The sequence below is a fragment of the Triticum aestivum genome, chromosome 6D (genome assembly GCF_018294505.1).
Source record: "Triticum aestivum cultivar Chinese Spring chromosome 6D, IWGSC CS RefSeq v2.1, whole genome shotgun sequence".
In the NCBI taxonomy this organism is placed as follows: Eukaryota; Viridiplantae; Streptophyta; class Magnoliopsida; order Poales; family Poaceae; genus Triticum; species Triticum aestivum.
The window spans coordinates 15,057,072-15,117,830 of NC_057811.1; the positions used below are offsets into that span (position 1 = coordinate 15,057,072).

Below are 60,759 nucleotides of genomic sequence, written 5' to 3' on the forward strand. Positions count from 1 at the left end.
GTTCTTCAAGGAAGCAAGGACCCAGGCTTGCAATGCGTGATGCTGATGAGGAGCCACCAAGGGACGCTCCAGTGCGGCCTTGTGAATGGCCTTCAGAAAATTTTATGGATCGGGCGGGAATCAAAGAAGAATTTAACACATACTTGCGTAACGCTAATCTTGTGAGCTTTTAGGCAGACAAATGCCGCCAGTATCACTATCTCACTAGTTCCTTTGTGAGGAGGTTTGAATTTTCATCTTCACGCAAAAGGAAGATATGTTATTACTAGAGAGGAGGCAGATGAGTACGAGAGGAGGGCGGAGGCAGCTCGCCGCCATGCTGCAGCTCAGGAGGCAATAACTGCCGCAGCTCAGTACGACCCCAGCTACAACTACGGATATCTGCCAGGCCATCCTTGGCAATAAACCAACTTAGGCCAAAAGCCTAAGCTTGGGGGAGTACGTGTTTCTCACCGACATTACATTTATGTTCACACACTCATTACTAGATGTCGGTGCTCATATTCTTTCACTGTAATATCCATGCTAGTTTATTTTCTTTTTACTGCTTTCTTCTTATGTGTTTAATAAACTTTAAGAAAAACAAAACAAAAATTAGTGTAACTTTTAGTTAGTTTACTTTTCTTGCTGTAGTAGTCATAATTAAAGAGAAAACCCAAAAATATTTCCCGTTCTTCTTTTGTTTGTTGGGAGCTTTCCCGTGTAAATAGTTTTATTTATTTTCTTTTCTTTTGGGGTCGTAGGAGAAGACCATGATTAAATTGTTGAAGTGGCTCTTATATGCATTATTGTTGATTTAACCAAGAGCCCATATTGCTTTGTCTTCTCCTGTTTATTGAATGCTCGCAGATTTCAGCTTAGTCCAATGCACGTGCACTCTTATTATTATTCACATCGTTCGGTCGTGCAAGTGAATGGCAATTATGACGATATATGATGGACTGACTGAGATGAGAAAAGCTGGTATGAACTCGACCTCTTTGTTTTTGTAAATATGATGAGTTCATCGTTCCTAATTCAGCCTATTATGAATAAACATGTTTGCAATGACAATTAGAGATCATAGTTGCTTGTGACATGCTTGATTAGCTATGAGTTATAATGGTTTACCTTGCATTCCAACATGCTATTAAAATGGTTGTGATGTGGTATAGTGGGGTGGTATCCTCCTTTGAATGATTTAAGTGACTCGACTTGGCACATGTTCACACATGTAGTTGAAACAAATCAACATAGCCTTCACGATGTTTATGTTCATGGTGGATTATATCCTACTCGTGCTCGTACTCAATGTTTATTAATTTTAATGCATGTTCATGACTGTTGTCGCTCTCTAGTTGGTCGCTTCCCAGTCTTTTGCTAGCCTTCACTTGTACTAAGCGGGAATACTGCTTGTGCATCCAATCCCTTAAACCCCAAAGTTATTCCATATGAGTCTACTATACCTTCCTATATGCGGTATTTACCTACCGTTCCAAGTAAATTTGTATGTGCCAAACTCTAAACCTTCAAATAAACATTCTGTTTTGTATGCTCGAATAGCTCATGTATCAACTAGGGTTGTCCGTATCTTCCATGCTAGGCGGGTTATTCTCAAGAGGAGTGGACTCCGCTCCTCACTCACGAGAAAATGGCTGGTCACCGGTATGCCCAGTCCCATGCTTTATGCAAACTAAATAAAAATAATTGCAAACAAAACTCCCCCTGGGACTGTTGCTAGTTGGAGACACTCGTTGTTTCGAGCAAGTCATGGGTTGATGCTTGTTGGTGGAGGGGGAGTATAAACTTTACCATTCTGTTTGGGAACCGCCTATAATGTGTGTAGCATGGAAGATATCGCCATCTCTTGGTTGCTATGTTGACAATGAAAGTATGCCGCTCAAAATATTATTTATCTCTATTTCAAAATCGAGCTCTGGCACCTCTACAAATCCTTGCTTCCCTCTGCGAAGGGCCTATCTATTTACTTTTATGTTGAGTCATCACCCTCTTATTAAAAAGCACTAGCTGGAGAGCGCAGCTGTCATTTGCATTCATTACTATTAATTTATATTGGGTATGACTATGATTGGATCTCTTTTACCATGAATTACAATGTCTAGTCAGTCCTTGATCTTTAAAGGTGCTCTGCATTTATGTTTTGCGGTCTCAGAAAGGGCTAGCGAGATACCATCCTGTTATATCATATTATGATTGTTTTGAGAAAGTGTTGTCATCCGAGATTTATTATTATCGCTCGCTAGTTGAGTATGCCATTGATATGAGTAAAAATGAGACCTAAGAGTTATTGTGAATGTGGTTAGTCATAATCTTTGTTGAAAACTTGAATGCTGGCTTTGCATATTTACAACAACAAGAGCAAACAGAGTTTGTAAAAGTTTTTCTTTATCACTTTCAGTTTATCAACTGAATTTCTTGAGGACAAGCAAAGGTTTAAGCTTGGGGGAGTTGATACGTCTCCATCGTATCTACTTTTCCAAACACTTTTGCCCTTGTTTTGGACTCTAACTTGCATGATTTGAATGGAACTAACCCGGACTGACGCTGTTTTCAGCAAACTTTCCATGGTGTTATCTATGTGCAGAAACAAAAGTTCTTGGAATGACCTGAAACTCCACGGAACGCCTATTTGGAAATAATAAAAAATCCTTGCAAAAGATGAAGACCAGGGGGCCCACACCCTGTCCACGAGGGTGGAGGGCGCGCCCCCCTACCTCGTGGGCCCCCTGGAGCTCCTCCAACCTCAACTCCAACTCTATATATTTGCTTTCGGGGAGGAAAAAAATCAGAGAGAAGAATTCATCGCGTTTTACGATACGGAGCTGCCGCCAAGCCCTAAAACCTCTCGGGAGGGCTGATCTGGAGTCCGTTCGGGGCTCCGGAGAGGGGGATTCGTCGCCATCGTCATCATCAACCATCCTCCATCACCAATTTCATGATGCTCACCGCCGCGCGTGAGTAATTCCATCGTAGGCTTGCTGGACGGTGATGGGTTGGATGAGATCTATCATGTAATCGAGTTAGTTTTGTTAGGGTTTGATTCCTAGTATCCACTATGTTCTGAGATTGATGTTGCTATGACTTTGCTATGCTTAATGCTTGTCACTAGGGCCCGAGTGCCATGATTTCAGATCTGAACCTATATGTTTTCATGAATATATGTGAGTTCTTGATCCTATCTTGCAAGTCTATAGTCACCTACTATGTGCTATGATCCGGCAACCCCGAAGTGACAATAATCGGGACCACTCCCGGTGATGACCATAGTTTGAGGAGTTCATGTATTCACTATGTGCTAATGCTTTGTTCTGGTACTCTATTAAAAGGAGGCCTTAATATCCCTTAGTTTCCATTAGGACCCCGCTGCCACGGGAGGGTTGGACAAAAGATGTCATGCAAGTTCTTTTCCATAAGCACGTATGACTATATTCGGAATACATGCCTACATTACATTGATGAATTGGAGCTAGTTCTGTGTCACCCTATGTTATGATTGTTACATGATGAACCGCATCCGGCATAATTCTCCATCACCGATCCAATGCCTACGAGCTTTTCACATATTGTTCTTCGCTTATTTACTTTTCCGTTGCTATTGTTACAATCACTACAAAACACCAAAAATATTACTTTTGCTACCGTTACCACTACTATCATACTACTTTGCTACTAAATACTTTGCTGCAGATACTAAGTTATCCAGGTGTGGTTGAATTGACAACTCAACTGCTAATACTTGAGAATATTCTTTGGCTCCCCTTGTGTCGAATCAATAAATTTGGGTTGAATACTCTACCCTCAAAAACTGTTGCGATCCCCTATACTTGTGGGTTATCAAACCATCACCAACTCAAGACCCACATGCTTCCGAAGAACAAAGTGAAGGCCCTCAACCAAATGAACAAGATCAAGGGCAAGATCAACCTCACGATGGTGGTGAATCACCAAGTGATGCCCAAGATCAAGTTCTCTCCTCCGATCTAGTTCAAGATCAAGAACAAGCTCAAGACGACGCTCAAGATGATCAAGTTTCCTCTCCTCAACTCACTGCTAAGGAGGAATTGGAGTGTCGTGCCGCTAAGATTGCATCCAAGCTATCCACCAAAGATCATCTCATGACAAATGTGCTTGGAAGCTTAAGAAAGGGGGTAAGCACTCGTAGACAATTAGCAAACTATTGTGAACATCACGCGTTTGTCTCTTGTGTTGAACCCCAAAAGTTCTATGAGGCGCTCGAGGATCCGGATTGGCTTAATGCCATGCATGAAGAACTCAACAACTTCGAGCACAACAAGGTGTGGAGATTGGTGCCAAGGCCAACGAGGAACCATAATGTCATTGGAACAAAGTGGATATTCAAGAACAAGCAAGATGCTCATGGAATTATCATTCGCAACAAGGCTCGCTTGGTAGCACAAGGCTACTCCCAAGTCGAGGGTATCGACTACGGTGAAACCTTTGCTCCCGTTGCTCGCCTTGAATCCACTCGGTTGTTGATTGCTTATGCTTCTCATCATAACTTTAAGTTGCAACAAATGGATGTGAAGAGTGCTTTTCTTAATGGTCCTATTGATGAGTTGGTGTATGTCAAGCAACCCCGTGGGTTCGAGGATCCCTATTTTCCCGATCATGTGTATCAACTCAATAAGGCACTCTATGGCCTTAAGCAAGCCCCACGTGCGTGGTATGACCACCTTACCGAGTTGTTGCAAGATCGCGGTTTTGAAATTGGGAAAATCGACCCCACTCTTTTTACTAAGAAGGTCAAAGGGGAGTTGTTTGTATGCCAACTATATGTTGATGATATTATCTTTGGTTCCCCTAACAAAGCTTTCAATGAGGAATTTGCCGCACTCATGACCTCCAAGTTCAAGATGTCCATGATGGGAGGGTTGAAGTTCTTTCTCGGGTTCGAAGTCAAGCAACGAAGAGAAGGAACCATCATCAACCAAGCCAAATACACTCAAGAGATTCAAGCTAAGTGATGTCAAGCCGGCTTCCACTCCAATGCCCGTCAAATGCCAACTTGACATAGATCCCAATGGTAAAGCGGTCGATCAAAAGGTATATCGCTCCATGATTGGCTCCTTGCTTTACCTTTGTGCATCTAGACCGGATATCATGTTAAGTGTGGGAATTTGTGCACGGTTTCAAGCCGCACCTAAGGAAAGTCACTTTGTGGCGGTCAAGCGAATCTTTCGATATTTGGCTCATACCCCAAACTTTGGCTTATGGTACCCAAGAGGAGCAAACTTCAAGCTTGTAGGCTATTCGGACTCGGATTGGGCAGGAGACAAAGTGGATAGGAAGTCCACTTTCGGAGGGTGCCAATTCATTGGTTGCTCTTTGGTGAGTTGGTCTTCTAAGAAGCAAAGTTGTGTGTCTCTCTCGTCCACCGAAGCAGAGTATGTGGCGGCCGGCAGTTGTTGTGCACAACTTCTTTGGATGAGGCAAACTTTAAAGGATTACGGTGTCATTTGTGACAAAGTGCCTCTTTGATGTGACAATGAAAATGCCATCAAGATTTCTCTCAACCCGGTGCAACATTTCAAGACGAAGCATATTTAGATTCGGTATCACTTTATCCGGGATCATATTAGGCGAGGGGATATCGAGCTCAACTATGTCAACACTCATGATAACCTTGCAGATATTTTCACAAAGCCCTTGGATGAAGCAAGATTTCGCGAGTTAAGGCATGAGCTAAATATCATTGATTCGAGCAATGTGGCTTGAACCTTTGCACACCCCACCATACTCAACATGATGTCTTGCTCTAGGTGTAGGCATGGACATAGGGGGGGTATTGTTCTCTCAATGAACTCTTCCTCCCCCCATTATGCATAAATTGATCATTTCTTTCACATTAGCCATTGTTGATGGTACTTGTGCTTCAAAGACGAGTTTTGGTCATGGGCCCAAGGATAATTCTTCGCGACGCCATACCATTTTAACTCAAACATAGGTGGCTCCGGCCACCGCCCTTGTGCTTAGGTGTTTTTCCTTGCTGTGTGTTTCCTTTTGCCTGGCTCTTTTGGTTCTCCTAGATGTTTGAATTCTCTAAAGAGTGGTTTTTTCTTGTTTGCTTCTTGCACTCTTGAGAGTCTTCTTCATCATAGTATAGTGACTTGCTTCCGTCCTAAGCCTTCTCATCCCAAGCCATCTTTTCCAAATGTACACAAGTTTGATCTCCTTTTTATACTTGGGCTGTTGCAACTTGGCGGTACAACCGGTGGTCAGAGCGGTTCTACCGGTCTTCCACTATGTTGTGCAGTCCCAGCGGTACTTCCGGTCCTGCACGAGCAATTCTACCGCTCCTTCCTGTACTAGTACCTCTGGCCGGTACTACCGGTTTTTGGAAGCGGTACTACCGCTGCGTCTGGAGTGGAAGTACCGCTCTCAAACACCGGACAGTTACAGGACTGGTACTACCGCTCCTCGGAGCGGTACTACCGGCTGACATCTGGGGCTTATATAAGGGGCGCAGGCTGAAGGGGTTTTCTTTTTCCCCTTCGCGCTCGTACCTCCTCTAATCCCTAGCCGCCGGTTGCTCCGTCCATCGCCCCGGAGCGCCCTCAGGCCCTCCGGATCGGTCGACCCTTCCTCGGATCCGCTTCGTTGAGGTCGCCTCGTCTTCGATCTACTCCCATGGATACCGGTGGCTCTAGTTCTCGTGCTGCTCGGAAGCCTCAGAACACCAAGGAGAGGGCCCGTAGGGGCAAACCTTCGGATGACAATGAGGATTCCCATGAGGTGGTGATCCCTACCAAGGCCAATCGTCGGGAGAAGTCTGCTGCTGCCAAGCAATGTGTTGCGGTGCCAATGCCCAAATGGAAGATGCCGGACTGGCAAAGGTTTCGCTTCCAGGATCCCTACACTACAGCATTGAATCCTCATTGGAACAACCCTCGGTTCCGGAATGAGTTACAGATGAGGATTGTGTCAGAAATCTTCGAGCATCACAAGAACAAGTTCACCCAGATGTGGTCCATTGACATCGATCATTGGAGGAACAACCTTGATTACTTTGGAGAAGCTCTGGCGATCTGTGAGGAGTTTGATTTGATCAAGCTCATGACCGTGAATTGTGACTTCGATGTGCAGCTCATCATCAGTTCTATGCTACAGTCCACTTCAGCTCTGATGAGGAGCGCCACCTCTCCTTTATGTGCCGTGATGAGTTCTTTCATGTCCCGTGGAGAGCTTTCTGCAATGCTCTTGGCTATGAGGATACCGAGGTGGAGGGTCAAGGTGGCATCCGTCCTCACGACCGAGCTCACCCCATGGACAAGGTAAAGCTTGCCCCTCTGTACATCCCAGGACATGGTATTGTGGGCAAGTCCAATGATCCTCTGCCCGTCTATGACATTATGCATCGTGTGTTCCGCTGTGTGCTGCTTCCCAAGATTGGGAACCGAGATGATATCTATGGTTATCTGGTGGATTTGCTTGTGGCCATGAAGACCAAGAGGGGATTCAGTGCCACGTTTGATGTCTCCAAGTGGTTGTGGGAGGAGATGTACAATATGGTGTTGTACCGCAAGGTACCGATCTATGCTCCTTTTGTGATGCAGTTTCTGAACACTGTTTGGGTTGTCCGTAGGCCAGGAGAGCCTCTCACCACCCCTGCTAACCTCACGGAGCATGAGGTTAAGGAGCTAAGGAAGAAGAAGCATAAGACTCCTCGCTTTGCTTCGGGCAATCAGGAGGATGTGTTTGCTACCTCGGATGACAAGGACTTTGAGATAGAGCCTGGGGCCCAGCCCTCGTGGGTTGAGAAGCTGACTTCCAAGATCAAGAAGACTTTTTGCATGCAGACTCATATTCAGAAGAAGCTCTACAAGGCCCATGTTGCTGAGAAGATGGCGCGTCGTAGGCAGATTCAGTTGATGAGGCACCTCAATGTGCCAGATGTGAAGAGTGGCTCCGAGAAGACCATCACTCATGAGGATACATGGTGCTTGGAGAACTGTCAGTGGTCTGATGAAGCGCCTGCTTCCTCCTCTATCCGTGTTCCTGAGGCGTCTACTGCAAGGTCTGAGGAGTCTGAGGAGTCTGAGGAGGCTGAGGAGCCTGACGATGATGTTGATGATAATGCCTCTGACAGCTCTGCGGCAAGTGGCGAGGAGATCTACTGAGCCCCGGGGCGCTAGCTTCGCTCTTTTCCTTTTTGGTGTATTGATGCCAAAGGGGGAGAGAGCTCCATTAGGTCACGGGAGTTGCATGGGTGGTTTATTTGCAGTTGGTCTTGAGAGTTTATTTGCAGTTGCTCTTTCTAGTGTCTTGTGGACCTATCCTGTGTTGTGATCTCGTGCATGGTGTAAGACATGCGTCCCTTATCTATTTATCTATGCACTCATCTATCAATAGAGCTTATGTATTGTTGGTGCCCTTATCCTTGTCTCTACTGCGTTATGTTTTGTTGTAATTGTTTTGTTGTCTCCGGTTGGTCTATAAAATCTAGGGGAGCATTGATCCTAGTGTGCACACTTTGCATTCCAAAAGCAAACTCTAAATAGTGCTCACACTCAGGCGAGCCCCTTCTTTATTTTCTAGAACTCCCGGACTTCTTGTGTGGTTGTCATCATCCACCAAAAAGGGGGAGATTGTAAGGGCATCTTCTGCCTTAGGGTTTTGGTGATGATGACAACACGCGTGTGGACTAATCGTGCGCCATAGTTTTCTCAGGTACACATTGTGTGGCGCAAGACGGTTAGGATTTCCCTCTATGCGGAAAAGATCAAAGACGGAGTTTCCGACGTTTTTATTCCTTTGGTCATAGGATATCCGTACTATTAAGAGGGAATCCACATCGGAAGGTATTGGGTGAATCACTTCACGTACACGTTCTTTGCACCCACCATATACCCTCCGTTTGAAGACAGAGAGGTTCCCCGTCCTCTGTCCTGTGCAGTTCTATCCATGGTGGTAGTACCGCTCCCTTGAGCGGTTGTACCGCTGGCCGGTAGTTCCGGTCTCACCACCGCTCCAAGTACCGCTCAGGGGTGACTCCCTTCTGTACCGGGTACGGTGGTAGACCGGTGGTGGAACGGTAGTTCCGGTTTGTCTTGACAAACCGGTACTACCGGTGTTCAGGGCGGTAGTACCGCCTCGGACCCCACCACCCAGGGACTGCTGGCCCAGCGGTAGTTCCGGCCCAACCTCCGCTCCAACTACCGGCCTGAGGGGTTTACTTTCTGTATGTGGCCCGGTAGTTGAGCGGTGGTTGTGCGGTAGTTTTGGTTTATTCCGATAAACCGGTACTACCGGGTGCGCCACCGGAAGTACCGCCTTGGTGCCCTAGCAGGGGTTTCCCACATTCACCGGTTGTACCGGTGTCTATTGCGGAAGTACCGCTCCTATGCATTTCTGCACATAACGGTTGGATCTGTGGGGGGCCTATTTAAGGAGGTGCTTCTCCTTCCTCCCACCTACCTCTTGCCTCTCTCTCTCCTCCATTACTGCCATTAAAGCTCCCTTTCCCGATGTCTCTCTCTAGCCACTCAAACTCGTTGATTTGCTAGGGATTAAAGGAGGAGACCTAGATCTACACTTCCACCAAAGGATATTTGATTCCCCCATACTTTCTTGTGTGGATTTTGTTACTCTTGGGTGCTTGGGCGCCCTAGACGGAAGAGGTCACTTCGGAGCCACATTCCATTGTGGTGAAGCTCCGGGGTTTCGTTGGGAGCCTCCAATTAAGTTGTGGAGAGAGCCCCAACCTTGTTTGTAAAGGTCCGGTTGCCGCCTTCAAGGGCACCAATAGTGGAATCACGGCATCTCGCATTGTGTGAGGGCGTGAGGAGAATACGGTGGCCCTAGTGGCTTCTTCGGGAGCATTGTGCCTCCACACCGCTCCAACGGAGACGTACTTCCCCTCAAAAGGAAGGAACTTCGGTAACACATCATCGTCTTCACCGGCTCCACTCTTGGTTATCTCGTGCCTTTACTTGTGCAAGATTATTTATGTTGTCTCCCTTGCTTGCTTGTGTGCTTGTTGTTGTTGCATCATATAGGTTGCTCACCTAGTTGCATTTCTAGACAACCTACTTTGATGCAAAGTTTAAATTGGTAAAGTAAAGCTAAAAATTGTTAGTTGCCTATTCACTCCCCCCCCCCCTCTAGTCAACTATATCAATCCTTTCAGCAGTGACAAGGGTAGTGGAACTAGATTTAAATGAATTGTTGCCTAGAAAATGTTTAATAACGAGACTGGGCAATATTATTACCATCAAAATCAAAATCAGAAATCTGAACAACAATATTAGAATTGTTCCGCCTTCCGTTCATTGCTCCTGTAGGAATAAACCAGTTAAGAAATCTGTCAAACTCTAAACTTGCCTTCGAAAGATCAACTGACGTAGCATTCATTTTGATGAAGCTGTAAAATCATCAATCATCATATAGCAGGATCACACAACTGAATAACAAAAAAGCATACCATAAAAGTCTTAGATTAAAAAACTTCCCTGTCAGACATAAATACCTTTATTATTTTCGGGTTTGGCACCTGAGGCAGTGCGAGGGTTGTTGCACTGGTTTGGCATGGATGAGGATATTACTGGGCGAGGCATGGGATATCGAATATCCTGCATGTTCTGAAGGTAGTGATCGTGCGAGGCAGCACTATGGCTGGTGCTCAGGTTCAGGTTTGTGTTTAGGTTCAGTGTGTGGATGGAGTTGCCTGAGCTGGCCATGGGAGATTGGCGATCCTGCAGGCGGCTCAAGGCGGCTATGAGGTTAACACTCAGATTCAGGTTTCGCATGTAGAAGTTGACTGGGCAGGGTATGAGGTATCAAAGATCCTGCGGGTAGTGAAGGTAGCCGCTGCCCAAGGCGGCGCTAGGGTTTGCATTTAGGTTTGGAACGGGGAAGAAGATGGCAGGGCGGGTTACATGATAACATTTTGCAAAAACTCAATATGTTGGAAGCTTATAAAGGGTTGGTATTTTATAGCCGTTTGGTCCCATGAGGGAGTCCTTACGTGTTTGGTTTGTGTTGTTCACACATTTTTGAAAACTTTCAAAAGTTCAACAATTTGAAAAAAGTCATGATTTTTTAAAAAAATGGGAATGGAAAAAGTTCACAAATTTGAAAAAATATCACAAAATTCAAAAATAAGTTCATGTATTTTAAAAGTTCATGAAATTTGGGAAAAGGTCATGAATTTGTGAAAAGTTTTCAAAGTTCAAATAGTTTTCATATTTGAATTGTTTTCATGCATTGATAAAATAAAATAAAGAAAAAGAAAAAAGGCAAACAACAAGAAAAACGTGAAGATGAAAAAGAAAAAGAAAAAAACCTGAGAAAACCAAACAAAATCATGTTGGAAGACCGATAGGAATACCTCCGAGAAAAACCTGTGAATCCTTCGTGGGAAGGTTCGCAAATACTGATGAAAAGGATCTCTCGCCTGATGCGTCACCGTAATGGGCCGATTCAATTTGCTTCTTTGTTCGTTTTCACACAACTTCTTTTCCATTCGTCTATTTTTTCTGATGGTCGTTCTTTCTTTTCCTATTTGAAAATATTTCGAATACAAATGTATTAGAAACTAATTTACTTGTGTTTCAAGCGAATTTTTAGTGTGCATTTAGGAAAATATTCATGCTGCGTAAAAAATGTGTTCACACAATTTTAAAAATGTCTATATAACATTCAAAAACATGTTTATGACATTTAGAGAATAATCACATTTTGCAAACATATTTTAGAAATTAATTTACTTGCCTTTTAAGGAAATGTTTAGGGCGCATTTGGAAAAGATTCATGCAGTTTGAAAAATGTGTTCACACCATTTTCAAATTGTCTATAACATGCAACAACATGTTGATGATATTTAGAAAATGAGTAGGCATTCCAAAATTATGTTCATAACATTTTTTTTTCAATTGTTTCTACAATGTAAAGAAATATTTATGTAACATAAAAGACATTTTGTACCATTAAAAAAATGTTCATGACATTTTTAGAAAATTCTAAAAAACAAATGTTTTTCGCTTTAAAAAGTACCTATGGCATTTATGTTTAACATGTATTCAAAACATGTTCAATGTGTACTCCAAAGAAGTTCAAGGTGTATCTGAAAATCTCTTGCATAAATTTAGAAAATATTTGTCATGTATTTGGGAAATATTCAGCATGTATATAAAAAGTGGTCCCATGGTATAAAAAATGTACAACGTGTATTAAAAAAGTCAACATTATTTGAGAAAGGGATTGAAAAGAATAAAAAAGACAAAAAATGAAAATCAATGCAAGAAACAAACGAAAATGAATGAAGAAAAAAAACGTGTGGAAGCTTCTAAAACCGGTCCAAAGTTGTCACTTTCGAAAACCGGTCGAGAAAAGCTACATTGGTCCGTCCCGTTAGGGGTAACGCTAGAGATAAGACGGTAGCTCGTCTCGCAATAGACGAGACATAGCCCTTGCGTGTACCCCCACCAAGCTTCTTCAATAGGAGTATTTAACGCAACTTAGAACGACCATAAAAGAATTAATGGTTCATGGGTAAAAATTAGAAAAATTCTTCCTGGGCTGTCAAATCGAACATGAACGCCCCAGATTCTAGCGGAGTGATGTGTGCGCTCTTCTTTGTAGAAAAGTACCTCCGGACCTACCAGTTTTCGTACGATCTACTCTGAACGCGAGTGGCAGCTCAGGCTCAAAAAATCCCCAATGCGAGCGGCGTAGCAGTCCATCGCCCGTATTCCTGCCGACGGCGGCGGCGGTCTAAATCTCGAGCCTAGCTAGGCGACCATGACTATTGGAGGTCGCATTCCATCTACGTCCCCATGGTTCCTAGTCGTCTCCTCTCCGGCAATCAGACTGCCACGACGGATCTCCCCAATAGCTGCGCCACAATACTGCCTGAACAAGCTCTCCGGGGTACTGTTCTCCGATGTCTTATCCTACTCCGCCATTCTCCACATGTGGCTCCACCACCCCGTGACTAGTTCTACCATCCGCCGACGCAGGAGAATCTTCGGGTATGCTCGTTTGTGAGGCACCTCCCAATTACTGAGTTTCTCTAGCATATTATCTAGAAATTATTTTTCTGCAACTAGACATATCATTGATCCCTGGAAACATGATTTTTACATGAGCTATGCCTCCTCCACTAATCAAGTACTCTTGGTTTAATATACTGTTAGGAGCCTTTGAGGTGTAGCCATTGGGCCTTCCATATCGCTTGCTTCTACTGGGTGTCGGGTTGGTGAGGGTGCCTGACACGAAGAGGATGGAGTTTCACATTGCTAACCCCCATCTAAACTTGGAGCCTTTTCCAAAGTGGATACAACCATTTCGGAGGCAGGGGAAGACAAACTCAGGGTGTTTGTCTATGGAAAAGGTGCAACAGACCTTGAATTTCGTACCATTGGCACAAATAATGGTGAAAGTTTTGGTCAATGGCACTTGGAGAAGATCAACTGATTGGGTTTTCAGTATATTTTTGTGGGTTCAACGGAGAGGCACTTGTTCCTATATCATGGAGGAAGCGCATCGCTTGATGCTGGTTGTTTCTCACCGGATGTCAATACATTTTAGCTTGACACGGTGTGCACTTGAAAGGCGGACATGTGTGGCCTATACATGTTTGTTGTATTTGCATCTTCAACACCATCTCGTTCCCAGTTACTCCCTCCGCACCACAATATAAGATCACTTTGTAAGCTATTTTAGCTTGCAAAATGATCTTATATTACGAGACGGAGGGAGTAGTTTGCAATCTTTTGTCTCTGGGCCTATACTTGTTGCTGTAGGTTCCTGGTATGTGGCAATCAGGCAGATTAATTAGAGCGGTTCACGGCAAACCCAACGCCTGAACATCGCGAGACATCTCTCTGGTTGGAACTCTGGCGCAGTGTGTCCTCCACCCTATATGTATATTAGGAAATATGTGTTAGAAAATATGCATTCTGGCTCTCAGGTCCCGAAATTTTATAAAAAAGAAGAAATAATCTCAAATGTACTTCATTTTTTAATGGCTCCAAGTGGCACAGGCGCATTTAGCAATATTCAGTGTTAGGAGTACTATACCATATTAGCATATTACAGAGAGGGCATTTTGGGGACCGAGCTCCATGGAGACCTTTATTTTGAAACATTCAAAATTCAAACTTTTCAGATTGAAAAATTCTAAAAACAAATAAACATGTATGCAAGGATGTAATGTATATGTGTGAAAATTTTCAGGATGAAATACCTTGAATTGCGAGCTGCACAAAAAAAATCAAACCATAGACTTTAAGGATGAAAAGTACATATGCTAAAAAGCCTCAAATTTGACTTTTTTGTGTAGATCTCATTTTAATGTATTCCGACCTTCAAATTTCCACACATGTTCACTATGTATCTAGGTATATGCATAATTTTTTTCAGAATGTTTTATAACAGAAAAGTTTCAATTTTGAACTTTTCAAATTAAGGCCTCCATGGAGCTCGGTCTCTGTTTGGAATTTTCGCATATTATATGCTTATATAGTGCATTATATATATACTTATTATGTTTTAAATTGTTCAACAAGAAATGTCTAATTGTAATCTCAAAGAAAGAAGTCAAGTTGAATGGTCCAATGACAATTCTGAATCTCATCTGGAGACAATTCTGTTGAGTATATGTCAAATTCCGGCCGTCTCAGAAATGAAAGGCAGAGACTATTTTTTTAGTACGAAGGCAGGGATACATATCATGTTACCTTCACCGTAGCAAACGTCAGGTTATTTGTGTATGTTATGGTGAATCTGCAGAGACATTATATTTCAAATATAAATGGAATTATACAAAGCAATATATAATAATAATAATAATAATAATAATAATAATAATAATAATAATAATAATAATAATAATAATAATACAACACCAACTGTGGAACTAATTACAGAACGTCACATATATGAATTCTCACCCTGCGGACTGTCCATCTAGATGCCAAGCCCTCCACTCGTCCACAATGGGGAAATTGAGTGATCGCACCCAAGACTGTGTACCCAGAAACGGCACAGCAGAATCATGGTCTCCACTATACAAGGAAGATAGATGAGGTTATAAAACGTGACAACTTGAAAATCAGAGATGGAAATGAGAGCATCTCCTATTATTTTGATGCATTTATGCTAATACAGTTCTGCACAATTGTGCCTAGCATGTGGTATAAAGCAAATATTTGTTATAAGATGTAAATTTTTGACCTTAATAGCGTTTACCTATATACTAAGGCAGGATAACCTTTTAACGTCATATTACGATGGTACTTTATTGTGCTCTTGATGTCAAAAGAATAGGGTAGATCTCCTTCATGGCACCTCACCCATTCATCCTTGCTTCCCTAAGTAAATGACGTATGGAGTTAAGATAGCAGAGTTAATATTTTGATGTAAATACCAAGATAAAATTTCTTCCCAAGGAGAAAAATTAGTAGCTTACCTTCTTGATCCCAAGGGCATCCCTGGTGATGTTGTTGTTAGCCCAAAAATATGATAGGTAAGTACCATAGTTCTGTAGATGGAAAAATTAACCTGATTTAAAAACAACTTTTGATGTTGTAACAACAATTTAACAAGCTTTGGGCAAAAAAATCCTATTTGTATTTGCGAGTTCTCAAAGTGCAATCCATGATATACTTTCAATATCAATTGTATATTAAAATCAATATGGAAAAACAAAAGAGAAATGGTAGAAATTATATCATTGAAAGGAAAAACATCCGGCGGTTAATCTGGTGGGCCATCTTTTCGTCATTGAACAACAGCCGATATATCTGCATAACTATAACTATATATATTGTGACCGATAGATTTCCGCAATTATACCTACACAAATCACAATTGGTGGTTGATAATAACTATACCTAAACATATCACTGTCGGAAGATCTTCATAAGTGCACATGAAGAGATTACAACCGATACATCTTAATAATTGTACCTAAGCAGATAAAAACTAATAGATTTGCACAAGTGTAGTGTAGTGAGTACATAAACATATCATAACCGATACATCTTCATAAATATACCTAAACATTATCCTGCGGTTCTTACTATTAATGAAGAACAATCGAACAATGTTCATAATCGTACATAAACATCACTAGGTCATGGATATTATGGACTATGAATACTAATCTACTACAAATATATTCATAATTTTACGCCTGATATACAGATAATATAAACAGCTGACAATATGAACCTTCACTCCACATACAAATCTAACATCACATACTTACAACATATTGTTCAGACCTACTCTATTAACGAACAACCGACTTGGCTGAACTTCAGTTCCTTATACTGCTCTAATATAACGCGCAAACTATTAGTCAGCTCAGAATTAAATTTTAGTTCCTTATAATAATCTGATATCATATACAACCAAACTGGTGGCCCGGTACAGTTGACCGAGAGTACCTTATTTGTGGACATAATGGACTCAACTCATTTTGCTATATATTTTGATATAACATCTCCTAGAAACAACCAACAATCCAAAGTTTAATTCTCTGCAATATACCACGTACTTATCATCGATCAACACCGAAAATGCCAAACGGAGACCGAGCTCCATGGAGGCCTTTATTTGAAAACTTTAAAACTCAAACTTTTCAGTTTAAAAAAATTCTGAAAATTAATACACATATACCTAGATACATAATGTACATGTGTGCAAATTTTCAGGTCAAAATACATTGAAGTGTGAGCTACACAAAAAAAGACAAATATGGGGCCTTTTAGCATATGTACTGTTCATCTATAAAGTCCATGGTTTTGGTTTTTTTGTACAGATCGCAATTCAAGGCATTTCGTCCTGAAATTTTTCACACATACACTTTACATCTTTACATACATGTGTAAATTTTTTCAGAATTTTTTGAAACTGAAATTTATGAATTTTAAATTATTCAAAATAAAGGGCTCCATGGAGCTCGGTCTCCAAAATGCCCTACTCGATCAACACCACCTACAAACTACTGACTGGATGGGTCACTTATAAACTTTAATGCAACATTTGATCTAAGGATTCCTACAAATGAAATATCTGGATGTAATTTGGGCTTCATTTTTTTTCAAAAGGAGGATGACCCCCGGCCTCTGCATCTAGGCGATGCATGCAACCATTTTAATAATTATTCACAAAGACCTTACAAAGTAATACATCAATAAGTTTGAAGCCACCATCTTGGCAACATCTGTCGCTACTCCTATCCACTTGATGAAGGGGTGCCGATTGTCTGAGCCGAATACCAAATAGACATCGCACAATGCCTTAAATTTAAAGCAGGATGCACCAACCAAGCCGCATGTTGCCGGGTCTCGGGAACACACCGGTCCGGCACACTCTCATAGGCCGCCGCCGCCGTCTTCCACTTATCCATCTCTAGAGCAGGTACTGATGCACCGACCTTGCCAGGCCCGCAGTCGACGCCACCATGATGCCAGACAACTCCACCATCCTGCACGTATCCATCCACACACGACCATCGTCGAAACTCCGTAGCGCCATGCCGCCGAGATCCGCCGTCAGCCTTGCGGTAGATGACACTTCTTCTCCTCTTGTCCCTCCAGCCAGCACTTGCTCCAAAACGATGCCCCTAAGAGGGAGGACGATACCGAAGGCACCGTCATCGTTCGATCCGGTAGACCTAGATCTAAGATTCCCCCCGGAACATCCCAATCAAGTTGACATGACCAGCAACGACGATTCCTCGAGAAGGAAATGACGTCAGAGACGTCGCCATCGTCCACAAAGACCGTAGTCAGACAAAATTTTCACCGGAAGCTGTGTCATCTCGATCTCGCGGCTAGCTGGAACTGTGTGGAGACGTATGCCGCTGTCGGTACTCCGACAGAGATCCTCCATCCCCTCACCGGAGCCCTCATCACGCCGCCGGCCATCCACGTGAAGAATAGACGACGGATCTGGGTGGGATCCAGATCCACAGCCACCGCCATGCCCACCATCGGCAGAGAACCGGTCGGTTCCCAGTGGCCATGGGGGCTAGCACCGCCGCCGCAAGACCAGGGGCTCCGCCTTGGCCGCTGTGCACGTGTTCCTCGCTGGACTCGCCCCAGCCGATCCATGAAGGACGCCGTCGCATCCAGCACCCGGCCCCTTCGGCGTCGGGCCCGCCACCACCATGGCCTAAGCCGGTGGCTGCGGTGGAGGAGAGGCCGTGTCATTTTTGGCTTCTGGTGGCGCTGAGATCGCCCCCTAGCGGCGCCCTGGGGAGGCGTCGCGAGGGGAGAGATTGAGAGGATAATACTTGCAATCCATCGGAAGACGAGGGGATTCGTGAGGAGAGAGATTGAGAGTAATCTGGTCTTCATACAATTACTACCTCCATCCTGGTTTATAAGTCCCCTTTATATTTTGTGTCAACTTTTGACTAGAGATTTAACTAACAAAATATTAATGCATGTCACTAAAAATTATATCGTTGGATTCATATTTGAACATAGTTTCAATTATATTGCTTTTCTGACATGCATTAGCATTTTGTTAGTTAAATTTAAAGTCAAAGTTTGACACAGAATACAGAGGGGACTAATAAACCACCAGGACGGAGGTAGTAACTCGGAAGGACTTACATGGCAATCCATTGGAAGACGAGGAGGTGGATGTTTCAATACTCCTGTTTCCTCCTTTAGGATCTTTCTTTCTATGCTCCCGTCGTTTGTTCCGGAAGACGCATAGACACACTTTTTAAACAAAATGTGTGGTCGATAGATTTCATCATACAGCTACAGGGAAACATCAATTAGTTGCTTCAAAAGCAAGATGGCATAACGATGTGTCAACCATACGAGTCAAACAGTGGAGAGTGACATGCTTGAGACAGGAAATTAGTATCCTTACTTTTCACTTAATAATTTATGTAGAAATGAAGAGGCGGGAAAGTTCAAGTAGTTTAATCCTTACTCGATCGAACCTGTCAGAAGCTTGAGCGCAAAGCGCAGTCTTGGGGTTGGTATAAACTTCCCCATGGCAGTGCTCCATTATCGTCTAGGTCACATGCAAACACATGGACACAGAATTAACTAGCCACCTACGGGCGAAACTTGTAGGCTGCGGGTCCATAGGTGAGCAGTGTTGGAGCCATGTATAATTAATCACCTCGTACAACTGGTCTGAAATTATTCCCATTCCATGAAGAAATGGCACTCTCGATTCAAAATCGATGCTTTCACCGGTGCCCGGGTTGCCGACCAGATAGCCCTGACCATTTTTAAAATCAAATACAAACTGTGGTCACAATCAGATTATTGCAGCTAAAGTTGTTCGTGACTTGAGAGCTATAATGGAATAGATATTGTGTGCATATAGTGCACCTTAAGATTAATTAACGGCCTCACCCTAGCTTCAATATCTGAAACAACATATTGTTGAACTATGAATAAACTATCCACCTTTCCAAAACACCTTAAACTGAGTCACGGTAACAATGTACCTTCTGAGATCTTCTGCGCGAGAAATGGAACGATCTTTCCACCGGCCGAGTCTCCTCCGATGTAGAAATGATTTGCGATGTAATATGGATGCTCAGTGGACCACTGATCCCGAAGATAAATACAAAATTGTAACAAACAATCAGTCAAATCGTGTGTGTGTTCTTTGTTGGAACCTCAAAAGTGATTCAACATTTTTGCAATTGTCAAAAAATTTGAGGAAAATGCAAACTGAGGGTAGCTCAGAAGGTTATGATTCTTGTGGTGGAACCAACCCACTAGAGTTCAAGTCTTACACTTGGTGCTGGTTCACGCATTTTTCTGGATTCATTTCTGCTTTTTAGGCGATGTTCGTTCAGTGGGAGGAGACGTCCCCGTCGACTACGAGGCGCCTGTGGTGACTTCGTCAATCACAAGATATTGTGTCGGCTCAACATATCAAAGGTGCTCCTAGGGTTAGGGTGTGCGTATGTGCGTTTATAGAGGTCAGTGTATGTGAGCATTTGTGATTGTACTGTGTTAAAAAATCGGGGAAAATAGACATATTTTGTTCGTATTCTTTTGGGTGTCTACAAATTTTCATGCAAAAATGCAAATGTTGCCACCTGTGGAAAAAACTAGTGCTCTGATAATAGCCTCTTTTAAGCACATGTTTGTTATTTTTTTACCAGGATCACAATACATGTCATTTATTCGTGAATATGAATGTTCTAAAAAAATAATGTTTTTTTAATGTTTTACTGTTCATGTTGTCCTTTGTCCTCTAGTATGTTTCCCACGTATAAATAGCAACAAGTTTTCGTACAAAAAAAATCACCTTTACCCCTTAAACTAATTTGGGCTCACTTGTATATAACCTCTATATGAAAAGTTGGGGTCCATAAAACCCCTTAACCAAAGGATGTTGCTCACAGATTGGGTTTGCATGACCAATTGCCACATAAACAACGGTTATTAGAATTGGAGTGTGGCGGTTTAGGGCCTCTTTCGGGAGGCTTCCCCTCTCTTTCCCCTGCAGCAGCGATCTGGGTCGAAGCAAAAGCAGCAAGCAGCGGATTTTGGCCTCTCTCTCTCTCTCTCTCTCTCTCTCTCTCTGTGTGTGTGTGTGTGTGTGTGTCAGCTCCGGGAGGAAGGCCCATACCTCGTCATGTGCATAGTTATGTTATCTTTTTTCTTCAGTAAACCGGATTCATTCCTGGTTCTTCTTCTTTTCCTAGAGTTGGTTGCAGCCATGGCGACTGGAGTGGGATGGCTTGACGGATTTGAATTCGGCTTTGGTAGCCACCGAGGTGGTGGTAGATCAAAAAATACCCTAAACCCGGGCTCTGATACCATGTTATGATGCAACTTGTGTTACTAGGAGGCCAAAGCCAGTATATATACATGTACAAGAGGATGCCAAAAGGCCAAAGGTCATCATCAGTATAACTCTAACAACAGAGGGGAGGAGCGGGGAATTAAAATTTGCAGATGGGATTGGAGCTCATCATTGTGCCGGCCTTCATCGGCACGCCATTGATCTTTCTGGCCGGAGGGCATCCGTTCTTCTACCTCCTGACTGAGGAGCCAACAAGGAGGGGGCAGGTCTGAGTGGTTCCCTCCCGGCGTCATCAAGGTTGAATCCTTTCGGCAATCGTGTTGATCCAGTTGCGTTTTTCCTTTTGCCTTTGGAGACCCCTTTTCAAGAGTCAGAGATTAGTCCGTAAACTATTGTTTGGTTAGGGTCTTATTTTAAACTGCCTTGTTTCTTTGTCGGATGATACTACTTTCATCTGGGTTTATTAGTCCACGTCGCATTTTGGGCCAAAGTTTGAGCACATGTTTCAGTAGCAAAATATTAATACATGTCACAAAAAATTACATTGTTGAATTCCTATTTAACTGTAGTCTTCAACAATATTATTTTTGCTATGTATAATTTATATTTTATTACTCAAAATCATGATTAAAATATGACCTAAAATACGAGGTGACTAGTACTCACCCGCAACCAGGAATAATTGCGGCTACTAGGCCGAATAAAGGTTGGCTTCTGCTGGTCCCAACTACGTCCACACTGTGCATGAGGATGTGACAGCGTACTCCAATCAAATACTAAGTTTATTAACTGCTTGATCACCAAATTACAAATACTTAATAATTCAGATTAAAAAGTGTTTAGTTGTCAGATTTGAAATATGCTTAGTTTTTTTTGGCGAATGATTTAAACATGCTTAGTCGACAGGTTACAAGTATTTTGTTGTTGGATTTGAGAATGCTTAACTCCCAGATAATAGAGTGTTTACTTACCGGACTTAAACTTACTTTGTTGCTAGATTACGAGGTGCTTACTTGGCAGATCATAAAAGCTTAGTTGTCAGATTTTAAATACTTGTCTTTTCAGTGATTTAAACATGATTGGTTGTCAGATTTTAAGCATACTTAGCTGCTAGATTATAACTGTATACGAAGTGCTTAATCGCATGCTTAGTTGTCGGATTATTAGGTACTTGATTGCCAAATTAAAAAAAAGTTTAGTTGTCAGATTACATTTTTGAAAGTGCTTAGTTTTCGTCAGTTTCATGTACTTGTTGTTAGGTTTCAAACTTTGTACTACTTCCTAGACTACAAAGCTTTTAATAGGACGTGTTCAAGTTGCAGAGAAGAAGAAGAAGAAGAAGAAAGAACCAGCAACTCATCAGTGCAGCGCATTGTAGCATGTTGGACCGCACCGTGGCTTGCACTGTACCACCTGATATCACTGTGGCCCGATCATAGAGAACCCGTGCTGCATCTCCGCACTGACGCACAGGCGAGAATAATTTGGGCCTTTCGCCGTCCGACAGGCGTTTGTGCAATTGAAGTTAGGATGGGAGCTACCAAGCAAATTAATTTTTTTTGTTCATTGTTTCTGGTATAGCTTATCACTCATGCCAAGTGGTAGCTACCAACCAATTTGAGATTTGAGAATAACTTACTGAGGCTGGCTGCAATCTTGCCGGGTCCGGAGAAGATTCTAGGATTTCCGAGGAGAAAAGTACTTCCTACCTTGGTGAGGAACTTTTTGAGCTGCAGCGAAGAAGAGACTTCTCCAACATGATAGCCTGTGGGATTCCTGGAGAAGGAAAACCCGGCGCCGACGGGCGAGTCGACGAACAGGATGCTGGCAACTTTGGTCCATGAGTAAGGATGGTACCGCAGCCGTGGTATGGTACCATTGTAGGGCTCGCCAATTATTTTTAACGGGCCTGCAAACGCAATTGATTTTATACTCAACCAATACAAGGAAAGGGAAAACCGCCGGCGAGTGAGAGACAGAGAAACAAAGTAGTCGTATCACGGACCTATCTCGAACAGCAACGCGCGGAGCACGCTGCAGCGGTCACCGCCGGTGAGCCAGAGGACGACCGGGTCGCGCCGTGGGTCGCCCTCCGACTCGATGAAGTAGTAGAACAGCTCCGAGCCCTTCTCCTCGTCCACGATCACGTACCTGCCATGGACAAAGTGCAGTTGCTTGCAGTGTGTCCAAGAACGTACGTGCCTGACCAGGAACACGTGCCCGGTCTCAAGCCGGAACGGGAGGGCTCCATCCAACCCTGGAAGCCTGGTCACCAGCGTTGGAGCCGCCTCGGCGGCGAGGAAACGGCAGCAGCGTGCCAGAGCGGAGAAGAAGCAGAGGAGGAAGATGAGCCGCAGTGCCATCAGGGGCCGAGACAGTTGCGCCTCCATGCTACTGAATTTCCCCAAGAAAACTTCGCTCAGCTACTTCCCCTGTTTCCAACTTATTATTGAGCAACCTCCGTCCGTTCATCCAACTGATCGTGACACGCGGGCTTTATTATATTTTAATTGTCTGGCAGCTGGTCTACATCACAGATCAGATCAAGGGCTCCTTTCATTCAAACAAATTTTAGAGTATTAGAATCCTTAGAAATATTTTGCAGTATATTTTTAAAAGAAAACCGCAAATGTATTCATTTATAATAACCATTACATTGTTTATGAGGATTGCTACTCAGTTGAGGCGGGTCCTATAAGCCTTTTCCCAGTAGTGAAAGGCCATGATGACCATCTTCCTGCCCCAAAAATCAACTTTGATCCGTACTTCATGGAAGTGGAGGCTACGATTCGTTGAAGCATATCTGCCCGGGGCTCACGGTAGTCCGAAGAGCGGCGCTGCCGAACATAGGAAAGACATGTCATGGGGATGGGGCTCCGCCGCGGCTGAAAATAGACTAGGTTAGAATAGACTAGCCTAGTCCGCTGTAATTTGGTTGAATTATGTTCGAAATGTAAATTTTTTCGTCCAGTTAATATGAAAGTCATTTGGTTTACATGAAATTTATTCGGATAGTTGAAACGCGGTTTGAAATGTATGTGACTAGCTTTGGATGACCGGCTCCCACACCAGTCTCCGTGGACTAGTCCCTTCCCGATTCACGGGTCATTGTTGAAGATGCCCTAACTACGTAAGTTTATCGCTGCTGAGAAGGGCAGAACATGAGTTTTCACTCCAGACAAGAAACAATGCTCCAACCATCATCATGCAAATGGATTTTCCGCTAATCGCGTCAGCCAGTACTCCATGCCAGGCCGGAGTGGCCTAGCAGACCCGGTGAGACATCGGTGTAAAGAGGTCTAGAAACTTTGGGTTCGCCACGCCGCCTCACATCCTCAGACCTGTCTCAAATGTACAAAGAGAGGGTAAAAAGGTGGAATTCACTCTAAAAATCATCACCCTTGTATTTGTATGTACCTTCACGCCAAGTCGCTGCAATTACGCGTGCATCTTTTCATTCATCGACTTCCAATTGCCATCCTTCTCGTCAAGAATCTTGTCCACCGTAACAATTCCTTCCTCGATTGCCTGGTGGATGAAATCGATGTGCATGTTGGAGATTTCCACCATTCGTCCACAGCTCGACGTATGCATCAATGTCTTGCATGCAATAGTCGAATTGGGTCGTGACCCTCTTGGGCCCGGCACCTTCGTCGCCGCGTCCAAAGCGATAAATCAGCGGGGAGATGGGCGCCGGATGGGACCTACGGCGACTGACTTCCAGTTCGTCGGCTCTTTCTCGCAGATCAATCAACCACAAAGCAATCTGGAAGGCTCGTACCGAGAAGAAAATGCAGAATTTCCCCCTGGTTGCTGGTCAGACGTCGCATCTCGACCGTTCATATCGAAATTCATTCATCCGGAGAGTGCCAATCATACGGCCGTTGGCTGCAGCAAATTCTCTCTTGCTGCACGTTCAAAATTGGCTCCGCGCGAGACTGCATGCGATCGTGACGGCAGCCTGAGCTGGACCGCCGCGCTCACCATGCTGTCACGCGGCGAGCCTCACCGCTGCCTGCTCCTGTCACTGGTTTGCGGGTCCTAGACTATTAGCTAGGCCTTTTTAATGAAAAATAGAAAAAATTACGGGAAGATGTTTATGGGAACTAAGAAAAGTATCTATTTTAAAATTCCCGTAAATTATACAATCAGCCGGTAAAATGACTTTTAGACAAAAGTTTTTTAGGAGAACTATTGGAGTTGCTCTCAACACTTTGAAACTTTCAAATAAAAGTTTATCCTTTCAAACTTTAACCAGAAAAACTATTTGGATTTCATCAGATTTAAAATTTAAGCCAGCCATATCTAAACTAAAAAATACCTAAATTTATTTCGGACAAATTCAACTAACAAATTTCAGAAGAAAAAGAGTCCAGTGTAAGGGTCGCTGTCAGAGTATGTATCTACAATGATGCGACATCAACATTTTTCTACACATGTTGACATTTTTTTTTAACATAGTACAAACGCAAGCGCTCAGATATACGCGCATACACTCACGCCTATGAACGCACACACGGATTACCTACCCCTATGAGCACCTTCGGGAGACTGAGCCGGCATATCATTTTGAGATTTACGAAGTCACCATAGGCTCCTCGTACTCGATGGGAACGTCTCCTCCCATTGAACGCGCATCGCCGAAAATCCCGAAATAAATTCAGGAAAATGCGAGAACGATTTGGAGAGAGGAAATTGCTTTTACTAGTTTGAGTGATCCATTCAAGTGACTGAATGGTTGGTTGTTTTAAGGGAAAGCTTAGGTTGTACCACATGCCAGTGTACCCTCTTTTCTCGTTGACCATTTTTGCATCAAAGCTCATCCGAAATAACTTATTCTTTTTTGGTTTCTCCCAAACAAAAGAAGATTTGAATTTGAAATTTGCAGATCAACATCACACAAGTACTGCCATGTGCAGAAAAGTTTTTGGATTTTTTGGCGCAACATGGATTTTTAAAAATGATACAATTCATTCAAAATTTAAAATTCGACAAATTTATGTTTCATCAAAACAAATTATACAATAACGGACAACTGTGTATGCTTGTTATGCAAAGTGTCAAGGTTTTCAAATGTTCTATAGTTTGGAAGAAACAAAAAAGATAAATTTCTATATATGGATAGCACGAATCTTGACGCTAACTGAACGGTCTAGACACAAGACACTGGTATGGAGTACAAAAAATCCTCGCTCTTTTAAGCTTATTTTATTCTCCATATGTTACACAATGCCATTTATTGTTCTGCGCATGTGGTATATTGTAACTTTATATTATCCAACGTATGCATGCTTTCATATGAGCATTAATCGCCAGAGAAAATATTAAACAAATTCGATGAAAAAAATGACCTCGTACAAGGAAAGTATAAGAAGAGACATAGTTTCCCGATAATTCATCTTTAAACTTGGGCTCCTTTGCTAGTGGGTAAATGACATTCGAGGAGCGCGTGACAAAAAAGGCAAAATGAGCTTCGGCCGGTGCGTTTTTTCAAACTTTCTCACATGCCCTTTTTTATTTTGCTGAGAGCAACTCAAATGGCAAACACCATCAAATTTGGCACGGGCATCACGCATGAAAAAAAATCGGTTTTCTTGAAATATTTTGGTACTTTCTGATTTTACTGTTCATTCACGGGAGTAGCTGGACCCAGGAGCTAAATCGCCGCGTCCCGTGGTTTCTCCACAATTTTTTGCTTAAGAAATGAGGGAGTTCCTTACTCTCTCCGTTGACTGGTCCACACAATTGAAGATGAATATCGGAAGTTTTCTCGCAAAAAGAATATTGTTTTGCTAGAACATTACCATTGTTTTGTCTAGTTGCTATGCCTGGACAGCCTTTCGCCTGCTAGGTCTGGACTATCGACGAGACCCAAGGTCAAGATCACAGGCGGCGTGGGAGAATGGATGTCTCTCCAGTCGGCAACGGCGGCATGAAGGAAGAATAGTATGACCGCGGCATCCATATAAGCTAAGCCCATGAAGCGCCTCCCAGGACTAATCAACAGGCAATCGGCAATGGGTTTACACCATTCTTCCTCCTCCCGCTCAGGCGTAGCCTGGGTGCTGCTGCTGATCTGCTTGTGGACGCTGTCGTTCAGAGCACACGGAGGAGGCCCTCGCAAGGTAATTAACCTACATGTTTCAGTAGTAACTACTAGTTTAAGTGATTAGTTAGCTGTGGAGCTGGCTAAGCTACTTAACTGCCTGCGTGCGTGCGTGCGTCTCTAGCTCTACATAGCCTACCTAGGTCATGTGAAGCATGGACATCCCGACAATGTGGTGGCCTCGCACCATGATCTCCTCACCACTCTTCTCGGAAGGTATGTTAGTGCGATCTCTACGGCCTTAATTTGCCTGCCTTTATAGGGTAAGAAAAACAAATTAAACATTGGTATATTTTAGTAAGGAAGGATCTTCGGCCTCTGTGGTGTACAACTACAAGCATGGCTTCTCAGGGTTCGCCGCCATGCTCACCGCAGAGCAAGCAAAACAACTTGCAGGTTGGTGGGCAGTTGTTGTCCAATTGACTTGTCAATTTTGCTTGCATAATTGCATGTGTTGAATGTTGAATAATTAGCATGTGATGTGATGTGTTGTGGGCAGAGTTTCCGGAAGTAATCAGTGTTCAACCGAGTAAAAGGCATACCCCAACCACTACACGGAGCTGGGACTTTCTTGGGCTCAACCACCAGATGATGGGCAGTGATATGCTCCACGGAAGCAACTCTGGAGGAGAGGACGTGATCATCGGGGTGATTGACACCGGTTAGCATTTAAATTGATTAATCAGCACTGCATGCATGACTTCGTAACCCTGTATTTTTTTTCATTATGAAAACATTTCACATCATATCAATTAATTAGGGATCTGGCCGGAGTCGAGAAGCTTCAACGACGCAGGGTACGGGCCGGTGCCATCAAGGTGGAAAGGGAAGTGCCAAGTCGGACACGACTGGGGCAGCAAAAACTGCAGCCGTAAGATCGTCGGTGCACGGTTCTATAGCGCGGGAGTTCCTGACCAGTTCCTCGAGACAGACTCGCTCTCGCCCCGGGACCACAACGGTCATGGCACACACTGTGCGTCCACTGCGGCGGGCTCGGCCGTGGAGGCGGCCAGCTTCCACGGCCTAGCCAAGGGGGTCGCTCGGGGAGGCGCAATGCGTGCTCGCATCGCGGTGTACAAATCCTTCTGGGGCCTTGGCTTTGGGAACACAGCGACCGTGCTGGCGGCCATCGACGACGCGATCCATGACGGAGTGGACGTGTTGTCAATGTCCTTCGGTATCGACGAGAACTCGTTCGGCGTCCTGCATGCGGTCCAGAAGGGGATCACCGTCGTGTATGCGGGGGGTAACGAGGGGCCAAGGCCACAGACCGTCAGGAACGGTGCACCGTGGGCTATCACCGTTGCGGCAAGCAAGATTGACCGGTCGTTCCCGACGATGATCACGCTGGGAAACAAACAACAGATAGTGGTACGTTTTTATTCACATGCAACTGAGGGACTACTTGACTTAGGGGTCTTCTTTATGCTTTCTGGTATTTCGCTCAAGAATGAGAAGCGAACAAACTTTGTTTTTCCTTGCAGGGACAATCTCTCTATTGCCGAGGGAAGAATTCGTCAAAGAGCAGCAGTGGTTTCAAAGGTCTTGTGGTTCCAGTGAGGTAAGTGAATCAAAGATATATATTTTTTTCAAACATTTTTGCGTGGTTAGATTTTGTAAGCATTACTATTCTTTCCCCATCGGTACCCTAACAAGAACATGCTTACAATAGACTAATTCGTACCATTTTCGTGGGTTCTTCTTTTAGTACCATTTTAGCGGGCAATTCCAAATCCGACAAACTTTTCACACTCATTATTCTCACCCTGTTGCTATCCTATAAAGCAAAACACAATTTTTGTATAGTTAGATTGTGTACGCATTATTATTCTTCCCCCATCACTACCCCAACAGAAACACAATTATAGTTCTTCTTTTAGTACCATTTTCGTTGGCAATTTCAAATCCGATAGACTTTTCGCACTCAATATTCTCTCCTGTCGCTATCCTATAAAGCAAAACACAATTATCTTCTTACATCATTTTTGTGGTCAATTCAATCTTTTTCCCTTTCAAAAAGTAGGATATCCCCCTTACCTCTGCATCAATTGATGCTCACAGCCATAGCAATTCGAACTAAAGAAGACTATACTTGACTTAATTTTACCTTCTGTATTTTAGTTGTGCCATGGATATTCTCAATGGCACGGACGTGAAAGGGCAGATCTTGTTCTGCACCATGCAGCCAGGGGATCAAGATGTGTTCCAGCAGGCGTCACAGTACGTCCAAGATGGCGGGGGGTCCGGTGTTATCTTTGCCCAGTATACCACGGACCTAAGCTTCACAGCACTAGATGTCTGCCAGGGCATAGCCTGCATTCTCGTGGACCTTGACATTGGAAAGAAGATCGCCAGCTACATGGACGATGCAAGGTATCCACAAAAACTTTCATTTTTGTGCAATGGGGGTTTGAGTTCGGTCAAGGTGGCATGCGAGCCCCCTTCTGATCGTCGGAGAGAACTTACTTGTTTTGTTTTGTTTTGTTTTGTGAGCAGCTCTCCCATGGCGAAGATCGAACCAGCGCGCACCGTCACCGGGAAAGAGACACTGGCACCAAAAGTGGCGATGTTCTCCTCCAGAGGCCCGTCGCCTGATTACCCCGCCATTATCAAGGTATGTGCCAGCCGCTAAGCTAAAATGTACTGTACTTCATATGCTCCGTGGCAACACAGGTCATCTCAGTACGTTGATACATCTTTTAACAGCCAGACATAGCGGCACCTGGAGTCAACATCTTTGCGGCAAAGGAAAATTCCTACGCAATTTTGTCCGGGACGTCGATGGCAGCCCCACACGTAGCAGGCGTTGTTGCCCTGCTGAAAGCTCTTCACCCAAACTGGTCTTCTGCTGCAATCAAATCAGCCATCATCACTACCGGTAATAATTAAGCACACAGTTAGCACATGCCCACCAATAACTCCGTGCGCCATAATTTCATCTATTTTTGTTGATTTTGCATGGTGGTGAAGCCCATATAACCGACGAGCACGGCATGCCGATACTGGCGGAAGGGCTGCCTCGGAAGATTGCCGACCCGTTCGACTATGGAGGCGGCAACATCAACCCTCGTGGGGCGGCTGATCCGGGCCTGGTTTACGACATTGATCCACAAGATTATGATAAATACTTACGCTGCACCATCATCAAGAGGGCCTCCGTGCACTGCAACGCGACAGGAATGCTACCAGTGTACCACCTGAACTTGCCGTCCATCTCGGTTCCCAACCTAAGGAGTCCAGTCACCGTGTCAAGGACGGTAACAAACGTTGGGGATGTCGATTCCGTGTACCATGTAGAAATCCAGAGCCCTGTCGGAGTAAGGATGGAGGTTGATCCGCCTGTACTAGTGTTTGATGCGAAGAACAAGGTTCACACGTTTCGAGTGAAACTGTCCCCTTTGTGGAAACTACAAGGGGATTACACTTTTGGCAGCCTTACATGGGGTAATGTTGGGAAGGTGGTGAGGATTCCAGTTGCGGCTCGGATTACAATTCAGGATTTCTATGCGGATGTTGCATAGTTAATTGGGCGAAACATGCAAACATAAGATAATATTACATGATTGCATGATTATTCACTTTCACATGCACCTGTTGATTATTATGTGTCACCGTGTTGATCAGAGATGCTACTAGTGAACTTATGAACCCGACTCAACTTCCTTGACAAGAAAACCTCTAAACTCTCACTTGCTTTTATTTTCAGTTATGCAAAAATATAGGACCACTTCATATATATACCATCATCTACTCATTACTTATTGCAACTAGAAGAGCTAGTATTATGAACAATCACACAAGAACTGCTGACACAAGTAGTCTCTTGATTTTAATTTAGTGAGAAAGAGAGACTAGGCAATACATGTACCTCTACGAATTAATGACCTTGATTCTTCACTGAGGGGAGAACTTGCTGCTTCCGCAAAATGATTTACGCATGAGGGCCCAATAACTAGCTGGCCATTATAGGGATTGGAGCAAGTAATAGGCGGCCGCCTAGTCCACGAGAGAAAAACAATAGCAAAGTTATTTCAAACAACCAACGGGTGGTGGTGGGTGAAGGAAATATGCCCTAGAGGCAATAATAAAGTTATTATTTATTTCCTTATTTCATGATAAATGTTTATTATTCATGCTAGAATTGTATTAACCAGAAACTTAGTACATGTGTGGATACATAGACAAACTGAGTGTCACTAGTATGCCTCTACTTGACTAGCTCGTTGAATCAAAGATGGTTAAGTTTCCTAGCCATAGACATGAGTTGTCATTTGATTAACGGGATCACATCATTAAGAGAATGATGTGATTGACTTGACCCATTCCGTTAGCTTAGCACTTGATCGTTTAGTATGTTGTTATTGCTTTCTTCATGACTTATACATGTTCCTATGACTATGAGATTATGCAACTCCCGAATACCGGAGGACCACTTTGTGTGCTACCAAACGTCTCCGATGGTGTTTGTTGAGTTGGCATAGATCGAGATTAGGATTTGTCACTCCGATTGTCAGAGAGGTATCTCTGGGCCCTCTCGGTAATGCACATCACTATAAGCCTTGCAAGCAATGTGACTAATGAGTTAGTTACGGGATGATGCACTACGGAACGAGTAAAGAGACTTGCCGGTAACGAGATTGAGCTAGGTATTGAGATACCGATGATCGAATCTCAGGCAAGTAACGTACCGATGACAAAGGGAACAAACGTATATTGCTATGCGGTTCGACCGATAAAGACCTTCGTAGAATATGTAGGAGCCAATATGGGCATCCAGGTTCCGCTATTGGTTATTGACCAGAGAGATGTCTCGGTCATGTCTACATAGTTCTCGAACCCGTAGGGTCCGCACGCTTAACGTTCGTTGACGATATAGTATTATATGAGTTATGTATGTTGGCAACCGAATGTTGTTCGGAGTCCCGGATAAGATCACGGACATGACGAGGAACTCCGGAATGGTCCGGAGATAAAGATTGATATATGGGATAATAGTGTTTAGTCTCCGAAAGGGTTCCGGAATTCACCGGAAGAGGTTCCGGATGTTTCCCGAAATGTTTGGGAACGAGAACACTTTATTTGGGCCAAAGGGGAAAGCCCACAAGGTTTTTGGAAAGCGCAAAAGGAAGTTTTGCGGAGTCCAGGGGCCAGACGCCAGGGTCCCTGGCGTCTGGGTCCAGACGCCGGGAACCCTGGCGTCTGGCCCTGGAGTCCGAGAAGGACTCTTGCTTTTCGGGTGAAACCGACTTTGTGGAGGATTTTACTCCAAGTTTCTACCCCAAGGCTCAACATATAAATAGAGGGGTAGGGCTAGCACGCAAGACACATCAAGAAACACCAAGCCGTGTGCCGGCAACCCTGTCCCCTCTAGTTTATCCTCCGTCATAGTTTTCGTAGTGCTTAGGCGAAGCCCTGCGGAGATTGTTCTTCACCAACACCGTCACCACGCCGTCGTGCTGACGGAACTCATCTACTACTTCGCCCCTGTTCCTGGATCAAGAAGGCGAGGACATCATCGAGCTGAACGTGTGCTGAACGCGGAGGTGTCGTACGTTCGGTACTTGATCGGGACGGATCATGAAGGTGTACGACTACATCAACCGCGTTGATAAACGCTTCCTATTACGGTCTACGAGGGTACGTAGACAACACTCTCACCTCTCGTTGCTATGCATCTCCTAGATAGATCTTGCGTGATCGTAGGAAATTTTTGAAATTACTGCGTTCCCCAACAGTGGCATCGGAGCCAGGTTTATGCGTAGATGTTATATGCACGAGTAGAACACAAGTGAGTTGTGGGCGATACAAGTCATATTGCTTACCAGTATGCCATACTTTGGTTCAGCGGTATTGTTGGATGAAGCGGCCCGGACCGACATTACGCGTACGCTTACGCAAGACTAGTTCTACCGACGTGCTTTGCACACAGGTGGCTGGCGGGTGTCAGTTTCTCCAACTTTAGTTGAATCGAGTGTGGCTACGCCCGGTCCTTGTGAAGATTAAAACAGCACTAACTTGACGAAATATCGTTGTGGGTTTGATGCGTAGGTAAGAACGGTTCTTGCTCAGCCCGTAGCAGCCACGTAAAACTTGCAACAACAAAGTAGAGGACGTCGAACTTGTTTTTGCAGGGCATGTTGTGATGTGATATGGTCAAGGCATGATGCTATATTTTATTGTATGAGATGATCATGTTTTTGTAACGGAGTTATCGGCAACTGGCAGGAGCCATATGGTTGTTGCTTTATTGTATGCAATGCAATCGCCCTGTAATTGCTTTACTTTATCACTAAACGGTAGCGATAGTCGTAGAAGCAATAGTTGGCGAGACGACAACGATGTTGCGATGGAGATCAAGGTGCCGCGCCGGTGACAATGGTGATCATGATGGTGCTTTGGAGATGGAGATCAAAGGCACAATATGATGATGGCCATATCATATCACTTATATTGATTGCATGTGATGTTTATCCTTTATGCATCTTATTCTGCTTTGATTGACGGTAGCATTATAAGATGATCTCTCACTAAATTTCAAGGTATAAGTGTTCTCCCTGAGTATGCACCGTTGCCAAAGTTCGTCGTGCCGAGACACCACGTGATGATCGGGTGTGATAAGCTCAACGTTCACCTACAACGGGTGCAAGCCAGTGTTTGCACACGCAGAAATACTCGGGTTAAACTTGACGAGCCTAGCATATGCAGATATGGCCTCGAACACTGAGACCGAAAGGTCGAGCGTGAATCATATAGTAAATATGATCAACATAGTGATGTTCACCGTTGAAAACTACTCCATCTCACGTGATGATCGGTTATGGTTTAGTTGATTTGGATCACGTGATCACTTAGATTATTAGAGGGATGTCTATCTAAGTGGGAGTTCTTAAGTAATATGATTAATTGAACTTTAATTTATCATGAACTTAGCCCTGGTAATATTAGCATATCTATGTTGTAGATCAATAGCTCGCGTATAGCTCCCCTGTTTTATTTTGATATATTCCTAGAGAAAAATAAGTTGAAAGATGTTAGTAGCGAAGATACGGACTAGCTCCGTGATCTGAGGATTATCCTCATTGCTGCACAGAAGTATTATGTCCTTGATGCACCGCTAGGTGACAGAACTATTGCAGGAGCAGATGCAGACGTTATGAATTTTTTGACAAAAGCTCGGTATGATGACTACTTGATAGTTTAGTGCACCATGCTTTACGGCTTAGAACCGGGACTTCAAAAATGTTTTGAACGCCACGGAGCATATAAGATGTTCCAAGAGTTGAAATTGGTATTTCATACTCATGCCCGTGTCGGGAGGTATGAGACCTCTGACAGTACTTTGCCTACAAGATGGAGGAGAATAGCTCAACCAGTGAGCATGTGCTCAGATTGTCTGAGTACTACAATTGCTTGAATCAAGTGGGAGTTAATATTCCAGATAAGATAGTAATTGACAAAGTTCTCTAGTCACTATCACCAAGTTACTAGAACTTCGTGATGAACTATAATATGCAAGGGATGACGAAAACAATTCCCAAGCTCTTCGCGATGCTAAAATCGGCGAAGGTAGAAATCAAGAAAAACATCAAGTGTTGATGGTTGACAAGACCACTAGTTTCAAAAAAAAGGGCAAAGGGAAGAAGGGGAACTTCAAGAATAACGGCAAGCAAGTTGCTGCTCAAGTGAAGAAGCCCAAGTCTGGACCTAAGCCTGAGACTAAGTGCTTCTACTGCAAAGGGACTGGTCACTGGAAGCGGAACTACCCCAAGTATTTGGCGGATAAGAAGGTTGGCAAAGTGAACAAAGGTATATTTGATATACATGTTATTGATGTGTGCTTTACTAGTGTTTATAGCAACCCCTCGGTATTTGATACTGGTTCAGTTGCTAAAAGTAGTAACTCGAAACGGGAGTTGCAGAATGAACAGAGACTAGTTAAGGGTGAAGTGACGATGTGTGTTGGAAGTGGTTCCAAGATTGATATGATCATCATCGCACACTCCCTATACTTTCGGGATTAGTGTTGAACCTAAATAAATGTTATTTGGTGTTTGCATTGAGCATGAATATGATTTGATCATGTTTATTGCAATACGATTATTCATTTAAAATTAGAGAATAATTATTGTTCTGTTTACATGAATAAAACCTTCTATGGTCATACACCCAATGAAAATGGTTCGTTGGATCTCGATCATAGTGATACACATATTCATAATATTGAAGCCAAAAGATGCAAAGTTAATAATGATAGTGCAACTTATTTGTGGCACTGCCGTTTATGTCATATTGGTGTAAAGCGCATGAAGAAACTCCATGGGCTTTTGGAATCACTTGATTATGAATCACCTGATGCTTGCGAACCATGCCTCATGGGCAAGATGACTAAGACTCCGTTCTCCGGAACAATGGAACGAGCAACAGATTTGTTGGAAATAATACATACTGATGTATGCAGTCCGATGAGTGTTGATGCTCGCGGCGGGTATCGTTATTTTCTGACCTTCACAAATGATTTGAGCAGATATGGGTATATCTACTTGATGAAACATAAGTCTGAAACATTTGAAAAGTTCAAAGAATTTCAGAGTGAAGTGGAAAAATCATCGTAACAAGAAAATAAAGTTTCTACTCGTGGAGGAGAATGTTTGAGTTATGAGTTTGGTCTTCATTTGAAATAATGCGGAATAGTTTCGCAACTCATGCCACCTAGAACACCACTGCATAATGGTGTGTCCGGCCATCGTAACCGTACTTTATTAGATATGGTGCGATCTATGATGTCTCTTACCGACTTACCACTATCGCTTTGGGGTTATGCATTAGAGACAGTTGCATTCACGTTAAATAGGGCACCATCTAAATCCGTTGAGACGACACCTTATGAACTATGGTTTGGCAAGAAACCCAAGTTGTCATTTCTTAAAGTTTGGGGTTGCGATGCTTATGTGAAAAAGTTTCATCCTGATAAGCTCAAACCCAAATCGGAGAAATGTGTTTTCATAGGATACCCAAAGGAGACAGTTGGGTACACCTTCTATCACAGATCCGAAGGCAAGACATTCGTTGCTAAGAATGGATCCTTTCTAGAGAAGGAGTTTCTCTTGAAAGAAGTGAGTGGGAGGAAAGTAGAACTTGATGAGGTAATTGTACCTGCTCCCTTATTGGAAAGTAGTTCATCACAGAAATCTGTTCCTGTGACTCCTACATCAATTAGTGAGGAAGCTAATGATGATGATCATGTAACTTCAGATCAAGTTACTACCAAACCTCGTAGGTCAACTAGAGTAAGACCCGCACCAGATTGGTACGGTAATCCTGTTCTGGAGGTCATGTTACTTGACCATGACGAACCTACGAATTATGAGGAAGCGATGATGAGCCCAGATTCCGCGAAATGGCTTGAGGCCATGAAATCTGAGATGGGATCCATGTATGAGAACAAAGTGTGGACTTTGGTTGACTTGCCCGATGATTGGCAAGCCATAGAAAATAAATGGATCTTCAACAGGAAGACGGACGCTGATAGTAGTGTTACTATCTACAAAGCTAGACTTGTCGAAAAAGGTTTTTGACAAAGTTCAAGGTGTTGACTACGATGAGATTTTCTCACTCGTAGCGGTGCTTAAGTCTGTCCGAATCATGTTAGCAAATTGCCACATTTTATGAAATCTAGCAAATGGATGTGAAAACTACATTCCTTAATGGATTTATTAAAGAAGAGTTGTATATGATGCAACCAGAAGGTTTTGTCAATCCTAAAGGTGCTAACAAAATGTGCAAGCTCCAGCGATCCATCTATGGACTGGTGCAAGCATCTTGGAGTTGGAATATACGCTTTGATGAGTTGATCAAAGCATATAGTTTTGTACAGACTTGCGGTGAAACCTGTATTTACAAGAAAGTGAGTGGGAGCACTACAGCCTTTCTGATAAGTATATGTGAATGACATATGGTTGATCGTAAATGATGTAGAAATTTTCTGAAAAGCATAAAGGAGTGTTTGAAAGGAGTTTTTCAACGAAAGACCTCGGTGAAGCTGCTTACACATTGAGCATCAAGATCTATAGAGATAGATCAAGAACGATTGATAAGTTTTTTTCAATGAGTACATACCTTGACAAGTTTTTGAAGTAGTTCAAAATGGATAAAGCAAAGAAAGGGTTCTTGCCTATGTTGCAAGGTATGAAGTTGAGTAAGACTCAAAACCCAACCACGGCAGAAAATAGAAAGAGAATGAAAGTCATTCCCTATGCCTCAGCCATAGGTTCTATAAAGTATGTCATGCTGTGTACCAGATCTATTGTATACCCTGCACTGAGTTTGGCAAGGGAGTACAATAGTGATCTAGGAGTAGATCACTGGACAGCGGTCAAAATTATCCTTAGTGAATAAGGATATGTTTCTCGGTTATGGGTGACAAAAGGTTCGTCGTAAAGGGTTACGTCGATGCAAGTTTTGGCACTAATCCGGATGACTCTAAGTCTCAATCTGGATACATATTGAAAGTGGGAGCAATTAGCTAGAGTAGCTCCGTTCAGAGCATTTTCGACATAGAAATTTGCAAAATACATACGGATCTGAATTTGGCAGACCCGTTGACTAAACTTCTCTCACAAGAAAAACATGATCACACCTTTGTACTCTTTGGGTGTTAATCACATGGCGATGTGAACTAGATTGCTGACTATAGTAAATCCTTTGAGTGTTGGTCACATGACGATGTGAACTATGGGTGTTAATCACATGGTGATGTGAACTATTAGTGTTAGATCACATGGCGATGTGCAAGTGGGAGACTGAAGGAAATATGCCCTAGAGGCAATAATAAAGTTATTATTTATTTCCTTATTTCATGATAAATGTTTATTATTCATGCTAGAATTGTATTAACCGGAAACTTAGTACATGTGTGGATACATAGACAAACTGAGTGTCACTAGTATGCCTCTACTTGACTAGCTCGTTGAATCAAAGATGGTTAAGTTTCCTAGCCATAGACATGAGTTGTCATTTGATTAACGGGATCACATCATTAAGAGAATGATGTGATTGACTTGACCCATTCCGTTAGCTTAGCACTTGATCGTTTAGTATGTTGCTATTGCTTTCTTCATGACTTATACACGTTCCTATGACTATGAGATTATGCAACTCCCGAATACCGGAGGACCACTTTGTGTTCTACCAAACGTCACAACGTAACTGGGTGATTATAAAGGTGCTCTACAGGTGTCTCCGATGGTGTTTGTTGAGTTAGCATAGATCAAGATTAGGATTTGTCACTCCGATTGTCGGAGAGGTATCTCTGGGCCCTCTCGGTAATGCACATCACTATAAGCCTTGCAAGCAATGTGACTAATGAGTTAGTTACGGGATGATGCACTACGGAACGAGTAAAGAGACTTGCCGGTAACGAGATTGAGCTAGGTATTGAGATACCGACGATCGAATCTCAGGCAAGTAACGTACCGATGACAAAGGGAACAAACGTATATTGTTATGCGGTTCGACCGATAAAGATCTTCGTAGAATATGTAGGAGCCAATATGGGCATCCAGGTTCCGCTATTGGTTATTGACCAGAGAGATGTCTCGGTCATGTCTACATAGTTCTCGAACCCGTAGGGTCCGCACGCTTAACGTTCGTTGACGATATAGTATATGAGTTATGTATGTTGGCAACCGAATGTTGTTCGGAGTCCCGGATAAGATCACGGACATGACGAGGAACTCCGGAATGGTCCGGAGATAAAGATTGATATATGGGATAATAGTGTTTAGTCTCCGGAAGAGGTTCCGGATGTTTCCCGAAATGTTTGGGAATGAGAACACTTATTTGGGCCAAAGAGGAAAGCCCACAAGGTTTTTGGAAAGCATAAAAGAAAGTTTTGCGGAGTCCAGGGGCCAGATGCCGGGGTCCCTGGCGTCTGGGTCCAGACGCCGGGAACCCTAGCATCTGGCCCTGGAGTCCGAGAAGGACTCTTGCCTTTCGGGTGAAACCGACTTTGTGGAGGCTTTTACTCCAAGTTTCGACCCCAAGGCTCAACATATAAATAGAGGGGTAGGGCTAGCACCCAAGACACATCAAGAAACACCAAGCCGTGTGCCGGCAACCCCGTCCCCTCTAGTTTATCCTCCGTCATAGTTTTCGTAGTGCTTAGGCGAAGCCCTGCGGAGATTGTTCTTCACCAACACCGTCACCACGCCGTCGTGCTGTCGGAACTCATCTACTACTTCGCCCCTCTTGCTGGATCAAGAAGGCGAGGACGTCATCGAGCTGAACGTGTGTTGAACGCGGAGGTGACGTACGTTCGGTACTTGATCGGGACGGATCATGAAGGTGTACGACTACATCAACCGCGTTGATAAACGCTTCCGCTTACGGTCTACGAGGGTGCGTAGACAACACTCTCCCTCTCGTTGTTATGCATCTCCTAGATAGATCTTGCGTCACCGTAGGAAATTTTTGAAATTACTGCGTTCCCCGTGGGAGGGAAGGGAGATGATGGTTTGAACAACCAATGAGTGCTATCACCACGCAACTGCTATTTGCGGCACGATGGGGCCCACCACCAACACACAGAAGGCCCATGTGACAAATGTCATAGGCGAGCAGGGACAAACGCATGGCCCACCAATAAGAACATAGACATGATATTGTAGCTATTAAGAAACAGTATAATGGATTGAGCTATGACTCCTCACAGCATTCCAGACCGTCTGGGCCGTTGTCTGATATCTCTTGTGTTGTTGCTCCGTAGACTTACCTAGGCCCATTGTAGTTAATTGGGCTAGAAGTGCACATCAGGCCAGACCTAGACTTCTAGTAGGCACTGACCGATCTCCGTTGTGAGCCTACTGCTCTTCTCTCATGGTGAAGGAAGCAGCAACGACGCCGGCGGTGGCTACAGCTAGACCACGTTCCAGTGCAAAAGCTTACCTTGATGGCAGAGGCGTTTTACTACCCTTCTTTCTTCTACTAATGGAGCTTAACTCATTCGTCCTCCCTTTATCGGTGAGATTGTATGAGGCGATAGTGTTGGTGATAATGGGCGTGAGGGACTGAGGGTCGACTTGAAACTAACTCACGTGCGTAAGGAACGAATTGACGGCCATGACCTTGCATCTATTTCTGTTTGGGTTCACCACTGCAACTATGCAAAGACGACACGGGTGTGAAGTTCATAAGGATCCCAACTCCTTCTCCATGAAACTTTACTGTAATCGAACTGCCACCGAGCCATGTCCCCGAGCCGGTTTGCATTTTGTCCATGCTATTAAGCCTCCTCGAGGCGCTATGTGCCTTCACACCAATCCCTCCCATCCCGCAATAGGTCTGCCTGCGAGATAGTTCCCGCATTATTTGCCCGGTGAATTGCTCCCAAGCTACTACACCAAGTTCAGTGAATTGCTCCCAAGGCACCACACAAAATATTCATCAGATGAAGCTTTATATTCATGACACAATCATTTCAAACACTCATACTTAGTATATCATATTCATGACACTACCATTTCAAACACTCATACTTAGTAGATATACTGGTACAATATTAATTCGGATAGATATTTCTTCCATTTTTCTATTAAAATGGACGAGCATGGAAACACGCGCCTTCATGTTCTAGTATACTATAGAAAGGTCCACCCACGGCCTCACGCCCTTTCCACGTGTTGCCCGATGTGTGCAGCTGGTTGGGCTAGGACCTAGGAAAGAGAAATAAACATAAACTCTTATATTGTGCTTATTCATATCAAAACAGTATAAAATATCTTGTATTATGCAACAAAGGAGATAAATATAAGATCAAAAGTAGATACTTGACACATTCACATGCCCTAAAATAAAGCCCTAACTCCTAGGGTGAGGGATGAGTCTTGAACCCAAGACCTTGTTTCTCATACCGTATGGAATTGAACTGCGTGCACCAACATGTTGTCCAATCAAGATCTGAACCGATGAAAAAAGAGATGGGCAATATATTTCAATGCTCCGGCCATCTTTCTCCCTTCGTTCCGATGAATAAGGCACATTCCGTTTCGCTGAAACGAGACTTTGACCAAAAGTTACTCTTTAAATATTTGATTTATGTGATACGAAATCACTACCATAGCAAAGTACTTTTAAATACGAATCTAGTGGCACAAATTTCAAGTCATGTAACCTTGTACTTGTGGAGTAATTATTGCTCAAATGCATGTCTTAACGAAACAAAATACACCTTACTTTTAGGAATGAAAATACTGTAGGAGTAGTACTTTCAAGTGTGTATACACCACGTGTGGGTAAGTGTACCCATCATAGAAATGACTGTAAGTACACGATAACGAAACGGGGAATAATGGAATATCACGTACGTACTGTGCCGACCTGTATGTTCTTGCGTTGCAATGATGCATGCTAGGGCGAGTTGCGTCGGCGGCAAGGGATTGCCCGGTGGCTGCAGCCGGCGGTTGGAGGCAGGCACCGCACCGCACGGAGAGTCTGCTACGCCACGAAAGCATCATGTGCCCGGAGATAGCGTGATCATGGAAAGGTACAAGCACGTAGCCACGCTCACAGTCACAGGGCCACACCCACTACTCACCACCCGTATATGCCAATAATTAATATTCGATCACCATGCACACATGCTTAGTTGATCTAATTATGGAGAATCATATACACCATCACTAAACCGTTCGACGGACCATCACCATGCACCCTGGCCCTCCACCTTTTGGTTCCGAATATATCCCTGACACGACAAATTGTTGAAGAATCTACGTATTTCCTCGATGTGTTTGCTATTCATATGGTGACTGGAAAAAAAATCGCCGCGTCCGTTGATTCTTGAAGAAGGCGGCGTGAAGCAGTTGGCCACCATGTCTCCGACGAGGCCGAGCCAAGAGCCCAGAACCGTGCCATAAACGGAATGAAGCTCGGATGGCAGAGGGTCGATGACTTCGTCGGTCGGGTGGGGGGAAGGAGGGGAGGGCTCGTCGAAAGCTTGTTCAGTTAGGCAGGGTTCGAATATGTTTGAAAGGGATTGGGGGGATTAAATCCTTTGCAAGTCAAAAAAACCCCTCAAACCTCTTCAATCCTCTTCAATCCCCTGGCATGGGGATGAACCGAACAGGGCCTGAAGGTGGCGGGGATAGCGCGGCTCGGTGCAATGTCGCCGATTGTGGAAAAGTAGGGGGGTATGGAGGAGGAGCGGGGCGCCCGGAGGAGAAAGAAAAATGGCCGGGAGCGGGAGAGGAAGAATAAACCGCAGCCGTTAGATTTCAATTGATTGAAACTACCCAAAAAAAAAAAATCAGTCGACCCCTTTCCTGGACGGCTGGAATACATACGATAGTCTTCATAGACTTTTAGCGACTTTTCCGGTCAGAAATGGCGACGGGTCGCTATCCCCACATAACGGTCTCATGGCCTACAATCCCACTACGTGCTTCCACGAAGCTGCAAGCTCCTTTGCAGGCCCTGTTACACGCGGCGTTGCGACCTGTCTACATAAACACACCGCACTAGCGCCCAGCCAAAAATGCAGTCCGTCGTTAGCCACACATTTCCAAAGACCAACTAGGACGTCAACAAGTGAAGTGCAGTGAGCGGACGCGGTCGAGCAACCAAAGGATGGCGCTGCACCATCTTGGCCTCCTCCTGCTCGCCGTGCTGCTCCCGGCGGCGGCCATCGGCGCCGACCCGGACGCCGTGCAGGACTTCTGCGTGCCGGACCCCGGGCGCGGCCGGCCCGTGGAGCTCAACCTCATCCGCTCCTACCCGTGCAGGAGCCCGGCCAACCTCACCGCGGGCGACTTCGCCTTCTCGGGCGTGCGCGCGGCGGGCAACTTCTCGGCCGACACGGGGTTCGCGGGGGTGTCCGTCACGCCGGCGCAGTTCCCGGGCCTGCACACCCTCGGCATGTCCTTCGCGCGCGCCGACCTCTCGGCCGCCGGCGGCGTCAACCCGCCGCACTACCACCCGCGCGCCACCGAGACGGCGCTCGTCCTCGCCGGCCGCGTCTACGCCGGCTTCGTCGACACCGCCGGCCGCCTCTTCGCCAAGGTGCTCGTGGAGGGGGAGGTCATGGTGTTCCCCCGGGGCATGGTGCACTTCCAGCTCAACGTCGGCGACCAGCCCGCCACCATCTACGGCACCTTCAACAGCGAGAACCCCGGGATCGTGCGCATCCCGGCCACCGTGTTCGGGTCCGGGATCAGGGACGCCGTCCTTGAGAGGGCCTTCGGGCTCTCCCCCGAGGAGCTCCGGCGGATCGAGAAGAGGTTCGGCGTGCCCAAGAAGGCCGAGCTGGAGGACTAGTTAATTCCTAGTTTACTATACTTCGTTCGTTGCTGGTCGGCCATGGCCGCATGTGCATGATTAGCTGACAGGTAGACTTGTGGGTTGGGAGTATGGGCGATACTACTTATTTCTTTTCCATTTGACATTAATATATACTTGTGGATTTATAGTGGTGGTTGGTAGGGCTCATCCGTGTAATGATATGAAAAGTGTAAGGTATACAAATCTTGAGGCGAGTATATATGATAGTACCAAACAAATTAATGTTCATGTCACTCTAGCTAACACTCACTTCAGCCATGTCTTCTCTTCCTTTGAGATGATGGAGGGGTTGGACCCCGAGAGGAGCTTCAATTCTGGATGTTCTGCTCCCGCCGGTACAGGTGAGCCTGAGCCAGTGGACGTGGTGCGCAACGCGGACAGCTTACGAGGGATCCGCTGGTACCTTACACTTTTCACGTCACGTTCGACAGGTAACCCTGACCATCATAGTTCCCCAGACCAAGGATAATGATATATAGACACCCCCGAAAGTCTGTAGGAAATTTCAGATGTAGCATTTTGCAATTTCAAGAGGTCCTCCCTCATCATATACTAGTATTCACATAACCTTTCTAATCAGTAATATAGTCGTCACTCCATAGTTGTGTTAAGTTTTTTTCTTTTTGAGAGAACATAGTTGTGTTAAGTACTCGTACTAAAGAAGCTTGATGGGTATATACGCGCAAGGGCTATGTCTCCCCTATTGCGAGACGAGCTACCGTCTCATCTCTAGCGTTACTGTTAACGGGACGACCCAATGTAGCTTTTCTGGATCAGTTTTCGAAAGCGACAGGTTTGGACCAGTTTTAGAAGCTTCCATGCGGTTTTTTTTGTTCTTCTTTCATTTTTGTTTGTTTCATGTACTCTTTGTTTGTTCTTTTTTATTTTCCTTCATTTTTTCAAATAAAGTTGACTTTTTAATATATGTTGTACATTTTTCATATACACACGGACCATATTTTTGATACATGTTGAATATTTCTCAAATACATGATGAATATTTTTCAAATACATGTGAAAGATTTTTCAGATACACCTTCAACAGTTTTGGAGTTCATGTTGAACATTTTCTGAATACATGCTAAACAGATTTCATCAAATGCCATATGATATTTTTCGAATAGCGCAAAACATTCGGTCTTACATTATTTTATAAAATGCCATGAAGATTTATTTTAATGGTATGAAATGTATTTCAAATTATGTGAACCATTTGTTTACATTGTATAAATATTCTTTAAAAAATTGTACGTATTTTTGCAACACTAGATCAGCTTCTAAATGCCATGAACATGTTTATGAATGTTATGGACATTTTTCAAATTGTGTGAACACATTGTTCACACTGCATGAATGTTTTTTAAATGTGCGCTTAACATTTTCTTTAAACATAAGTAAATTATTTTCTAAAAATATTTGTATTTTGAATATTTTCAAATATGAAAAGAAAGAATGACCGTCATAAAGAACAGAAGAACAAAGAAGAAGCAAATGTGAGAAAACGAATGAAGAAGCAAATTGCGCCTGCCCACTACAGTGATATATCAGGCGAGAGATCCTTCTGTCTTCCAAATTCTATTTGGCGCCTTAAGTGCCACTTATAGGCATATTGTTACACGAGGCACACACCACACAGCACTATGTAGCAAAATGGCGCGCCTATGTATGGTTTTTTTCCACCGGTATTTAGGAACCTTCCCATGAAGGTTCTGCCGGTTTTTCTGGGCGGGTTTTCTTTTGTTTATTCATGCATGATTTTTCTTATTCTTCTCATTTTTCCTTTTAACTGAATTGTTCTTTGCCTATATTCTTTTATTTTTATTTTTATCAAATGCATCAAAAAAATTAAATTTGAAAAAATTCCAACTTAGAAATCTTTTCACAAATTCAAAAACTTTTACCAAATTTCATGAACTTTGTTTTCGAATTTTGTGATGTTTTTTCAATTTTCTGAACTTTTTCCATTTGTAATTTTTTAAAATTGTTGAACTTTTTTATAATTTTGTGAACTTTTGTCAAATTTATAAACTTTTCAAAAAATGTGAACTATTTTAATATTTTCGTTTTAATACTTTCACTTTATGAATAAATACAGATGTGAATATGGATGTTATTGTATACGAATGCAGAGCGGATGTTACTCGAATGCGGATACATTGGGTGTTTACTCGATTTGGAACGGATATGAGTAATAGCGACATATTATATGTCTAAAAAAGGCAACAACTATGGGACACAAAACAATCAACTTCAAACATACAATAAGTCAATGATAGACATCTTTATGAATAAATACAACTATAATGCATAGTAAAATTTAAGTTTAATCATACAAAAAGTAAAAATTGACCACTTCTTAGACTTCTATGTTGGATAATAATTGCCATATTGGGGCCAGAATTGCTTAAACTAGCTCACTAATATTATTCGGATACTGATATATATCCGGTTCTATATTCATATTTATGTCAGTTCATACCATATTGGGATTTTGTTTTGTAAAATAAATCTGGATACCTTTTATTTTTATTTTAGTTTGAATGCATATGTTTCGAATATGAGTTGGCATTTTCTGGAATATAAATATGGTTGACCAGTCATGAGATTTACAAAACGTAGATCGACTTGATACAAACCTACACCCCCATGTACACTAGAGGCAAGGCCCCCATGACAAAGAAGAGTGAGACCAATTATTTTGCTAACCATTACTGTCACCGACATAACTGATACAACGAATAACGACACATATAAAGAAAAACATAACGGTTCAATCTCCCCAACGTCATGACTTCATAGAGGCCGTCGGAGGTAGGGATCGAACATTCACTAGTGAAAAACAGCTGGGATCTTAAGATGTACTCCCTCCGTCCCACAATATAAGATGTTATTACAACCAACGTGTGAGGTTGAGAGCAGAGAGGTGTCACTGGCGGCTTAGCGTGATGGACATTGAGCCCCGTTATTAGAAAAAAGAGACTTATTTTCTTGATATATGTTTTTTTCCTAAAGTGCACGCGGAGATTTTCTTCCTTCAGGCGAGCACCTGATTGGGCCTGCGCCGAACCGAGATGGATCGGCCCAACAATCCAACAGACAAAGCCCACCACTGCACGGCTCTGCCCCTTATAAAGCGTGGTAGGGTTTCACGCCACTCCGACTTCACCGCCGCCACTCCCATTCGCTCGTCTCCTCCAACCCTAAGCAATGGTATGTCTATGCCTTCCCTGCCAAACCCTGCCCGCTAGTGCCGTCGCGCGGCCCCGTCCGCTCCATCGTCGCATCTTGCCGACCCTCTTCTCTCGTTGTCAATGTTCTACAGACAAACGGTATCGACAGTTTTGGCGAGCGCTGGAGCAAGACCCACAAGTTCTGCATTCATTGTGGCTGCCACAACTTCTACCTCCCATAAGAGCACCTGCTCCTCGTGCGGCGCGGCGTACCAACGCAAGATCCTCATGGATCCTTCCCTAGAGCCAACCACCCTTGAGCACCCAGGCAAGAATAATTTCTCTCTTCCAATCCCCGACGAGCTCCTGGTGGATATCTTCCTCCGCCTACCCACCCCAGCTGACCTTATCCGTGTCGCCGTTGGTTGTGTCTCCTTCCGCAACATCATTGTTGAACGCTCCTTTCTTCGACGCTTTCGCAAGCTCCACACCCTGCCACTCGGCTTCCTTGATGATACCCGAGTCTTCCACCCCACCATCTCGCCTCACCCCTCCCCACCAGCAGTAGGCGTCATCGCGGTTGCCGCTGACTTCTCCTTCTCCTTCCTCCCAGGCCCCACCCATAATTGGGCCATCGAGGACATCCGTGATGGTCGCATCCTCCTCGGTAGGATCCCTAGGGATGGCATTAGTCATCGGGGCAAATTATTTACAGAGAGTGTGGTATGCGACCCCTTTCATCGGCGGTATCCTCTTCTTCCCCCAATCCCTGATGACTGATACGTCTCCGTCGTATCTACTTTTCCAAACACTTTTGCCCTTGTTTTGGACTCTAACTTGCATGATTTGAATGGAACTAACCCGGACTGACGCTGTTTTCAGCAGAATTGCCATGGTGTTATTTATGTGCATAAACAAAAGTTTTCAGAATGACCTGAAACTCCACGGAAATTATTTTTGGAAATAATAAAAATACTGGCGAAAGAATCAAGGCCAGGGGGCCACACCCTTTCCACGAGACTGGGGGCACGCCCCCCTGCCTCGTGGGCCCCCTGGAGCTCCACCGACCTCAACTCCAACTCTATATATTCGTGTTCGGGGAGAAAAAAATCAGAGAGAAAGATTCATCGCGTTTTACGATACGGAGCCGCCGCCAAGCCCTAAACTCTCTCGGGAGGGCTGATCTGGAGTCCGTTCGGGGCTCCGGAGAGGGGAATCCGTCGCCATCGTCATCATCAACCATCCTCCACCACCAATTTCATGATGCTCACCGCCGTGCGTGAGTAATTCCATCGTAGGCTTGCTGGACGGTGATGGGTTGGATGTGATTTATCATGTAATCGAGTTAGTTTTGTTAGGGTTTGATCCCTAGTATCCACTATGTTCTGAGATTGATGTTGATATGACTTTGCTATGCTTAATGCTTGTCACTAGGGACCGAGTGCCATGATTTCAGATCTGAACCTATTATGTTTTCATGAATATATGTGAGTTCTTGATCCTATCTTGCAAGTCTATAGTCACCTACTATGTGTTATGATCCGGCAACCCCGAAGTGACAATAATCGGGGCCACTCCCGGTGATGACCGTAGTTTGAGGAGTTCATGTATTCACTATGTGTTAATGCTCTGGTCCGGTACTCTATTAAAAGGAGGCCTTCATATCCCTTAGTTTCCATTAGGACCCCGCTGCCACGGGAGGGTAGGACAAAAGATGTCATGCAAGTTCTTTTCCATAAGCACGTATGACTATATTCGGAATACATGCCTACATTACATTGATGAATTGGAGCTAGTTCTGTGTCACCCTATGTTATGATTGTTACATGATGAACCGCATCCGACATAATTCTCCATCACCAAACCAATGCTCATGAGCTTTTCATATATTGTTCTCCGCTTATTTACTTTTCCGTTGCTACTGTTACAATCACTAAAAAAAACCAAAAATATTACTTTTGCTACCGTTACCGTTACTTCCATATTACTTTGCTACTAAATACTTTGCTGCAGATTAAGTTATCCAGGTGTGGTTGAATTGACAACTCAACTGCTAATACTTGAGAATATTCTTTGGCTCCCCTTGTGTCGAATCAATAAATTTGGGTTGAATACTCTACCCTCGAAAACTGTTGCGATCCCCTATACTTGTGGGTTATCAAGACTATTTTCTGGCGCCGTTGCCGGGGAGCATAGCTCTATTCTTTGAGTCACTTGGGATTTATATCTGCGGGTCACTATGAGGAACTTGAAAGACGAAAGAACTAAGATTTTTCCCTCAACTACGAGGGGAGGTAAGGAACTGCCATCTAGCTCTGCACTTGATTCACCTTCTGTTTTGAGTAAGCTTGCAACACCTAAACCTGCTTCTGCTATTAACTCTAATATGTCGCATGTTATTGATGATGCCACTTCTGCTATGCATGATACTTATGATGAAACTACTTCTATGCTTGATACTACTGTGCCACTTAGTGAATTTCTTGATGAACAACTTGCTAAGGCTAGAGAGAACGAAATTATTGAAACTGATAATATTGATGAAAGTGATGATGAAGATTCTCCCCCTAAATATGAATTGCGTGTTGTGCCTGAGGGCTATGTTATGGATGAAGAAACTGCTAGAGACTTTCTTGCTTGCAATGATAGAAGTGATCTTAAGAAATTATTAGCTAAGCTGAAACAAAAAACTCTGAATGCTAGAATGAAATATGATCCTGCTTATGCTACTTCACCTATCTTTGTTACTGATAAGGATTATGAATTCTCGATTGATCCTGATATAATTACTTTGGTTGAATCTGATCCTTTCTATGGCTATCAATCTGAAACTGTTGTGGCACGTCTTACTAAATTAAATGATATAGCCACCCTGTTCACTAATGATGAGAAAACTCGCTATTATTATATCCTTAAGATATTTCCGTTCTCATTAAAGGGTGATGCTAAGATATGGTTTAATTCTCTTGATCCTGGTTGTGTGCGTAGTCCCCAGGATATGATTTATTACTTCTCTGCTAAATATTTCCCTGCTCATAAGAAACAAGCTGCTTTAAGGGATATATATAATTTTGTGCAAATTGAAGAAGAGAGTCTCCCACAAGCTTGGGGGAGGCTTCTCCAATTACTTAATGCTTTGCCTGATCATCCTCTCAAGAAAAATGAAATACTTGATATCTTTTATAATGGACTAACCGATGCTTCCAGAGACCACCTGGATAGTTGTGCTGGTTCTGTTTTCAGGGAAAGAACACCAGATGAAACTGAAATTCTATTGAATAATATGTTGACAAATGAAAATAATTGGACACTTCCTGAACCAACTCCTAAGCCAACTCCGAAGAAAAGCGGTGTTCTATTCCTCAGTCCTGAAGATATGCAAGAGGAAAAGAAATCTTTGAAAGAAAAAGGTATTAAAGCCGAAGATGTTAAGAATTTACCACCTATTGAAGAAATACATGGTCTTAATTTACCGCCTGTTGAAGAAATATATGATCTTAATCCATTACCTATTGAAGAAACTCATGGTCTTGATAACCCGACACAGGTAGTAAAGGTAAATTCTCTCTATAGATTTGATGAAGGTGATATTCCTCACTATAAGTCTGCTAGACACTGCTTAGATGAGTTTGACAATTTTATTGTTAAACAAGAAAACTTCAATGCTTATTTTGGTAGAGAATTAAAACGCAATTCTTATATGCTTGAACACTTGAGTGATTATATGTCTAGAGTTAAAGGTGAACTTAAACTCATTAGTAAACATGCTTCTATGGTTACCACTCAAGTAGAACAAGTACTTAAAGCTCAGAATGATTTGCTCAATGAATTGAATAGTAAGAATAATGACTATGCTGTTAGAGTGGCTACTAGAACTGGTAAAAGGACTCAGGAACCTTTGTATCCTGAAGGCCATCCTAAGAGAATTGAGAAGGATTCTCAGAGAACTAATGTAGATGCACCTAGTTCTTCCAAGAAGAAGAAAAAGAAAAATGATAGAACTTTGCATGCTTCTAGTGAACATGTTGTAGACACACCTAAGAATCTAAATGATATTTCTATTTCTGATGCTGAAACATAATCTGGTAATGAACATGAGCCAAGTGATAATGTTAATGAAGATGTTCATGTTGATGCTCAACCTAGCAATGATAATGATGTAGAAATTGAACCTGCTGTTGATCTTGATAACCCACAATCAAAGAATCAACGTTATGATAAGAGAGACTTGGTTGCTAGGAAGCACGGTAAAGAAAGAGAACCATGGGTTCAGAAACCCATGCCTTTTCCTCCCAAACCATCCAAGAAAAAGGATGATGAGGACTTTGAGCGCTTTGCTGAAATGATCAGACCTATCTTTTTGCGTATGCATTTGACTAATATGCTCAAAATGAATCCTTATGCTAAGTATATGAAAGAAATTGTTACAAATAAAAGAAAGATACCGGAAGCTGAAATTTCCACCATGCTTGCTAATTATACTTTTAAAGGTGGAATACCAAAGAAACTTGGAGATCCAGGAGTACCAACTATACCTTGCTCCATTAAAAGAAATTATCTTAGAACTGCTTTATGTGATCTTGGAGCCGGTGTTAGTGTTATGCCTCTCTCTTTATATCGTAGACTTGATTTGAATAAGTTGACACCTACTGAAATATCTTTGCAAATGGCTGATAAATCAACTGCTATACCTGTCGGTATTTATGAGGATGTGCCTGTTGTGGTTGCAAACGTTACTATTTTAACGGACTTTGTCATTCTTGATATTCCCGAGGACGATAGTATGTCTATTATTCTTGGAAGACCCTTTTTGAATACTACAGGGGCTGTTATTGATTGCAACAAAGACAATGTCACTTTTCATGTTAATGATAATGAGCATACGGTACACTTTCCGAGGAAACAACCTCAAGTTCATAGTATAAATTCTATTGGAAAAATTCCATCGATTATTTTTGGAGGTTTTGAGTTTCCTCTTCCCACTGTCAAAAAGAAATATGATATTCTTATTATTGGGGATGTGCATATCCCCGTTGAGGTAACATAGTGTTATTCGAAATTTCTCCAGTTCCATGTTATTCGGAATGAGTTTGTTAACAAGACTTGATCAACCTTGTTAGTGGATTCCTTTTGATGAGCATGAGATGGATGAAGTTAGAAGGCACAACCTTCTGTACCCTCTCTTTTACTTTCTGTTATTTAGTTGAAATAAAGTAAAAATAGTATTTTTCTGTCTGTTTTCTGAATTATCCGTGCAATATAAAAATACCCCGAAAATAAAAGTTCTCCAAATGCCCTGCCAATTTAATATGATTTTTTCTGAAATATTTGAGAATATTTGGCACTGAGAACATAGCAGGGGGAGCTGGCACCTGGGCACGAGGGTCCAGGGCGCGCCCCCCTGCCTCATGGGCCCATGGTGGCTCCCCTCCACTTATTCCTGCACCCACACACTTCTTCTTCCTCCCAAAAAAATCACCAACCAGCTCTAGCACGAGTTCTAGCTCATTTTGCTGCGATTTTTCGATCTCCTCGCTCAAAGCACCTCTCACAAAACTGCTTTGGGGGATTGTTCCTTGGTATGTGACTCCTCCATTGGTCCAATTAGTTTTTGTTCTAGTGCTTTATTCATTGCAAATTTTTGCTGCCTAGGTGACCATGTTCTTGAGCTTGCATGTCAAATTTATATGGTTCCAAGTAGTTCTAATGCATGATATAGGCTCTAGGCACTTGTAGGAGTAGTTGCTATCAATCTTGTTGAGCTTGTTCACTTTTATTTGAAGTTACTAAAAATTTCAGAAAATTTCAGAAAATGATGAAGAGATTTTTGAGGGGCTCTTTGATCCGAAGCTCGAAGGATAAGCAGAGTGAAGAAGCAGAGAGGCCCAAATATAATCTGCCTCGCATCGCGGAAGTTCGGCCGTGTGAATGGCCTTGTGATGATTTCTTAAGAGCAGCCGGGATTTATGATGATTTTTATGAGTTGGCTGAGAATGCAGGCCTCACCGACTTCCTCCGTGACCAACGCGAACAGTATCTCTTACTCACTAATACCTTTGTGCAAAATTTTCATTTCCATTCTAGGAGGTCACCACCTATGGTGGATTTTTATTTATATGATGAGTATAAGGAGATGACCCTTCGTGAATTCTGTGAGGTTTGCAAGTTACCTTTTCCGGGTTTCATAGAGGAACCACATAGTAACGATGTGGAGGGGTTTATTGATACAATTGCTTAGGGGAAACGAGGAAGGTCTCCGACGCACGAATCACTAGCATACACTTTCCTGTTCTACGTTACTTTGCTATATTTGCTAGTAGATGCTTAATTGGTCGCGGAAACTATGAAAACTTGAGTGTCCCTGATATTATTATTTTGTTCCATGCCTTGTTTCGTGATGACACATTTAGTATGGGCGCTATTGTTGCAAAGCGGTTAAATCTTAACCGTACTAAGGGCCCCATCTTGGGAGGCATCTTCGCCTCGCGCCTCGCTGCATACTATAACATACCTATTAGGCACTATGAGAAAGAAGAAAAGGTGTTGCCTACTATTTTTCTAGACTATAAGAGTATGGTAGCGCATGATTTTATTGTTAATAATAGGGAAAGGGCGCTTAAATACAAACTGTTATTTGATAAAAATCACCTTGAGACTATTACCTTGCCTGCTCCTTCCTTGTTTGATTTGTCTCCAGGTAAGTATCTCGTTCCGCTGGCGGCCATCCACGCCTACCGGAACCCTACATCAGCTACAGAGCCAGAGCCGGAACCACAATTTGATCCTCCACGACAGTCTAATTACCAGTGGGATCCGGAGGCAATTGCCAACCAGTGGCAATCCGAGGCTTCTTCTCAGTACAACCCCAACTACAACTATGGATATCCGCCAGGCCAGCCGTGGCAATAGACCAACTTAGGCCAAAAGCCTAAGCTTGGGGGAGTATGTATTTCTCACCGACATTACATTTATGTTTACACACTCATTGCTAGATGTCGGTGCTCATACTCTTTCATTGTAATATCCATGCTAGTTTATTTTCTTTTTATGCTTTCTTCTTGTGTGTTTGTTAAACCTTAAGAAAACCAAAAAAATTAGTAATAGCTTTTAGCTAGTTTATTTTCTTGCTGTAGTAGTAATAATTAAAAGAAAACCCAAAAATATTTTCTGTTCTTCTTTTGCTTGTTGGGAGCTTTCCCGTGTAAATAGTTTTTATTTCTTTTCTTTTCTTTGGGGGTCGATAGGAGAAGACCATGATGAAATTGTTGAAGTGGCTCTTATATGCATTATTGTTGATTTAACCAAGAGCCCATATTACCTTGTCTTCTCCTGTTTATTGAATGCTCGCAGATTTCAGCTTAGTCCAATGCACGTGCACTGTTATTTTTATTCGCATCGTTCAGTCATGCAAGTGAAAGGCAATTATGACGACATATGATGGACTGTTTGAGATGAGAGAAGCTGGTATGAACTCGACCTCTCTTGTTTTGTTAAATATGATTAGTTCATCGTTCCTGATTCAGCCTATTATGAATAAACATGTTTGCAATGACAATTAGAGATTATAGTTGCTTATGCCATGCTTAATTAGCTAGGATCTTATAATGGTTTACCTTGCGTGCCAACATGCTATTAAAATGGTTGTGATGTGGTATGATAGGGTGGTATCCTCCTTTGAATGATTCAAGTGACTTGACTTGGCACATGTTCACACATGTAGTTGAAACAAAATCAACATAGCCTTCATGATATTTATGTTCATGGTGGATTATATCCTACTCATGTTTGCACTCAATGTTTATTAATTTTAATGCATGTTCATGACTGTTGTCGCTCTCAAGTTGGTCGCTTCCTAGTCTTTTGCTAGCCTTCACTTGTACTAAGCGGGAATACTGCCTGTGCATCCAATCCCTTAAACCCCAAAGTTATTCCATATGAGTCCACTATACCTTCCTATATGCGGTATCTACCTGCCGTCCCAACTAAATTTGTATGTGCCAAACTCTAAACCTTCAAATGAAATTCTGTTTTGTATGCTCGAATAGCTCATGTATCAACTAGGGTTGTCCGTATCTTTCATGTTAGGCAGGTTATTCTCAATAGGAGTGGACTCCGCTCCTCACTCACGAGAAAATGGCTGGTCACCGGGATGCCCAGTCCCATGCTTTATGCAAATCAAATCAAAATAATTGCAAACAAAACTCCCCCGGGACTCTTGTTAGTTGGAGGCACTCGTTGTTTCGAGCAAGCCATGGATTGATGCTTGTTGATGGAGGGGGAGTATAAACTTTACCATTCTATTTGAGAACCGCCTATAATGTGTGTAGCATGGAAGATATCGTCATCTCTTGGTTGTTATGTTGACAATGAAAGTATGCCGCTCAAAATATTATTTATCTCTGCTTTAAAATCGAGCTCTGGCACCTCTACAAATCCCTGCTTCCCTCTGCAAAGGGCCTATCTATTTACTTTTATGTTGAGTCATCACCCTCTTATTAAAAAGCACCAGCTGGAGAGCACCGCTGTCATTTGCATCCATTACTATTAATTTATATTGGGTATGACTATGACTGGATCTCTTTTACCATGAATTACAATATTTAGTCAGTCCTTGATCTTTAAAGGTGGTCTGCATTTATGTTTTGCGGTCTCAGAAAGGGCTAGCGAGATACCATTTTGTCATATCATATCATGATTGTTTTGAGAAAGTTTTGTCATCTGAGATTTATTATTATTGCTCGCTAGTTGATTATGTCATTGACATGAGTAAACATGAGACCTAAGTGTTATTGTGAATATGGTTAGTTCATAATCTTTGCTGAAAACTTGAATGCTGGCTTTACATATTTACAACAACAATAGCAAACAGAGTTTGTAAAAGTTTTTCTTTATCACTTTCAGTTTATCAACTGAATTGCTTGAGGACAAGCAAAGGTTTAAGCTTGGGGGAGTTGATACGTCTCCGTCGTATCTACTTTTCCAAACACTTTTGCCCTTGTTTTGGACTCTAACTTGCATGATTTGAATGGAACTAACCCGGACTGACGCTGTTTTCAACAGAATTGCCATGGTGTTATTTATGTGCAGAAACAAAAGTTCTCGGAATGACCTGAAACTCCACGGATATTATTTTTGGAAATAATAAAAAATACTGGCGAAAGAATCAAGGCCAGGGGGCCCACACCCTTTCCACGAGGGTGGGGGGCGCGCCCCCCTGCCTCGTGGGCCCCCTGGAGCTCCACCGACCTCAACTCCAACTCTATATATTCGTGTTCGGGGAGGAAAAAATCAGAGAGAAAGATTCATCGCCTCTTATGATACGGAGCCGCCGCCAAGCCCTAAACTCTCTCGGGAGGGCTGATCTGGAGTCCGTTCGGGGCTCCGGAGAGGGAATCCATCGCCATCGTCATCATCAACCATCCTCCATCACCAATTTCATGATGCTCACCGCCGTGCGTGAGTAATTCCATCGTAGGCTTGCTGGACGGTGATGGGTTGGATGTGATTTATCATGTAATCGAGTTAGTTTTGTTAGGGTTTGATCCCTAGTATCCACTATGTTCTGAGATTGATGTTGCTATGACTTTGCTATGCTTAATGCTTGTCACTAGGGCCCGAGTGCCATGATTTCAGTCTGAACCTATTATGTTTTCATGAATATATGTGAGTTCTTGATCCTATCTTGCAAGTCTATAGTCACCTACTATGTGTTATGATCCGGCAACCTCGAAGTGACAATAATCGGGCCACTCCCGGTGATGACCGTAGTTTGAGGAGTTCATGTATTCACTATGTGTTAATGCTTTGGTCCGGTACTCTATTAAAAGGAGGCCTTAATATCCCTTAGTTTCCATTAGGACCCCGCTGCCACGGGAGGGTAGGACAAAAGATGTCATGCAAGTTCTTTTCCATAAGCACGTATGACTATATTCGGAATACATGCCTACATTACATTGATGAATTGGAGCTAGTTCTGTGTCATCCTATGTTATGATTGTTACATGATGAACCGCATCCAGCATAATTCTCCATCACCGATCCAATGCCTACGAGCTTTTCATATATTGTTCTCCGCTTATTTACTTTTCCGTTGCTACTATTACAATCACTACAAAATCCCAAAAATATTACTTTTGCTACCGTTACCGTTACTTCCATATTACTTTGCTACTAAATACTTTGCTACAGATACTAAGTTATCCAGGTGTGGTTGAATTGACAACTCAACTGCTAATACTTGAGAATATTCTTTGGCTCGCCTTGTGTCGAATCAATAAATTTGGGTTGAATACTCTACCCTTGAAAACTGTTGCGATCCCCTATACTTGTGGGTTATCAATGACCTAATCACTTCAGTGAAGGATCCACACTGGAAAAAGAAGACGAGTCGCTATGAGACATTTCTCTTGCCACCCGGTGAAACCGATAAGGAGGCAATGATTGCAGAAGAAACTTCATTCAGAGTGATTTTGATGGTGCATTCTGAAACTAAGATGGTTTATTTTGTCTTTAGTTCCAACAGTAGACAATGGCAAGTCATTCCAACCCCGAGATGGAGCACTCTAGTTGGTAACTGGCTGCCACGGATGTGGATTTATATCTCTACCCAGTGCCAATACATGTCTAGCAGCTTCTACTGGGTGTCGGGTTGGTGGGAGAAAATATTGGTGCTTGACACCAAGACGATGGAGTTTTACATTGCTAACCCCCCATCTAAAGTGAGAGACTTTTCCAAAGTGGATACAACCATTGTGGAGGCAGGGGAAGACAAGCTCGGGGTGTTTGTATATGGAGAAGGTGCAACTGACCTTGAATTTCGTACCATTAGGAGAAATAATGGTGAGAGTTCCGGTCAATGGCACTTGGAGAAGACCATATCATTGGGTTTTCAGTATCATTTTGTGGGGTCAACGGAGAGGCACTTGTTCCTATATCATGGTGGAAGCTCATCGCTTGATGCTGGTTGTTTCTCACTGGATGTCAAGACATTCCAGCTTGAGAGGGTGTGCACTTTAAAGACGAGCATCTATAGGCTGCACGCATATAACAACTTTCCACCATCGTTGTTGTCCTCACCAATAGTGGCAAGTGGTAAACTTCCTATTTTCTCCAAGTTATCTCCTTCCTTTCATACTTATCTCAAAACTTGCCTTATTAGTTCATTATTGTGATCAGTATTTTTGACCTGTATGGTTTGTTAATTCTTACCATTATCGTTCTCGTGGAAAGAAAATCAAGCACCATAACATCACTGTGACTGGGGTGCATGACAACATTTGGCAGCAACTCAATGTGTTAGAAGTGTATAAAGGGTTGGTAGTTATGATACGTTTTGGTCTCATGAGGGAGTTCTCATGTTTCTTGTTTGTGTTGTATGAATGTTGGCTAGAGCATTCTTTGGGCCTTATTTTCATGTTGGCTTTGTTCATAAAAGGGGTTATCCCTTTCTAACCATCTTTGTGGTTTCTTTTTGGGGGAGGTGGGGGAGGGGTGGGGAGAGTATACTGAGTTTTGTTGTCTTATCAGTTTCGCGCAATATAAAATTTTGGGCATGGAGCCCCTTACTTCAAAAAATATGGGAAGTTCCAAAGGTTGATTCTCGAAATTACATGTGGGTTGTTTTAAGTCCTACTAGTTTAGCTCATCTATCACATAAGAAATTATCAAGTGTTCCAAATAGTAACAATATGACTGTGTATATGTTGTGCAGTTACTCAGAAAGTTGATGAGAAGGAGGTGTTGGAACAAGGCACAAAAATGCTACAAACTCAAGAGCTCTCAGATAGCCATCATGACGAGAGCATTGTTGATGGTGTTGATGCTGAGGTCAGGCCGGTGCGCCAAGCATTGGAGATGGAGCCGATTGAGGTTGTGTGGCAACTCGATTGGCCACATGTTGATCTGTAATAGGAGGCTTTGTTTGGTCTATGAGAATATCTTCTAGAATTTACCTGGAGTTTACCGTGTGTGCCTTTGATATGAGGATGATTGGTGTGTTTGACGCATAAATAATGTTATGTGAGACGTCGAAGGCGATCTTGGTCTTCATGTATGCTTCCTCATAGTTGTAGCTTATCGTTCAAGCATGTGGAAGAATTGAACTTGTCTCATATTTGGAAATAAGGTGGAGTGATATAATACATGAGCAAACAGCAGAGTGAAGTGAACCTCCTTGTGATGCCTGTTAATGTTGTGATTTCTTTGTGCCTATTTTCTTACACAGTGGAAGTTACTTGTAGTTTTGCTTGCGCTTTGTAAATCTGTTTTACAAATTATTTATTTATTTATTTGAACTAGGCTTGATGAGAGTACACTATTTTGAAAAAAAAGAAAAATTACACACCAGAAGCCATTTTATTCAGTAAACATATAAGCATATATTAGGTTATACGAAGCTGAACTGAGAATGTCGAGTTATTTATTTACCACAGCAGAAAACCAAGTATCCAACTAGGTAGAAATACCATAGAAGGAAGCCAACACATGATATCCACAAATTCGGTAGAATGGCAGCCATCATAATAATAAGAGAAACAATATATAGTAAGAGATTGAAGTGTTGAGATCTCAAGCTTGTCATGTTGTCCTGCTGCATCTCCATCAGATTGCCTGCCGAGTGTATTATGACCCACCAGTCCTTTCTATCAACGCTTGAATTACTCTCATGTCCTTTCTATCAACACTTGAATAATTTCGGAAGTTGCGGAAAAGAAAACCTTGTTCTCACTGGATTTGATCCATATCTCCTTGTTCTTGCCAAGAGAATGTTCTGCAAGAAGCAACAAGCAAATGTAGTTTTCTGCTTTTCATGCAGTAATTGCTGCTGCTTTGCGGTATATGCTGATCAACTCTGCAAGCCAGCTGGAACAAAAGACTAACAAATAAGAGATGAAGACACATTTAAACTAGTACCTCAACTTCTTCAGGGTATCTCTGAAGGTTGGTTAATTAATTCACCTTGGCTAGATGAAATATTAAAATCATACTCCCTTATGATTTCAGTTATACATCATCTGGCAACAAACAGAACAAATTACAGGTGAAAGCTGACACACTGATGATCGAAAAGTTGTCATTTCACTTAACATTAAACTCTCCTTAACAGCTATGGTTTTACTAGTTATCATCTCTCCCTCTGCCTAATGTCTCGGTACAACTAAAATGTTTTTTGTGCAGCAAGAACTTCACAAAATCGGGTCATGAAAGGTCAAAAAAAGTAACAGACTGGCAAGTACCCTATGTTTTCTTATCATCATATTGTTCAGTCTCAACACAAGCCTATGTTTGGTGAACCATAAAGAACTCTTTCTGAAATAACGACCTGATGTTGCAATCAATTTTCTGGCGATGGCGCCTTGATGATTTAGGAATTAGGATGCCATTTCTGCATGAACATTATGTTCACCACAGTGCACTTCCATGATCCTTCATTAAAGCAATAGAAAGCTAATTTTACTCTCTCATTTTAACGGCGACAAACTACGAGAGATCAATATTGGTGTGTAGTGAAAAAATCAAAGGGCAAATCATTCTAGCTCGTAACTCTCGATTAAACTTCGCAGATCAAGACAACAAGGAGCCACCAAGTGACAATCACCATCTACCTGAACCTGAAGGTTACATACGGAGTTTGCGGTAATTCTGAAGCTCGTTCATTGGCAAATCAACTGCCTACTGGAGAGCACTCTCATCCGCTGCCGCTTTCTGTTTCTTCAGATGCGGCTACTTATGACGTGCACTAGCTCTCATATCTGACCTCCCCGGCTGATGCAGCCTGATGAGACGACATATAGATTACATTTGTTCTTTTCTTCTTCTTTTTTGAGAAATAAAGCTTACTTGTAGAATATTCCTCTAAGAATGGGGAACGACGAGTGGCCACATAGGTTTAATTCAGAGACCCAGAGATCAGGACGAAGGACATGAGAAGAGAGTGGGGAAAGTGAACAGGTTGGAAGAGCATACATGCAGCAGCCATAGCCACCCAAACCTTTTCTTCAAAACGGAAGTTGTATTAGTGAGGAAAAGGAACAAGCACAATCGACCTTGTAGGCTGGGAGGAGAAAAATCTTCACAGGGAAATTTATGACTATGTACACAAGCATTCAAATATTTATTTTCCAGGAACGTGTAACATTAACACCGTATTTTCAATTAAAAAAAGTGATCAGATGGCATTTTAATTAACTATCAATTTTTATTACCCCTTGGTTAGAAGAATTTGAATCCCCACCCACCCCCACCCCCTTTTTGGTATTTTTCCTGAGAGGCATAGCTCCCCCTATACACCACCATTGCCCAGCCATCTCTGCCCAGGCCTACACCCACCACCGCCAACTGTATCGGCGGGCATACCGCCCCCTACCGCTGCCCCATTGTCCCCCC

At 43.0% G+C, this 60,759-nt stretch overlaps 3 protein-coding genes across 4 annotated transcripts; 2 read left to right on the plus strand and 1 right to left on the minus strand.

Moving 5' to 3' along the window:
• Window positions 1-13,042: 13,042 nt before the first annotated feature.
• On the minus strand, window positions 13,043-23,198 carry LOC123143099 (serine carboxypeptidase-like 11). Of its 2 annotated transcripts, XM_044561910.1 has the most exons (12): window positions 22,772-23,195; window positions 22,476-22,675; window positions 19,451-19,553; window positions 19,332-19,369; window positions 19,117-19,218; window positions 18,922-19,005; window positions 18,591-18,743; window positions 15,431-15,502; window positions 15,211-15,332; window positions 14,913-15,026; window positions 14,700-14,745; window positions 13,049-13,878 (listed from the first exon to the last, which is right to left on the minus strand). In XM_044561910.1, exons 1-12 carry the CDS (start codon window positions 23,154-23,156, stop codon window positions 13,795-13,797), a joined length of 1,503 nt encoding a protein of 500 aa, XP_044417845.1. In that variant the 5' UTR covers window positions 23,157-23,195; the 3' UTR covers window positions 13,049-13,794. The 2 variants fall into 2 exon arrangements, with proteins under 2 accessions (XP_044417847.1, XP_044417845.1); XM_044561912.1 differs by lacking the exon at window positions 18,591-18,743 and having other exon boundaries at window positions 13,043-13,878; window positions 22,772-23,198.
• Window positions 23,199-26,599: 3,401 nt separating this feature from the next.
• LOC123143100 (subtilisin-like protease SBT3.8) lies at window positions 26,600-30,497 on the plus strand. The gene is made up of 10 exons (XM_044561913.1): window positions 26,600-26,891; window positions 26,997-27,088; window positions 27,171-27,268; window positions 27,372-27,533; window positions 27,633-28,243; window positions 28,357-28,433; window positions 28,994-29,245; window positions 29,369-29,486; window positions 29,579-29,750; window positions 29,843-30,497. The coding sequence occupies exons 1-10, from the start codon at window positions 26,745-26,747 to the stop codon at window positions 30,391-30,393; spliced, it is 2,280 nt and encodes a 759-aa protein (XP_044417848.1). The 5' UTR covers window positions 26,600-26,744; the 3' UTR covers window positions 30,394-30,497.
• An 11,882-nt stretch (window positions 30,498-42,379) lies between these two features.
• LOC123143101 (germin-like protein 2-4) lies at window positions 42,380-43,432 on the plus strand. Its single transcript, XM_044561914.1, has one exon. It carries the CDS (start codon window positions 42,494-42,496, stop codon window positions 43,178-43,180), a length of 687 nt encoding a protein of 228 aa, XP_044417849.1. The 5' UTR covers window positions 42,380-42,493; the 3' UTR covers window positions 43,181-43,432.
• Window positions 43,433-60,759: the final 17,327 nt, after the last annotated feature.

Excerpts from the sequence above, each read along its gene's own strand:
- LOC123143101 (XM_044561914.1), top strand. The coding sequence starts at position 42,494 with ATGGCGCTGCACCATCTTGGCCTCCTCCTGCTCGCCGTGCTGCTCCCG.
- LOC123143099 (XM_044561910.1), bottom strand. The coding sequence starts at position 23,156 with ATGGAGGCGCAACTGTCTCGGCCCCTGATGGCACTGCGGCTCATCTTC. Across the intron at positions 19,219-19,331 it reads GGCCGTTAATTAATCTTAAG|GGCTATCTGGTCGGCAACCC; the intron begins GTGCACTATATG and ends AAAAATGGTCAG. Across the intron at positions 15,027-15,210 it reads TATCCTGCCTTAGTATATAG|TGGAGACCATGATTCTGCTG; the intron begins GTAAACGCTATT and ends TTCCTTGTATAG.
- LOC123143100 (XM_044561913.1), top strand. The coding sequence starts at position 26,745 with ATGAAGCGCCTCCCAGGACTAATCAACAGGCAATCGGCAATGGGTTTA. Across the intron at positions 27,269-27,371 it reads GCAAGCAAAACAACTTGCAG|AGTTTCCGGAAGTAATCAGT; the intron begins GTTGGTGGGCAG and ends TGTTGTGGGCAG. Across the intron at positions 29,487-29,578 it reads ATTACCCCGCCATTATCAAG|CCAGACATAGCGGCACCTGG; the intron begins GTATGTGCCAGC and ends ATCTTTTAACAG.